At 38.6% G+C, this 72,089-nt stretch overlaps 5 protein-coding genes and 1 long non-coding RNA gene across 6 annotated transcripts in view; all 6 read left to right on the top strand.

Moving 5' to 3' along the window:
• The first annotated feature begins 5,657 nt into the window (after positions 1–5,657).
• On the top strand, positions 5,658–6,605 carry OR52H7 (olfactory receptor family 52 subfamily H member 7). The gene is given in 1 exon segment (NM_001388709.1): positions 5,658–6,605. A coding segment is annotated over 1 exon segment (948 nt).
• A 163-nt stretch (positions 6,606–6,768) lies between these two features.
• On the top strand, positions 6,769–10,240 carry LOC119877357. Its single transcript, XR_005375697.1, has 2 exons — positions 6,769–7,882; positions 9,213–10,240. It is a non-coding gene; the product is annotated as an uncharacterized LOC119877357 (long non-coding RNA).
• Positions 10,241–20,097: 9,857 nt separating this feature from the next.
• On the top strand, positions 20,098–21,048 carry OR52D3 (olfactory receptor family 52 subfamily D member 3). The gene is given in 1 exon segment (NM_001389005.1): positions 20,098–21,048. A coding segment is annotated over 1 exon segment (951 nt).
• A 14,199-nt stretch (positions 21,049–35,247) lies between these two features.
• On the top strand, positions 35,248–39,320 carry OR52U1 (olfactory receptor family 52 subfamily U member 1). The gene has a single exon (XM_038568174.1). The coding sequence runs from the start codon at positions 35,275–35,277 to the stop codon at positions 36,250–36,252; it is 978 nt and encodes a 325-aa protein (XP_038424102.1). The 5' UTR covers positions 35,248–35,274; the 3' UTR covers positions 36,253–39,320.
• Positions 39,321–53,634: 14,314 nt separating this feature from the next.
• LOC119877338 (olfactory receptor 52D1-like) lies at positions 53,635–54,612 on the top strand. The gene has a single exon (XM_038568113.1). The coding sequence runs from the start codon at positions 53,635–53,637 to the stop codon at positions 54,610–54,612; it is 978 nt and encodes a 325-aa protein (XP_038424041.1).
• A 17,074-nt stretch (positions 54,613–71,686) lies between these two features.
• Positions 71,687–72,089, top strand: part of LOC119864861 (olfactory receptor 52D1-like) — a 978-nt gene continuing 575 nt past the window's right edge. The window contains exon 1 of the mRNA XM_038568114.1: positions 71,687–72,089. This exon is cut by the window's right edge and continues 575 nt beyond it. Coding sequence (XP_038424042.1) covers positions 71,687–72,089 — 403 coding nt within the window.

Raw genomic sequence — 72,089 nt, forward strand, 5'->3', positions numbered from 1 at the left:
AAAGAGTACTAGTGCTAGGAGATTAAAGAGAATGTATAGTTAGTGATACCTGAGAAGTTCCAAGAAGGCAAACGTAAAGCCCACAGACCTTTTTCTGTATCTAGAACTTTGAAGGTAGGTGAGGAAGGTGTACTAATTTCCCACATCTAGCTTAGTCCTTCCTCCCAGACCATCTTTCATCACTGTGCAATGTTTGTGGATTCATTCCATAGGTTTGTTTGGTGGGAGCCTTCATCCAGTTTGGAAATATTTAAATAAGGGAAGCAAGTTTTCATGCTTTTCTAGATCTTTAGTTTTCCAAGTTTTATGTGGAGGAGCCTACTTTATATTGTTGTGGTAGGCTGAGAGGACATAAGACTGAGGGAATGGTGAATAAATGAGAGGATATTCACAACACTATTTGAATGATCAAGTTAATTAGTATGAAGTCCACTGGTCTCTCTGGCACTCATTTATTCAAGAACCTATTGAACACTCTGTGACACATTCTGTTCTAGGGATAGAACAGTGAAATAAGCAGACGTGATATATATCCTCTTAAACTTTATCACTTATTAAATGAGAAAGCTAAGTAAAATAAAATAAAATAAAATAAAATAAAATAAAATAAAATAAAATAAAAATAGTGTGATAAGTGCTCTGATTGGATAATGTGGAGTGCCAGGAGTATACCTGGGGCATTACCTAATTTGGATATTGTTCAGGAAAGCTTGTTTTGTGCTATAGATGAGAGAAAGTTTGCTAGAGAAAGAAAGAAAATGGACGAAGCTGAAGAAACTTTCAAGACCAAATGTAGGTGGAAAAGAAATCAGACAAGAATATTCCTCAAAGCTGAAATTTAAATTGGGGTGACACACTCAGTGGACTAAAGTTATCTCATGTTTGACATGGAAGAAGGCTTTATGGCCTCTTCTACTTTGATATTCTCTTCTGGGATCTAGTGTTAGGTAATATTTGTTTCTGACTGAACAAGAAAAATTATTGAAAGTCTTTAAAGTCTTTAAAGCATTGAGGAACTACATGGGTGTCAGTAATGCCATGGTGTTAGGTATAAAACCATGAGTTTTATGCAAATTCTTCAGTTATGAGATTATGCAGCAAGAGATATACAGGTGTGGATACTACTCATAGGATCAGATAATGTGTCTTCAAATTAATGTCTATTTGCTTACCTTAGTTGATAGTAAACAAATGGGCATATTTTAAATAATCTTAAAATTATTCTCTAAAATCAGGAGACAAAGTAGAAGCCAAGGAAACAAAATAAAACAGGGCAAACTTGACTTGAAGTTCATAGATATGGAAGAATTTGCTGGTGTTTCAGCAACTTCATCACTCCTCTTTCCATCACCCCTCTATTGACTGATAAGTCCTATCAATTCTGTCTCCTCATCTTTCTGAAGACAATCTCTTCTGTTACAGTAATGCAGGCTGCCATTTTTTACCTCACTTCAGTCATGATCATACTCAGTCCCTTGTTTACAGAATGGGTTCCTAGTTCATCTGGGTACATATTAGGACTTACAAGTAATGTTCAAATAAAGGAATATATTTAGGTTTCACAAAATAGTTTAACTAGCTTTTAAAATAAACTTAGAACATTTTCGGGCTTCCTATATGCTCAGAAATCAGTTGTATCCTACATGAATTACCTGCTCTTTAAATATGAGAAGATATATTTGATGAAATTATCTAGTTTGGGCACCATTCGGAGGGAGATAGGTCTCTGATAACCTTTTTATTTTATATAAATTGGTTTACTTAGGTTGTATGATTATTCATCAATCATGTTTGTTTCTGTATATTTTCCCAAGTATCTTAATTTTACTTTAATTGTCAGAGCATTATAAGGGACTTCAAAATACCATTATTGTTTAAAAATATATCTTCTTTGTCATTAGAAAATTTTTTGTCTTTTTTATCTTGATTTTAATCATTATGCTTATGTAATTCACTTGTGACTTTAGAGAATTCTACTGATTACATTTTTTTTTTTTTACTTTTTTCTCTTTTTAAAGTAATTGATTTCCAATTTTGGATATTTAATATACTTATATTAATTATTCTTATTTCATTGATAATGTGTTTAAAGATTTTTTTCAGAGATTTTATTTATTTATTTACGAGAGACACAGAGACAGAAGTAGAGACACAGGTAGAGGGAGAAGCAAGTTCCATGCAGGGACCCCCGTGTGGGACTTGATCCCAGAGCTCCGGGATCACGCCCTGAGCCAAAGGCAGATGCTCAACCACTGAGCCATCCAGGTGTCCCTTAAAACTAACATTTTGAATCCTAAAGCAACATCTACTAGTTTTCAAAGATTTGCCATTTAGTGAATCTTTGGTGCTGTTCTCTAGTCTGTATCTACCTTTTTGTCTTTCTGCCTTATTTGATATTTCCTGATTATTTACCTAAATATGTTTCTTAAAAACCTCATTCTCATACACATTTCAGGTGCATATACTTTTAATATAAGCTAGAGGTTTTATTGTGATACTGTTTACATATATTCATATATGATGCATATATCTTTTTGATTCATGAGGAATTTTTTAATTGTGAATCCAACTACATTTTCTTCTGCAATAAATAAGAAATAATTTCCAAGCCTTTTGTGGAATTATCCAGTATTTTCTCACCAATCTTGATTCCTCTAATTGCATATAGTATAAAAATTACAACCAATTTTGGAGCTATATATTCTGTCCTTGGGTGTATTTATTCTTGAGCCAGCAAGATACTATGTAGTTTAGTCATGTATTTGATTTATGTGTGTATGCATTTAATAAATGCATTCAAGTTAATCATGTCATTTTATTGTTAATTGATAAATCATATAATCCTTTTTCTTATCATTTAAAATTTTTCTTTACACATTTTTTTGCTATTTAAAAACATTCTGAAATTATGTTACCCTTTAAATATTACCAGCTAACCTTCTCTGTTTTATTCCAGTTTTAGTATGTGTCCTGCAGAAGTAGCACTATTTTGGCATCTTTTGATTCCTATACACATAGCTTTACCTCATTCTTTTTGAAAGCCATATACTATTACACTGTATGAACATACTGTAAATGTTAAAATAATTCCCATATAAAAATTAAACTGATGCTAGCTTTTCAATTTTTATTTTCATATTAAAATTTCTCTCAAATTTCATATTATAAATGTTGCTGCTGTGAATATCTTTTTGCCATTTTAATTTATATAATTGTATCTGTAGATCCTATATTTGGAACTTCTGGGGCAATGGATATGTGCATTTTATGTTTTGATACACATTGTCAAATTAGTATCTAAGAATGTTATATAGTAAATCCTTCTAAAATAGTTATGACAACTCTTACTTCCTCAGACCCTTCACAGGATGTATATTATCAATGATACCATTGATCATTTTAAGTCTTGATTGATAAATAATATACCTCATCATTCATGTTTATATTAAGTTTAATTATTTACGAGACCAAAAATATTCTACATATTGTTACACATTAGAGTTTCTTCTTATATGACCTGGTTATTCATATCCATTGTTACTTTTTCCACTTGATCACAGGGCTTTGCTTTAGGGATCTGTAAGAATACTTTAAATAAATGTTAATGGAATTATATATTTTTCATTTAGATTAGTCTTTAATTGTGGTGCTTTTGTCATGAAATTTATTGTCTCCTGCTTAATTATCATTTCTCTGTAATAGTTTGTTCTTCCAATTTCCATATTTTGTCCTTCTTTCTTCCTTTAGATGTTATCTGGGTGTATATGTGGTAAGGAATATGAGATGTGGGTGAGGTGATTTATAGATAATTTTGTGAATAGGGAACCAAAATCCTGGATCCTGAAACCTAGCTAAGGCTTCTCTATGTGTCTCTGCTATACCTGTATCTATTTTTAAAGAGGTGGACTCCATGTAGATTTAAGCACTGAAGATATTTACTGCTGCCAATGGTCAGCCTTGCCATTTCTTCTTATCTGGGATTATAGTCTTTCCATTTTCTTTTCTTTCTAGTTGGGACAGACTTTACATCATATCTGCCTTTAATTGCTCAGGGAAAATCGGTGCATTTGAGTTAGAATGCAGAGGTCTTGATGAGAGATGATAGCATGTAGGATAGAGCAGTCAATGCGAGGATAGCAATAAGTTGATGTAAGACAGAATGAACACTTACTTGTAACATGATACTTGTTTGGAAGATGAGCAAGATGATTGTGTGTGGAAGAATAGGATTGAGATAATTTCAAGGCTTCTAGACTGAGAAACCATGTTATACTATCATTTGCTGAGTTGGAAAACATTATAGGAGAAACAGATTTGGAGCAATGGAAAGAGAAATAAGATAGTTTGAAATATGCTGAATTGGATGCACCTGTGGTATTTCTAAGCTAGCAGGCATTGAGTAAGTAACTAGTTCCAAACCTGAGGAGAGATAAATATCTGTAAAATTATAAACTTCAGAATCTTCAACATAGGAGACACAAAGTCATGGCATTTGGGGATATCACCCAGATGGAGTTTGTTGACCTAGATAGAGTAGCAGATATAGAGCACTACAGAATAACAACATTCAAGAACAGGTAGAAAGAAAAATGAGAGACTACTGAAGTTGGAGAAGATATTTGTGTGTCATGTCACAAATAGAAGACTTTTGGGAAGAGGGCCCGACTATTTCAATGAAATCTCACAAGAATGAATTGTTACATAGATTAGATAGGGGCAAGAATACTGGGGTATAACTACCCAGAGACTGGGCTGCCCCTGCTGGGATATCTTCTGTGAGAGTTGAGAGGAGGATTATATTCTTTCCTTGAGACCAATCTGACATAGTAAGCTAATGGAGAATGTCTTTTCTTGGAAGATTTTCCAACCTGGGAATATCTGAAGGCAGAGTAAACCACCTAAACCATAGCCTTTAGGGAAGAATATATTTTGTTTCCTCTTTAAGCTGGTGAACTTTGCTACAATACTGATGAGAACCAAGGTAAATGTCCCACTGTGGAGAAAGAGCAGAAAAGAAAAGAGACTGCATGGTCTACTTCAGAGTTAGACCCCTTGAGACTCTACAGTTGTTAGTCCAGTTCACTAGGGCTGGAACTTTATATTGAACTTGTGCCAAATCCCCAACTAGCCATTGTCTCTCCACCTAATAGTATTTTGAGCACCTATTTTCCTAGAAAACTTCCTGGGGAACAGCGCGGGTGCTCAGCATTTTAGCGCCACCTTCAGCCCAGGGTGTGATCCTGGAGACCCAGGTCGAGTTCCGCGGCGGGCTCCCTGCATGGTGCCTGCTTCCCTCTCTCTCTGTGTCTCTCATGAATAAATAAATAAAATCTTAAAAAAAAAAAAAGAAAATAAAAACAACTTCCTGGGTTCCTGGTAACTAGGCAGGTCTAAAAGTATATGACTGGGGTTATGTGATTTGTATCTCTGGGAAAAATTATTTTGATACCTCTCTTAATATGACTTAAAATTCCAAGTAAAAGTTTAGCAGGTGTTTATTAGCAAAAAAAAAGTGACAAATGATAGTCTGTCACTTCACAGAGCTGCAAATAAGTGGATAATACTGAAGTAGGTTCAGAGGTGGACGTCTATAGATCACTAGCAATCAGCCATGAAATTTTTATTTCCAGGCTATGAGGCACATCTAATCCAAGACCATGGTGGCCACATTCAACTTGAGCAGCTTCAATCCGGGCCCATTCATCTTACTGGGAATCCCAGGGCTGGAGGAGTTTCATGTCTGGATTGGGATTCTCTTCTTTATTATCTATCTTGTGGCCCTGGCGGGCAACAGCATCCTTCTCTACCTTATTTCCATGGAGCGTACCCTTCATGAGCCCATGTTCTTTTTCCTCTCCATGCTGGCTGCTACAGATGTCATCCTGTCTAATACATGTGTACCCAAAACATTCAGCATCTTCTGGCTAGGTCCTCAGGAAATCACTTTTCCTGCATGCCTTACTCAGATGTTCTTTCTCCACTACAGCTTTGCTATGGATTCTGCTATTCTGCTGGCTATGGCATTTGATCGCTATGTTGCTATTTGCTTCCCCCTAAGGTATACGAATATTCTCACCCGTCAGATTATTACTAAGATTGTAGTGGCTATTGTCAGCAGGAGCTTTTGTATCATCTTCCCATGTGTCTTCCTATTAAAGAGACTGCCTTTTTGCCGAACACTCTTCATTCCACACACATACTGTGAGCACATAGGCATAGCCCAACTAGCCTGTGCGGATATCTCCATCAACATCTGGTATGGATTAGCTGTACCTATAATGACTGTCACATCAGACTTGATCCTTATTGGCATCTCCTACGGTCTCATCCTTCGTGCCGTCTTTAACCTTCCATCTCGAGATGCCCGCAAGAAAGCCCTCAACACGTGTGGTTCCCATGTTTGTGTCATTCTTATATTCTATACACCAGCCATGTTCTCTGTCCTCACCCACCGTTTTGGTCACAATATTCCTCGCTCTTTCCACATACTGACTGCCAACCTCTATGTAGCCATCCCTCCTGCACTCAATCCAATCATCTATGGGGTGAAGACCAAGCAGATTCGGGAGAAAATCATCTTACCCTTCTTCTCTAAAGGGAATTAGTGACATGAGATGGAGAACTTGGGAAAGAAAACAGGTAACTATATTGACTTTGGAATGTATTTCATTTTTTTTACAGCTAAAATATCTACAATGGTGATTTCAATACATATGAAGTCCTAAAAGTCCTCTATGTGTTGGAGGAATCAATAAGACAAGGTAAGGAGACAGATGTCAAGAAAGGCAACAGAAAAGGTTGAAGAAGATGTGTCTGCCTGCAAAGATAGATCAGAGGGAAATTTCTATTTCATTTTGAGTTAGATTTCCAAGACTTATGGGATAGAATAGTGATCATATATAATGTAGATGAAAAAAGTAGAATATTACTCTTAATTAATAGGTTAAAAGAGATGACCAAAAGGTCTAACAATTTGGGATAGTTTTATTGAATACTTTCCAGATGAGAGTTAAAGCTAATGGCAAATGATTACCTTCTTTTGGAATCATCCAGGATGATTAATCATCCAAAAACATGGTTTTCAAACACCAATGAGTCTCATAACCACCTGGGTAATTTGATATGCTTGCAAAGTCTCAGGTTTTATCCTACTTCCATGAGCCTCTGTGTTCTTTAACAGTTCTCTAGGTGATTCTGACACCTAAGAAATCGTGGATCCTTCCAAATCAGAAAAGTCCTGGTCCTTTTAAATACCCATAGACTTGGTTCTTCTAGTAATTTCCTGGGCTTGGAGTAACATAGCTCTCTTTTATGCTCCCAATAACTGTTTCTTGCTTAGTATTATTGATCCATCTTAAAATTCCACAACTTTAAATCTCATATCATCAAAATACATTATCAATTATCTCTACTTACTATAGTCTTTGAAGGATTTCACTTCTGGCACAATTTTCATCATGATTATTGGGGATTTTAATGAACACAGAGAGGATCCATTAATAACTTGGTGTGATAGACTGTATTCTCTAAAGATAAAGACAGAATACTATATTCCATCTTCTATGCTTTTCTGCAATGTGAACTTGCCATTCCACATTTTGGGTGGAGTCTAATTCTATTTCTCTTGAATCTGGATTAAACAAAGGGGTTCCTTGATAAATAGAATTCAGTGAAAGTGTCATTCTGAGGCTTCTGAGGTTAGGTCACAAAAACCTTTGCAGCTTCCATTTGGGTCTCTTGAAATGCTTTATCTTGGCATGCTCCCTTTTGGAACCCAAATACCAAGCTACAAGTATTTTGACCAGATGGAGAAGCCATGTCTAAATATTCTGCTAAAGGACTTCAGTTGAGATCTCAGTCAACAGTTCACAACAACATGTTGGTAAGTTATCTTAAACAGCCTCTGTAGGCTCAACTGACATCTCTCTTTAATGTATGAGAGACTCAAAGAGAGAACTACTCAACCAATCAAAACCAGGTCACAGAACCAAAAAAGTAATAATTTGCTGTTTTAAGCTAATAAACTTAGGGATGGCTAGTTATGCAGCAATAGAGACATGATGCAGAAAGTGGTAACAGGGAGTGGGGTGTTGGTGTAGTAGCAAAAACCTAAAGCATGTAGCATTAGCTTTGGCATAGTCAGCAAGCAGAAGCTGAAAGGGCCTTGATGAACTGTTAATGGAGGCCTGAAAGACAGTGAGAAAATTATTATTGGAAGCTGGAGAAACAGGTACAAGTGCTATGTAATTATAGGAGGTTTGAAAATATAATAACCTAGAAAGTAGAAGATATACCTAATTAACCGATGCATTTGGCCATGGGGATTGTGAAGCAGAGTATTGAAAATATCAACATTATTTTTATACCACAGATGATTAGGTACAGATAGATGTAAGCTAAAGTGAAATTATTCAGTGTTCAAGCATAACTTAGAGTAAATTTAAAGGAATCATAGTTGGCTAAATGCAAATAAAAAGGAAATCTCCTTCCAGCCTTTCCAAATGACAAAGACTCTCTTTGGAAAAAAAAAAGAAATGTCTTCAGGGTGTAATATTATCTCTAAGACAAGACTGTAAACTCCTTTGCTTAGAGTAGAGAAATATTTAAGGGTATGCCTAATAAATCTTCTCAATTAGACAAAGAAGCTTCCTGGAATCTTAAGGACATTTTCCCAGAGAACCATAACTCTCAGACAAAATCAAACAGGGAGAAAACTGGAAGATATTTGTGGGTAAGATTTCTGTCTAATGGAGTAAAACCTAAAAGATTCGTAGAAGACCACAATTTTTAAGAGAAATGTACGCATGTAAGCACCATCAGCTTGGACCAAAAGGAACGGAATTGGTGCAAAATGAAAAGGGACTTTGGGTCTCCAACTTCATAGGCAGAAAGCAGATGAAGAAAAGTACTCAGATGTAAACATAGGTCACTACTCAATGAGAAGCAAAGATGACAGAATTCAGAGCCAAATACTCAGAGGTTAGACAAAAGCCATGGAGAATCATTCCCAGGGAGCAGGATTGGGTCCTTTTTAAGAAACTGGTGATATTAATCTCTGGCTGGATTTTAGAAACTCTAATGGGCTAGTGACTGTAATACGAATCTCTCAATATTTTACATATAAGGATCAATTGCAGCTATCCATCTCAGCATCACCATGGTGTGTTGGCTGTGTAAATGGAAGATTTCTTTCTCATTTCTTTACTTCACAGGTCTTCAGATTGAAAGGAAGTGCATTCAAGAATCTGTATACAAGAAACTGAATTGAAGGAGCCCTATTCACACTTTGTCCTGATTTAGAGGCTGAGGTCTTAGACTTTGAACTAGTCTTGTAGTGGGAATGAAATATTGGGATCTTAGGGAAGAGGTGAACATATTTTTTGTTTTGTTTTGTTAATATTTTTGTATGTAAAAAAAGATCGGCATTATTATGACCTAGAGTGCAGTGTTGCAAGTGTTATTTTCCAAAGATAGCCAAAACAATATCATGCATCCTATACACTTTGCAATATGGTCTTGCCACTTGTCTAAGAGGTGTGGTGTAATTTTACTCCCTTCTTATCTGGGCTGGCCTTAGTGACTTCCTTGAAAAAAAATGTAATCAATATTACATTTCAGGATATTCAAGGCTGGATTATAAGAACCCTTACATCTTCCTCCTTGGTGTCTCTGGATAGATATTTGCATTTTTGGATGCTCTTCTCTACAACACAGCCACCATACAGTGAGAATCCCAGACCGCATGGAGAGTTCATGTAGTTCACAGTCTAGCTGAGCTACTAGTTAATAGCCAGAATTAATTGCATCAATTGCTTAGAGATAACTGCAGATCTATCCAAAATCTGATTGCATGGGCAGCCCCGGTGGCCCAGCAGTTTAGCGCCACCTTCAGCCCAGGGTGTGATCCTGGAGACCTGGTATCAGTCCCTCGTCGGGCTCCCTGCATGGAGCCTGCTTCTCCCCTCTGCATGTGTCTCTGCCTCTCTCTCTCTCTGTGTCTCTCATGAATGAATAAATAAAATCTTAAAAAAAAATCTGATTGCAGCATCAATCAATGCATCTGATTGCAGCATCAATGATTGCATCTGATTGAGAGAAAGAGAGAGAAGGAGAAACCCCAAGCAACAACCTGCCCAAATGATCTCAGGAAACCTACAGAATCATGAGATAATAAATTGTTTGAAATCAGTACTTATGGGGGTATTTTGCTATGCAATAATAAATAACTGGAACAACTAGATTCTCAGTACTCTGAATTTTTCTCTAAAGATCTTGACCATCCTACTTCACCTATTTAATTCCTTAGAAACAACTTAGAATTTGTGTTCCCACAAATATATGCAGATTATTAAAAATCTAAATATTAGGCATTCAGTTCCTGATCCATCACCTCCTATTTTTCCAATTCACTTTTTCTTGAATCTCAGTCCAATAATCTCTCCACTTCTTCAATTCATTTATAATAAATTCATTTTATTACCTTTTCATATTTCCTCAATCTCTTCTTTTCTCCCTTCCTCCTTACCAGCATTAATTTTATAACTCATTCTTAGAATTTCTGTTGAGTACAAACTATTTCTCTCCTTTAACCTTCTTTCACTTTGTAACACACTCACTTCACTGTGCTTTTCCAGTAACTTTTTTTCTAAATTGACTGTCCACTCTAGGTCTGCAGCTATGGGATAAAATTGTAAGTACACTGACTCGCCTTATTTTAAACTTACCATTGCTAAAATAAGAATGTTTTTAGTTCTAAAGAGACCACAATAATTTGACAGTGACAGGGAAACATAATTTTACTTAGATAACAGATATAAATTGGAACTTTCCTGGGCAAGCTGGAATATACAGCTTCCTAAGTTTTATAACTCATGGTAATTATATCATATTTCTCTATTTCTTCTCATATTCTTTTTTAAAATTTTGTTTTGAGGTTGTTGAGTTTTTTTAAGTCCTCAGACTCTAAGGTCCCTTGGGGCACATAGCTGTTCCCTAGGCTGTGTGAGTGTCTTGGGCAGTTTTTTGGCTCTATGTGCTGTTTGGCCCCGCCAACTTTCAATAGATGAAGTTATGCCATCTCAATGCCCCAGAGTCTTCCAAGCCCTTCCTGGTCCCAGACAGAGTGCCAAGCACACAACAGTCCTATTTTATTCTGCTAAGGAGCCTTTGAATGAAGTGTTATTACTATCTCCATTATATAGACCAGACAACCAAGGCCCAGAGAGGGTATCACATTGCTCAAATTCACACAGCTAGAAAATGGGGGAGCCGGGATATTAACCCACACAAGCTAGTCTCAAAGTCCATGTTCTTAACCACTAAAACTTAATGCTTGGGGAAGGCCCAGAAAGGGGTATGGATTCAGTTTAAAATGCTATGCACTCTCTTAGTTACTAAATTTAGTTTCCTGGAAAAAATATTTCCTGGCCCTTGGGATATGTGTGTTGGTGGGGGTGCTGTGTAAGCAGATCTCACTAGCTTTCCTTGGCCATTGGGAGTGTCCACCTCCCAGTACCAAAGGTCTACAGGACTGGGTCACTTCCAGTCACTCCTGAAGGCACTGAGGCCGTGACCATTGGCACCCAAAGATTCCTCACAGATGCAGAACCACGACTGTCACACTACCAGTGAGAAAGCACCTTTGCTGCCTCAGTGTCCATGCCCCTGCCTCATGTCCATGCCCCTGCCCACGGTCTCCTGCAAGCTCCTCTGCTCATTGACAGCCCAAGTGCCCTGTGGGACAGGGGCCGGTGAGTGGTAGGAACCTGCCACCACTTCCAGAAACAGATTAGCGCCTGGGATCCCTGGTGCCTTCACCTGAAGACCAGTGAAGTCATGAGATTTCAGCTATCCAATTGGCTGGCTACTCTCCAAGCTTCTGTATCCAATTTAAGAAACAGGCAGGGCAGGCTGGAATGGAATGGAGATTCTTAACCAAGAGTTAATGGATCAGCCTGGATTTGTAAATTAAATGGACCAGGCTAGACTTCTAAACTTCTAAATTAAAAAAAAAAAACTGTATATATATATATATATATATATATATATATATATATATATATACACATATACATATGCACACACACACAAAATGTGGCCATATTAACATGAAGATTGATTTAGAATATGAGTGCTTGGGGAACAGACCTTCTGGGTTCTCCAGACAATTAAACTATTGAAGTGCCTGGCACAGGGGACTTCTGAATCTTAGCATTGTTATCTGTAAATGGAGATGAAGAAAATACCTTAGTGACGTGCCCAGTACCTGCATTTTCAGAGAACATCTCAGAAAATTCTAGCTATGTCACATTTGACCACCTTCATCCATTTTTCTTCCACCACCAACCACTGCCAATGATCTAATCTATACTCTGTCCGTGAGCTTGTTTTTTTTTTCTTCTATTCCATGTATAAAACAGAGAAAGATCATATGTTATTTGTCTTTCTTGGAGTTATTTCATTTTTCATTATTTCATTTAGCATAATGATCTCTGGTTCCATCCAAGTTGTTGCAAATGATTTGATTTTATTTTTATTGCTAGATAATATTCCATTATATATTTTCCATTAGATATATGTACTATAGATATATGTAGATATGTATATATTTCTTCATCCATTGATCTGTCAATGGACATGTAAGTTGTTTTATTTCTTATGTCCACAAAGTCTTATAGCAATTGACAAATATCAAGTGTAGTTTTTCTCTGTGCAGTGATTCAGGGACCCAGGTTGCTTGTAACTTGCAGTTCAGTGATGACAGTATGGCTTCCTTGTCACTGCAGCAGATGAAGAGAAAACATAGAGCATACACACTAGTTCTTAAATATTTTAGCCTAAGATGACATTTGCCACTTCTATTCTAATGTCGTTGGCCATAAATAGCCACATGGCCCCCTCTAAAAATATCAGGAACACTTTTATATAGACAAAGGAGAGAGAAACCAGATAGATTTGAGAATCAGAAATCTCTATTACAGAATCCAAAACAATCTTAACTTCCTGTGCATCTCTGATCTCATCTACTCCCTGACTTACTTGCTTTTGGCATGCTTGTCTTCTTGAATCTTCTCAACTATACCAAGTATATCCTCTCTCAGAACCTTGATGATCTACCCACTGTCATGGCCTAGGTTTCATGCCATAGCAATTAAATCAGCGTGGTTGTGGGTAGGATTAAGACACCAGCATTTTTTAAAAAGTTCTCAGGAGGTTCCAGTGTACAATAAAGTTTTGGAATAGACTTATGGTGTAATTAATGACTCTATTTTACAGATGAATAAACTAAGGGCCTGAAAAATTAAACAGCCAATTCAAAATGTCTCAGCTGGTAAATGTCAGACCTGGGATTCAAATCTACATCTCTCTCATTTTAATTTAATTTATTTTCAATAAAATAGATTCTTCTGTGTGGCAGGACTAGATTAAGAGAAATCACTTTTTAAGTTTATACTCGAATTACTTTCTAAAAATCTTGAACCAATTTACACACCAACTTGCATGAAAAAAATCACAGATATATTATAAATATTATTATGCTCTGAACATGTACTTATGGTTCAATACCCATGAGTTAGATACCTAGGTCTGGAGTGAGGGAGGGTGAAGAAGGATAACTAAGATGTTTGCAGTTCTGTGAGATCTACCTGGTGAGTACAGTTGAAATGAATATGAGTCCACCTTGTCCACTCTTCCTTAGAAAGCTATCTTCCCATGGTTCAGATATACCCTAGTTTTGATAGTTTAAAATGACAATCTAGCCTGGGGAGGAAATGCTTTCATAATTTATAAGAGTCTCTCCTGACATAATCAATCCAACATATACTTTTGCATCTTCCTTCCAGGCTACCTAGATACTTGGCCTGAGTGAGACTTTGATGAGAAATAAATAGAAGTATTTCAAAAGCCCACCATATCATTCCCTCTGTGCATAATAGAAGAATGTATCTTACACTGGACTGTAACTAACAATACTTTTGAATCAATAGCTTATCATCTGATCTAATTAGATAAAGGAAAAAAGACAAAGAATTACCCTAATGAGGATACAAACTGTTAAAGGGAATTAAACACTCAAGCTCCAGGTCAATGTGGAGAAATTCGGAGTAAGCAAAGTGATTATTTTCTTGAGATCATGTAATATGTGGCATTGAATTAAGAACCAAAGGGAGCCATACAAATTCCAACTCAAGGTATACCTCTTCCCAGTCTATCCTCATTCCATGTCATCTCCTTTCTCCCTGAATATCCCTTCACAACCATTTCACACAATTTGGCTACATGTTTTTTGTTGTTGTTTTTTTAAGATTTTATTTATTTATTCATGAGAGACACAGAGAGGGAGAGAGGCAGAGACACAGGCAGAGGGAGAAGCAGGCTTCATGCAAGGAGCCCAATGTGGGACTCGATCCTGGGTCTCCAGGATCATGCCTTGAGGTGAAGGCGGCGCTAAACCGCTGAGCCACCCAGGCTACCCATGTTTGTTTGTTTTTATCTAAGTGCTGGGAAGATATTAACTTACTGTAGGACAGTGATGTCCTTTCTCTTGCCTTAAAATAATGTCCTTCCTTTAAGAGAAGACTCTGATATGATTGGTGTGTCTCCTTAGGGATCTTATTTGCAAATTCACCTCTCTTTAAGCAGCTGGGACCTTTGGTGCTCTGAGCCACACCACAGCCTCTCTAGGTCAAAAAAAAGGTGGAGATAAGAGACACCAAATCATATATCCAGGAGTATGTTACTTGTGCCGAATCAAGATTTTTCCAGTACAGCTGACCATCAAGGGGGTGAGTGTCAAATGGATGAAATTGATAGAAAAAAAGGTTGAGGACAGTTCTGTAAGATTAGGAGGAATGACCAGGAAGATACAGGGAAATGACAAACATACAAAGATATCTATATCCTTGGCCACTCCAGAAGTTATATCAGATTGTCCCCTGACTCCATTATAAGAAGTACAGTTCCTTGAATTCCTCAGGTGTTTGCATAGCCTCAGTGCATATTAAAATGTATTATTGGTAAGTCCTTCTTTTCTTTGCATTTCAGTCCTTCCTGTTGCAATTAGATATTTTAGTCTCTTGCTATTTTCCTTATGGACTCAAGACAAGCCAGGAAGGTAGATCTCTGGGAACAGCCTTTCTTAAAGTAATGATGAATTCAGAATTTCTTAATAATAGCTGCATCTTGTTATCACTCATATCAACTTGGCAGGAGTGATCTATCTATCTATCATCTATCTATCTATCTATCTATCTATCTATCTATCTATCTATCTATTTATCTATCATCTATTATCTATCTATCTATCATCTATCTATCATCTATCTATCTATCTATCTATCTATCTATCTATCTATCATCTATCTATCTATCATCTATCTATCTATCCATCCATCTATCCATCTAATTAGAGAGTAAACTTGTTCTTGAATATCTAAAATCATCACAGAGAGCCTAGGGAATCATCAAACTCATCTGATTTTTAACCTCACCAGGGTCCACGTATAGCTGGCACTTTTTCAATCCAATTCTCTAATCCTGTCCAGTAATTTAACATGCAGGAAACTTAGAAGCCCATCAAACCAGGAATCTCTGTTACAGTATCTCCAGGTTCTATTGTCTTTTCAGGGGCAAAATCAGATGACTGTCTTATTGAACAGCCTAATAGAAGTTCTTCCTTTAACTCAAATAAGATACATGTTTTTCTTCTTTACTGTCTCTTAGTAGCAGCACAGAATATACTCATTCCTGTTGTACTGAAGGATCCCAAATACCACAATTGTTTCTTGGTTCAAAAGGGAAATTACTGAGGGGAACTCAATGACATTGTCACATTGATGCGATTGGGATCACTGAAGAGCCATTCCATCTCAGATCTTGTGAGAGTTTACCAAACCCAGCTAACTGAGAAGTGGTCTTGGATATCTCTGAAGATAGTTCTTAATTTAAAAGTGGATGAAATCACAATGCCTTCACCCTTGGATTACAGACTCAAGAAAATCCAGTGTATCTTTCAACATAGGAACTAAATGAAGTTTCCTCTTCTGAGAGGCAAGTACACCATTAGCCCAATGCACTCTTAGATGTGCAAAAGTATGAGAAATGTCTGCATTATAACAAATGCATATTAAATTACAAACTGTATCATGTACTTTATGTGATTTTTTCTAATTCCCTGACAACCTTATGAAGTATCACCTGAATTTTATATTAGGAAACTGAGAACAGAGGGGAATAAGACAAGTAACAAGTAACTGCAATCAGGATGCATTTTGAACCCAGGCATTCTGAATTTAGTCTCTGATCTCGTATTTTGCAGACTACATAAAAAAGGTGACAATCCTAGGAAGTAAGTTGTACAAGAGATGTTTGAAGCATTTGAGGAAGACTCAGATTTGGAGACTTAAGTTTTATTTCCTTTGTGAAGCTTTCTTTGAAAAAGATCTGGCTTATGTATCTTCTTCATAGCATACATCAACATAGCATTTCCACACATATATTGGATATTATTTGATTAATTATGTCTTCTCATTAGCAAGCTTAAAGTATCATGGAGCATGCGTATTCTTACTACTTAATATTATAAAAAATCTAGAAGAGTATCTGGTATTTATTAGACTATCAATAATGTGTTTTTTGACAAAGTAGTAAAATGAAGGAGCAACTTTAGAAATTATATTAAATTCATAAAATTGAAAACTTAGGACACTGAAGAAGAATAGTACTTCTCTGATGTGGATTGTTCACAGATATTGACTTAAGGAAAGGAGAAATTCTCAGACTCAGAGGGTCTGAAATTGAAGATGACTGTCTCAAAAAAGCATAGATTTTCTGCAATTAGAGTTGTACAGGCAACTTCCCCATGATCACTTTTCAAGATAACACATTTGGGAGCCAAGCATCATAAAATTATTGAACTGTTCATGTTTTGTAATTTATTTCCCAAATAGATGACAAGATTATATTCCATTTATTTAACTATTGTTTAAAACCACAGGTATTTCCTGGATAGAAATTAAAAAATATTTATACTTTCCAAGATGAACATTGAAATGTTTATAGTCACTTGTTGTTATAACTTGATTATTGAATTTTTGAGAATATAAAAAATTATAATAGAATTATAATAAATTTTATTTTATGGCTTAAAAAGTTAAGCAAAATAATAATTGTACTAGTAATTAAAAGTTGTAATGACATTATAATCTATGTGATTTATAGCTATAATAATTGTTAGCATGAATAAACTGGGCAAAAGACATGAACAGAAACCTCACAGAGGAAGACATAGACATGGCCAACATGCACATGAGAAAATGCTCTGCATCACTTGCCATCAGGGAAATACAAATCAAAACTACAATGAGATACCACCTCACACCAGTGAGAATGGGGAAAATTAACAAGGCAGGAAACAACAAATGTTGGAGAGGATGCGGAGAAAAGGGAACCCTCTTACACTGTTGGTGGGAATGTGAACTGGTGCAGCCACTCTGGAAAACTGTGTGGAGGTTCCTCAAACAGTTAAAAATATACCTGCCCTACGACCCAGCAATTGCACTGTTGGGGATTTTCCCCAAAGAGACAAATGCAATGAAACGCCGGGACACCTGCACCCCGATGTTTCTAGCAGCAATGGCCACGATAGCCAAACTGTGGAAGAAGCCTCGGTGTCCAACGAAAGATGAATGGATAAAGAAGATGTGGTTTATGTATACAATGGAATATTACTCAGCTATTAGAAATGACAAATACCCACCATTTGCTTCAACGTGGATGGAACTGGAGGGTATTATGCTGAGTGAAGTAAGTCAGTCGGAGAAGGACAAACATTATATGTTCTCATTCATTTGGGGAATATAAATAATAGTGAAAGGGAAAATAAGGGAAGGGAGAAGAAATGTGTGGGAAATATCAGAAAGGGAGACAGAACGTAAAGACTGCTAACTCTGGGAAACGAACTAGGGGTGGTAGAAGGGGAGGAGGGCGGGGGGTGGGAGTGAATGGGTGACGGGCACTGGGTGTTATTCTGTATGTTAGTAAATTGAACACCAATAAAAAAAAAAAAATTAAAAAAAAAAAAAAAAAATAGCATGAATAAACTTGCAGTAGCACCTGAGAAATGCATATTGCAATTAATAAAACAAACAAAATTAGTTGGTCTTTAATAATACAATTGGGTATGAATAGGGGATTGAATAAAGGATATTATTTTTAATTATTATAGAATATTTTATCTTGTCTTAGGTATTTCCACATTCTAAAATTCTTTTGAGGAGAGGACAATTGGATCAACTTAATGTTAATGTCCCTTCTAAAACAGAAGGTCTTTGAGTCCCAAAGACTGGACTTCAATAAGATAAAAATGATGACTTTGACTTCACCCACAAAGATCTCTCAAGGCAAGATGGCTCCAGGAAAAGATGCCTTTCTCACTCTTTTCTTCTTGGCTGTTGGCATAATCTCAATCTATGGCTTAGTCACTCCTAGAAACCTTCCCTTATTTTAACCTACCTGGGAGCCCTGGTTTCTGACTTTCTACTTCCCTTCCCATGGCATGCTTCACTTGGAGACTTCGGGGAGCACAAGCCTCTGTGGTTTCTGGCCTGATTGGTCATATCAGGGCTCATACTTTAAGGCAAACAAAATAGATTCACGCAGGTATGTTTTATAATCCAACTAAATTATGAAGCCAGTCAAGAAAATGATAGAAATTTATTACATAGGTAGATTAGATTAGACTACAAATTATTGAAGAGCTAAATAGGAGCACCTCCTGGAGTATATTGAGTGAAAACAACATGATGGGCATCATAGATATGACAAGAGAAGACCTTGTCTGACCCAAAGGAAAACCATTTTTCAACTCTGGTCACTTACAAAAGTCTGTTAAAAAATTCATTTGCTGTGTTCAATCTTTTATCCATTTACCTGTTAAATGTTATTTATTGGTCTTATGTATATAAGGCATTAATGCCAGTTGTAGAAAAAAATGAGACTCAAATTTCATAGTGTAATGGGGCAAAAGACATACGCATAATCATAGTTTATATTTCCTAAGGACGGTATGCTGAAGATGTATGACTGTCTCTCCACAGCAGCAGAGATCATAGATGAGCTTCATAGAAAGGAAAATATTCATGTGGGTTTTGAATAATATTAAGTAGCAGCTCATCAGGTGAACAATGGGAATAACTATTCTGTGCCCCCAAAAGCAATACATGAAAAAGCATGCAGATACGATAAAGCATGATGTTCGACATTTCAAAACACATATGGCTGGAGCATGAAGTAAGTAGTGGAGTAGGATGGTAAACAATATGAGATAGGTGGGTAAAATCCAGGAGAGCTTTGCTTGCCATAGCAAGATCCTAACAGGAAATGGAACTCACATCTACATTAGGAAAATTCAGGACAGTGTAATACAGAAACTGTTTTCAAAGATGTGATTAAGCATAGAGAAGTCACAAGTGCTTGTGAACTTCCTGCATTAGTGACAGCAAGCAGTCTTATAGTCCCTTGGACTAAAGGGACAAAAGGACATGGTTACCAAAGCCAGAGAAGGATATTTACAGAGATAAAACCAGCTTGCAGCAACCCTATCGGGAGAGAGCCAAAAAGAACAAATCCCTGACCTGCCTTTAATCCTCTCTCGGTGTTAACCACCGTCAAATCCAATCAGAAGTGAGAAAGCGAGGGAGTCTCTGGATATGGTCCAGTATTTCAGGACCTACAACATGATGGGAAGTGAAGAAGGGTAGACCAGAGGAGGGTAATACAAGGGATTCTGAAAACACACTAAGGAAGGTTGTCTTTGTATTATTATTGATGATTTTCACATGATAGAGCCCCTCCACAGCAATGTAGAGGCCTCACTGGAAGATGGAAGCCCTAAAAGTAGGCATATTACTTAGAAAGCTGTTTTAATACCCCTACGCAAGAAATGAGGAAGGCATGAATTGGAATAGAATTGGTGGGAATGAAAGAGAGGCAAGAAATTGAATGGATATGTGGGAGGAATAAATTACATCAAGGATGATTCATTTCATTTTCTAAACCACTTTTAGGAAGATAAGGCCTTGTGTTCTCTTCATCATTATGCTTTCTGCATCGGTCACCAATGACACTGCCTTCCATCCCTCCACATTTATTCTACTTGGAATCCCTGGGATGCAAGACCAGCACATGTGGGCTGCCATACCCTTCTGCTCCATGTATATCCTTGCTCTGGTTGGCAATGGCACCATCCTCTACATCATCATGACAGATAGAACTCTGCATGAGCCAATGTACCTCTTCCTGTGCCTACTTTCTATCACCGACCTGATTCTCTGTTCTACCACACTGCCCAAAATGCTAACAATCTTCTGGCTCAGGTCCCACATAATTTCCTACCATGGCTGTCTCACACAAATGTTTTTTGTTCACACTATCTTTGCCACAGAGTCAGCAGTTCTACTGGCCATGGCTTTTGACCGCTATGTGGCTATCTGCCGTCCGCTTCATTATACATCCATCCTCAATGCTACAGTGATTGGGAAGATTGGTCTGGCATGTGTGGTCCGTGGTCTTCTCTTTGTCTTCCCCTTTGTTATCCTCATCGAACGCTTACCCTTCTGTGGACATCACATCATCCCCCACACCTACTGTGAGCACATGGGCATTGCCAAGCTGGCTTGTGCCAGCATCAAGCCCAACACCATTTATGGTCTCACTGTGGCACTTTCAGTCACTGGCATGGATGTGGTCCTCATTGCCACCTCCTATGGCCTGATCCTTCGGGCAGTGCTGCGCCTACCCTCCAAGGATGCCCAATTCCGAGCATTTAGCACTTGTGGAGCTCACATTTGTGTGATTCTTGTTTTCTATGTACCTGCCTTTTTTTCCTTTTTCACCCACCGCTTTGGCCACCAAGTACCTCCTCATGTCCACATTGTACTTGCAAATCTCTACCTTCTTGTGCCCCCTGTTCTCAACCCCCTGGTCTATGGCATTAATACCAAACAGATCCGTCTGAGAATATTTGGCTTTTTTATGGGAAGGAGGTAGCTGGACTCTCTATGTACCTCAAGGATCAATGGTAAAAGTTAAAATTAATCTGTCACCTTCTCTAGTACATCTTATCCTTGGACTAGAGGTATCGTGTATTATCTAAAAGTTTTTGAAGTATTTAGAACAACACATTTATACCTGCTAAATCTACAGAATACTATCTTCCTGGAAGGCTATTATGTGGCTTGTTAATGGGTCTGTAGGTTTTGAATCATTGTGGAAAGTGTCAGGAGGCATTATAGTAGTACTTTTGACAGTAAGAGCCAGTAAGTTACTCCATGTACAGAACATCCAGCACTGGAAAGAGGAAAAGTGACCCCAAAATATGTACTCGCTTATAGCTTCAAGATATTGAGAATAACACACACACACACACACACACACACACACACACACACACACACATATTGATCGATTGATTGCTAGCACTTTCTTAGACCAAGAGTGCTTGCAGTAAGAGTATCAACCCTAGACCAGAGATGGGCTGAGGCAGCCCAGGATACTCTGGATCTGGCATGAGATTTAAACAGATGGAGAGGACTGCTAAGTAACTCTTTCTAAGAAGTCTAAAAGGAGATGTATCAATGGGAAAGCTGTAACATGAGTTTCTCAAAGAATAGCTTCAAAAAATGACCCTTTGTAGGTAATATATTCACTCATGTCTGATGATCTTTGCATTTTCCCCCTGATACTCTCTGAGTGATGAACTTCATCTGTAAATGATTTTGTGGGCTACTGTGGAGGTAGTCTGACCTTTAGTTTGCCTCACTTAGCCAACAATGCTTTGTGCGTATACAAATTCCCCAGACACAGAGTTTCCTGCTAATGCTAGCCAGGGAAACTCAGGTTAGTCAGAGTTGAAAAGTATCTTTCACCAAACAGCTGGCCTTCATGCTTTGGCACAGGCTTACCTTCCATAGAATCTGAGGTGTTTGTTTTTAGATACTTTAAAAGGAATGAAAGCAATCAGTCTACCCTCATACACAACACATCAATCTTTTCCTGAGCCACTTTTTCATTGTATATTGTCTTTGATAAGAAACTCTCCATCTTCTAAGGCATTTGTGCCACTTTTCAACTTTAGTATCCATATCTATCTTTTTCTAAAGTCTGAGATTCAACTTACACAGACTCTATTTAGTTTGTAATGTGATGTTTGAAGCATAACAGTCATATAAGCAGTGATAAAAATTTTATTGTGCTCTTTTATTGTGCCTTTGAAGTACTTACATTGTACAACCATCAGCACTATATATTTCCAAATATTTCATCACCACTAATAGAAACTCCATAACTATTAAGCAATAACTCCCCATGCCTACCTCTATCTCTAATCTCCTAAAACACAAAAAACAGGCCTTTTGCAAGAACGTTGGAGAGACTGTTCATTTATTTACCCTTGTAGTTGAACATTCATTCAAAAGTATATATTGAATATCAACCATGTACTAGGTACAATAGGTATTGTATTTTTTAGGTTAATAAGACAGTGTGTGATTTCAGGAAATTCATGCTCTAGGGAGAAAGGAAATAAAGTAATACAACAGAATATGGCATTTGCAGTGAAAAGATGTAAAAGATACTATTGGGGGGATCCCTGAGTGGCTCAGCAGTTTAGTGCCTGCCTTCAGCCCAGGGAGTGATCCTGGAGTCCCTGGATTGAGTCTCCCATCGGGCTCTATGCATGGAGCCTGCTTCTTCCTCTTGCCTGTGTCTCTGCCTCTCTCTCTCTGTGTCTCTCATGAATAAATAAATAAGATCTTTAAAAAAAGAGATACTACTAAAGAGGAAAATAAGTACATATTAAGATAATTCTATGTTTTTCTAACAGTGAAATAATCATTAATTTATGATCCATCCTAATACTATGCCTTCTTTCCACTGGGCTGAGGCAAAAAGGTACAACATGTTTGTATCTTGGTTTTAATCTTCTCATGATACACATGTCAAATAACTAAACCATCTCTATAAAAAATTCGATCAAAAAGTAATCATAGGAAAAGACAATTAAGTAACTGTGATAACTATTTCCACTGTTAAAAATTATTAAAACTCACCAATTTAAGACTGGTAAATACAACAAACTATGATAATATAGATTAGTAATAAAGCAAATTAATAAAAGAGAAGAGATCTCAAATTAACCTCGGTTTGTTTTCTTGGCTAGACACTGGACACTTTGTGTCATCACCTGAAAATTAGAACATTTTGGGTGAGCTGTTGCCCTCCAAGAATTGTCTGCTTCTTAAGGTTCCAATGTGTGGATTCCTTAATAATTTTCATTAAAAAAGGGACATTGTTAGCTGGAAACATGTATTCAAGGATCAGTTCCTTGGGGCTTCACTGTTGTGCTGGTTATTAACAAGTACCTGAGAAGTCTCCAGTGAGGATCAGGGTAATCTTTTTTGATGTTGCTAAAATATCTTATCTCCTTTTTTAAGATCATATAGTAGATGGTAAATAGGTGGCTGCTGAGGGAAGCCGATCCTTATCTGTTGATGATAATCCTAAATAGCTGCAGTCAGTATATCATCTTAACTAGCATTATCAAAATAGAAGAGAATGGAATTCGCAACTGATAATGTGTTAACACACAATTAACTTTTAAAGATTTTTAATATGGGATTGCCCTATTAGTATCATATAAGTATCCTATTAGTAAGAATGAATTATGAAGCCAGCACTTCTATAAACCAATTAATTTTTTAAAACAACCAAATTGGGATCCCTGGGTGGCGCAGCGGTTTGGTGCCTGCCTTTGGCCCGGGACGCGATCCTGGAGACCCGGGATCGAATCCCACATCGGGCTCCCGGTGCATGGAGCCTGCTTCTCCCTCTGCCTGAGTCTCTGCCTCTCTCTCTCTCTCTGTGACTATCATAAATAAATAAAAAAATTAAAACAACCAAATTAACCTTTAAAAAGAAACTTGTCATCTTAAATAAAGGAACAAAGGGTAAAAAAAAAAAGAACGAATTATGAACAGTAAAGATATTAATAAATCTTCAAGGTTCTTGTGCCTGTTCCATGATGTATGTTTCTAATACATTTTTTGTGTCTTTAAACATAAAAATGAATATGTTTTATCTAATCTAAAACTTCATCAAGATAAGAAGCTTTTGCACAGCAAAGGATACAGTCAACAAAACTAAAAGACAACCTACAGAATGGGAGAAGATATTTGCAAATGACTTATCAGATAAAGGGCTAGTTTCCAAGATCTATAAAGAACTTCTTAAACTCAACACCAAAGAAACAAACAATCCAATCATGAAATGGGCAAAAGACATGAAGAGAAATCTCACAGAGGAAGACATAGACATGGCCAACATGCACATGAGAAAATGCTCTGCATCACTTGCCATCAGGGAAATACAAATCAAAACCACAATGAGATACCACCTCACACCAGTGAGAATGGGGAAAATTAACAAGGCAGGAAACAACAAATGTTGGAGAGGATGTGGAGAAAGGGGAACCCTCCTGCACTGTTGGTGGGAATCTGAACTGTTGCTGCCACTCTGGAAAACTGTGTGGGGGTTCCTCAAAGAGTTAAAAATAGATCTGCCCTATGACCCAGCAATTGCACTGTTGGGGATTTACCCCAAAGATTCAGATGCAATGAAATGCCGGGACACCTGCACCCCGATGTTTCTAGCAGCAATGGCCACAATAGCCAAACTGTGGAAGGAGCCTCGGTATCCATCGAAAGATGAATGGATAAAGAAGATGTGGTCTATGTATACAATGGAATATTACTCAGCCATTAGAAACGACAAATACCCACCATTTGCTTCAACGTGGATGGAACTGGAAGGTATTATGCTGAGTGAAGTAAGTCAATCGGAGAAGGACAAACAGTGTATGTTCTCATTTATTTGGGGATTATAAATAATAGTGAAAGGGAATATAAGGGAAGGGAGAAGAAATGTGTGGGAAATATCAGAAAGGGAGACAGAACATGAAAGACTCCTAACTCTGGGAAACGAACTAGGGGTGGTGGAAGGGGAGGAGGGCGGGGGGTGGGGGTGACTGGGTGACGGGTACTGAGGGGGACACTTGATGGGATGAGCACTGGGTGTTATTCTGTATGTTGGTAAATTGAACACCAATAAAAAATTATTTTATTAAAAAAATAAAAAATAAAAGGTGTACAATCATCAAAATATCTTAATATGGATAATGAGAGACCTATCACTATAGAATTATTAAAATTTGGAGAATGCAAAACTATAAGAGACTTTTAATTGTAGGAAACAAACTGAGGGTTGTTGGAGGGGAAGTGGGGGGGGATGAAGTAACTGATGATGGGTATTAAGGAAGGCACTTGATATGGTGAGTACTGTGTGTTATATGTACCTGATGAATCACTAAATTCTACCCCTGAAATGAATAATATAATATATGTGAACTAAATTAAATTTAAATGAAAAAAGAGAATGCAAAACAAACCTAATTATTTCTATTATGCTTTTTTAAAAAAGAATGTAAGCAAATCTTTATGATAAGTAATGGTCATTTAAAAAACTCAAAGATAGTTTAAGTATCAAGACTTCTTATCATTTTTATTATTTTGAAATCAGGACCTTACTTTGGGAAATATAAAGTTAAGGAAAATGATTAGAGAAGACAAGATAAGAATATAAGACATAAATAACATGACATAATAAAAAAAGGTAATATACTGAGAACACAAAGCTATAAGCAACTTTTTAATTAAAATTTCTACTATAGGGAATCCCTGGGTGGCTCAGCGGTTTAGCACCTGCCTTTGGCCTAGGGCATGATCCTGGAGTTCCAGGATTGAGTTCCACATCAGGCTCCCTGCATGGAACCTGCTTCTTCCTCTGCCTGTGTCTCTGCCTCTCTCTCTCTCTCTCTGTGTGTGTGTCTCTCATGAATGAATAAATAAAATCTTAAAAAAAATGTTTACTATATTTTTTAAATGAACTTTTGATAAAGCAATTTAAATTATGGCCAAAGCCAAAAGAAAAAATGTTTAAAGATCTGAATTTTTTGAGCTACTGTATTATTTTCTTCATTATTTATGGATTTAAATTTTAACATATATTTGTATCAATATAGTTATAATTACAAAAAAGTACAAATATACATATGATAAAATTATAAATTTAGAGCTATCAAGTTTTAAAACATAGTTTTAAACACCGATTATTTCAAGAAAAATAAAAGTGTGCATATTATATTGAATTTGCAATCTTAAAAAATTGTAGTCACTTTCTTAACAGAAAAAATAAATTATGTAATTATTATATATATGAGATTTGTCTGAATAGACAATCTTAGAGTGGGCCCAAACCAAAAAAAAATTGGGGGGTCAATTTATCCCAAAACTTTTTTAAAAAAGAGGAAAAAACAGAAGGAATAAAAAGGGAAAGAGACAAAGAGAGAAAAAGAAAGAGAAAAAGAAAGAAGGAAGGAAGAAAGGGAGAAGGAAGGAAGGAGAAAGAATCAGCAATAGATTTAACATGGGAAATATTACATGTTGGAGCAAAGGGAGAGTAAGAGTTATATTAGAAATCCTACCACTTTACATAATTTTCAGGACCATGTCAGTAAGTCTTTTCCAGTCACAATTTTGGATCTTCTGGCTCTACCCAGACAGAGCGCAGGAGCTTAACACATCTAACTTCCTGGCATGACTCAGGAAGATAATAGGGAGGAGACTTTTGAGTCTGTTACATGTTTGTAACTCTACTCATGTCAGTTAAGAAAAGCAGATCATTGGCTACATTATTTGCTTTTTGTTTTAGGTGCCTCACAAATGAAAAATTTTGTGCACATCAAAATGTCCTCCAAAAACTAATCTTTGGGCAGCTTATATTAGAGCATAGAATTTTGTATTAGTCAGGTTTTCCAGGGAAACAGGACCAATAGGAGGAAGATAGCTGATAGATGATTACAGAGATACATAGATAAATAAGTAGATTGATGGGAACATGATAGATAGATGATAGATAGATGATAGATAGATAGATAGATAGATAGATAGATAGATAAATAATAGATAATAGAGAGATAAAAGAGATTTATTGTGAGATCATTTATGTACTAGGTACAATGGGCATTGAATTACACAGGTGAATAAGGTACAGTATGTGACTTCAGTAAACTTGTGTTGTAGGGAAAAAAGAAAGTAAGTTTAAAAAAAGTTGGCTTGAGGTGCCTGGGTGGCTCATTAAGTTAATCATCTGCCTTCAGCTCACGTCATGATCCTGGGGTTCTGAGATCAAGCTCCATGTTGGTCTCCCTGCTGGGTGGGAAGTCTGCCTCTCTCTCTCTCCACTCATGTTCTCTCTCAAATAAATAGACGAAATCATAAAAATAGTTTGGCTCATACAATTTTAGAGGCTGTGAAGTCCCATAGTCTGCTGTCTGTAACATGGAGACCTGAGAAAGCCAGTGGTTGTAACATTCTGAGACTGAAGCCTTGAAAACCAAGGAGCCAATGGTGTGAGGCTCAGTATGAGACCTGAGGTCTGAGAACCAGGAATGCTGACGTTCAAGGGAAAAAGATGGATGTCCCAGTTCAAGCAAAGAGAGCAAATTCACCTTTTATCTGCCTTTTAGTTCTATTAGGGCCCTCAGTGGATAGAATGATGCCTACCCACATTAATGACTACTATCGTTACTTTGTCCACTGGTTCAAATGCTAATTTCACTCCCACCTCTGAAATACTCTCACAGACACACCCACAAATAATGTTCTACTCACTCTTTAGACATCCCTTAGTCCAGTCAAGTTAGTACATAAAATTAACCATCACAAATTCCTATTGGGTTTGTAATTGTGCTTGCACTACATTATTTTTAAAAAGAATAAGGGATGACCACAGCTTTGTAGTACAACCTGAAATCTGGCATTGTAATGCCCCCAGCTATGGTTTTCTCTTTTAAAATCCCCCTGGCTATTCGGGGTCTTTTTGATTCCACACAGTGTGGTACTGGCACAAAAACAGACACATAGATCAATGGAACAGAATAGAGAATCCAGAAGTGGACCCTCAACTTTATGGTCAACTAATATTTGACAAAGGAGGAAAGACTATCCACTGGAAAAAAGACAGTCTCTTCAATAAATGGTGCTAGGAAAATTGGACATCCACATGCAGAAGAATGAAACTGGACCACTCTCTTTCACCATACACAAAGATAAACTCAAAATGGATGAAAGATCTTAATGTGAGAAAGATTCCATCAAAATCCCAGAGGAGAACACAGGCAACACCCTTTTTGAACTTGGCCACAGTAACTTCTTGCAAGATTCATCCATGAAGGCAAGAGAAACAAAACCAAAAATGAACTATTGGGACTTCATCAAGATAATAAGCTTTTGCACAGCAAAAGATACCATCAACAAAACTCAAAGACAACCTACAGAATGGGAGAAGATATTTGCAAATAAGATCTATAAAAAACTTATTAAACTCAAGAGCAAAGAGACAAACAATCCAATCATGAAATGGGCAAAAGACATGAAGAGAAATCTCACAGAGGAAGACATAGACATGGCCAACATGCACATGAGGAAATGCTCTGCATCACTTGCCATCAGGGAAATACAAATAAAAACCACAATGAGATACCACCTCACACCAGTGAGAATGGGGAAAATTAACAAGGCAGGAAACCACAAATGTTGGAGAGGATATGGAGAAAGGGGAACACTCCTGCACTGTTGGTGGGAATCTGAACTGTTGCGGCCACTCTGGAAAACTGTGTGGAGGTTCCTCAAAGAGTTAAAAATATACCTGCCCTACGACCCAGCAGTTGCACTGCTGGGGATTTACCCCAAAGATACAGATGCAATGAAACTCTAGGACACCTGCACCCCAAAGTTCATAGCAGCAGACGAATGGATAAAGAAGATGTGGTTTATGTATACAATGGAATATTACTCAGCCATTAGAAACGACAAATACCCACCATTTGCTTCGACGTGGACGGAACTGGAGGCTATTATGCTGAGTGAAATAAGTCAATCAGAGAAGGACAAACATTATATGGTCTCATTCATTTGGGGAATATAAAAAATAGTGAAAGGGAATAAAGGGGAAATGAGAAAAAATGAGTGGGAAATATCAGAAAGGGAGACAGAACATGAAGTCTCCTAACTCTGGGAAACGAACAAGGGGTGGTGGAAAGAGGTGGGCCAGGGGTGGCGGTGACTGGGTGACAGGCCCTGAGGTGGTACTTGATGGGATGAGCACTGTGCGTTATTCTATATGTTGGCAAATTGAACACCAATAAAAAAATAAATTTATTAAAAAAATAATAAAAATAAATAAATAAATAAATAAATAAATAAATAAATAAATAAATAAATAAATCAGGGATATGAACCCCTTATTGGATATACCATTTGCCAATATCTTCTATTCAGTAGGCTGCCTTTTTGTTATGTTGATGGTTTCCTTTGCCGTGCCATATATTTTGGATTGATAAAGTCCTACTTGTTTATTTTTGCATTTGTTTCCCTTGCATGAGGAAGTATATCTAGAAAAATGTTTCTACTGCTGATGTCAGAGAAATTACTGCCTATGCTTTATTCTAGGGGTTTTATGGTTTCAGGTCTCACATTTAGGTTTTTAATTCATCTTGAGTTTATTTTTTTGGATAGTGCAAGAAGATGGTCCAGTTTCATTCTTATGCATGTAGCACAATTTGTTGAAAAGACTGTCTTTTTTTAATTATAAAATAATTTTTTATTGGTGTTCAATTTGCCAACATACAGAATAACACCCAGTGCTCATCCCGTAAGTGCCCCCCTCAGTGCCCCTCACCCATTCACCCCCACCCCCGCCCTCCTTCCTTTCCACCACCCCTAGTTCGTTTCCCAGAGTTAGGAGTCTTTATGTTCTGTCTCCCTTTCTTATATTTCCCACACATTTCTTCTCCCTTCCCTTATATTCCCTTTCACTATTATTTATATATAATAGAAAAGACTGTCTTTATCCCATCGTATATTCTTTTTTCTTATTGGAGTCCAATTTGCCAACATATAGCATAACACCCAGTGCTCATCCCATCAAGTGCCCCCTCAGTGCCCATCACCCAGTCACCCCTATCCCCCGCCCACCTCCCTTTCCACCACCCCTTGTTCTTTTCCCAGAGTTAGGAGTCTCTCATGTTCTGTCACCTTCTCTGATATTTCCCATGGATTTTCTCTCCTTTCCCCTTTATTCCTTTTCACTATTTTTCATATTCCCCAAATGAATGAGACCATATAATGTTTGTCCTTCTTTGATTGACTTATTTCACTCAGCATAATACCCTCCAGTTCCATCCACATTGAAGCAAATGGTGGGTATTTGTCATTTTTCATGGCCATTGTATATTCTTGCCTCCATTGTTATAGATTAATTGACCATATAAGTGAAGGTTTATCTCTATACCCTCTATTATGTTCTTTTGATCTATGTGTCTATTTTTTTTGCTAGTACCATAGTGTTTTGATTACTATAGCTTTGTATTACATCTTGAAATCTGGGATTGTGATACAACCAGCTTTGTTCTTTTCCAAGGTTGCTTTCAAGGTCTTTGTGTTTCCATACAAATTTTAGGATTATTTATTCTAGTTCTGTGAAAAATGGTATTGATATTTTGATGGGCATTGCATTAAATCTGAAGAATCCTTTGGGTACTATGGACATTTTAACAATAGTAATTCTTCTAATCCATGAGCATGAAAGATTTTTCCATTTGTTTGTGTCATCTTCAATTTCTTTCCTTAATTTTTTATAGTTTTCAGAATGTAGATCTTTTATCTCCTTGGTTATGTAAAGAACTTATACATCTCAACACCAGAAAACCCCAAATAATTCAATTAAAATGAGCAGAGGACCTGAATAGACATTTTACTAAAGAAGACATACACTTGGCCAACAGTTACATGAAAGATGCTCACCATCAGTCATCATCAGAGAAATACAAATCAAATCTACAATGAGATATCACCTTACACCTGTCAGAATGGCTAAAACTAAAAACACAAGAAATATCAAGTGCTGGCCAAATGTAGATAAAAAGGAAACCTCTTGCCCTATTGGTAGGAGTACAAATTGGTGGCAGCACTGTAGAAAACATGATCATTCCTCAAAAAATTAAATACAGAAGTACCATACAATCCATTAATTCCACTACTGGATAGTTACCCCCCCCAAAAAAAATAATTCAAAAAGAAAGATAATAATTCTGCTACTGGATACTTACCTCCCCCCAAAATAAAAACACTAATTTGAAAATGTTCATTACATCATTAACCAAGATATGGAAGCAACCCAAGTATCCATTCCTACATGAATGGATAAAGACTATACACACACACACACACACACACACACACACACACATTTATTTATTTATAAAAATAAAATAAATACGTAAAGATTGATTTGGGGTTCAGGTCATGATCTCAGGTAGTAAGAGCCTCGCCTTGGGCTCACCCTTCAGCAGGAAGTCTGCTGGAGATGCTCTCTTCCGTCCCCTCTGCCCTTCCCCCTGCTCACGGATGTGCACGCATTCTTTCTCTCTCTTTCAAATAAATAAATAAATAAATCTTAAAAAGAAATGTCTTACAAAATTGATAGATATAAAAAATAAACAGAAAAAAGCTAGAAATAATGAAAAATAAAGACATGCACTTAGCAGATAAACAGAGGGAGCCAATAAATTTATGAAACAATCTCAGCCATCTAATTAATAAGGAAAATGAAATAAAAACCATTTAAAAAAACACCCATCAGATTGGCAAAATTAAAACAAAAATCAAATAATGCTAACAATTACTGACGATATAGAGAAATAGAAGCATTTATTCATTCCTAGTGGGATACTAACTGAATCAACCACTTCCAAGATCAATGTATAAATAGTTAGCAAAGTTAGAGATATGCATATCCTATAACCCAGAAATTTCACCTCTAAATATAGGCCTGAGAGGCACAAAACACAAGTGAATAAGGTAGACTTATATAAGAATATTAACACTATAATTATAATCATTGTAAACCACCTAAATGTTAATCAAAGAATAATGAATGAAATAGATTTTCTTCATTCAAATAAATCTATGAATTAAATGTGATATTGTTGTTGAAAATCGACTTCTGTGCTTCAGAGCCAAAATATAACTCAAAGACAGAGTCTGGGATAAAGAGGAGTAATAGTTTCATTGCTTTGCCTGACAAAGGTGGCGGCAGCAGACTATGGCCTTCAAGAAACAGCAAGCACACCTGGAAGAAGGGGCTAGGGGACTTTTATAGGGAAATGCTGGATCTAGCTGGTTTTGACGGGTATTTTCTACCAGCCTGTTTTGTGATGATACAATTCATCGCTGAAGGGAGAGAGAAACAGATGCCAGAAGAATAAGCTACACAGGCAGATCTTTAATTTTTTGTGACATTTCCTTCTTAATCTACATTGTGAATATATGAATATATGCTAGATTATTCTTTATAATCCTTGTATATCCAAAATACATTAAAATAAAGAAACCTGGATTTCATATTAGTAGACAGGAAAACATACTGGGTGATGTGAGATACTATGGCTTATTTGTATATAATTGTATTATTTCTTACTTATCTTTTTCTCCACTGTCTTCAGATATTGTCTGCATAGATACTTGGGTATTTTATTGATGCTAGTCTGCTCTGCTCCAATAAGCTATCTCTGCATCATAGCCTCATTGTTTGTAATATTTTATAATACATTTTAATTTCTAGGATGCTCTGTGATATTATTTTCAGATATTTGTTCTCTGGTTGAATTTCTGAATCATTTTGTCAAGATTCTAAGAAAAATGAATCATTGGAATTTGTTCGATTTGTCTGATTTAGGAATATATTGAAGAAGAAGGCATAGCCTTCAAAATGGTTGTGTTTTGATTTTCATTAACAAAAGAAAACAAAACCATGCAAGAAAAACTAGGATACATAATAAGTTCATATGTAAAGAACTTACTTATTGGTTTAGCCATTCCCTTATTCATTTATTTGACTTTGTTATCTGCCCGCTAGGTGACAAACATGATGCTGGTGATTGGGATACAGTACTTGGGGAGAAAGCAGACCAGGGCTATTCTCCCTGAGTAGTGTGATTATCCAAAGAGCAAACTTAAAACTTGGGATTCAGAGGTCACAGATTCTGGGCAATGCCACCACACTTGATAGACTTTGAGGATATCCTATGAGAAAAGATGCATTGGAAGTTGTATACAGGGAGTTCACAGAATCCTGGATATAAAACTGAGGCAGTAGGACCAAGAAAAAGGAAGTCTTGCTGATTACTCCCGGTCATCATTGTCCATCAGGATGTCCCTGCAGCAACGAGGAAAGAATGATTGAGCCCAGGATTTCGGCATGTTACTATAGCACAGCTTTCTGCAGGGGAAGCTGTGCAGATGTGTCTATAAGCAGGTGCCTTGATGGTGGACTATTTTTGCTGGTGATTCCTTCTGTTGATGTATTGATTGTGCTACACACTTTATTCTGCTGCTCCTTCCCTTACCACTACCTCCCTCCTGCTGACACCTGACTCAGAGAAAAGTCTCCCTATAGGGTCTGCTGTTTGGCAGACTTGCATTACATCATGATTTAGAAGGTGGCCCTCTGCGTCCAACTCTTGAGGTATCTTTGCATGATTTTGATAATGTTGGATTTTGACAATGTGCATTCTGCAATGCACATCGAAATTTTTGAAAAATTTTGTTATCTGACATAATAAGAAAGAAATAAGGCTACATCTGGACCCAGAAGTCGATGGTATGTTGGGACATGAGAGGTGATATTACAGGAAAGATTCTGGGGCAGGGAATGTCTAGGGTTAAGCCATTGGCCTGGAAAACAAGTTAGAATAAAAAACCTGGGTGATGCTAAGGATAGATGGAAACAGAGCTACTAAAGCATTTTATCAGTGTGCCCAACAACAGGAGCTATGCCACTGAGGCCTTCAGGATGTGATGACCCAAGTCAAGGAGTAAGGCCCTGCTGGACTCCTACATCTACAGAAACATGGAAAACAGGTCCTTGAAAAAAAAAAAAAAAAAGGAAAACAGGTCCTTGGGATACAAGCTCCCAGGTTCTAATCTAGTTTCAGATTCAGTTTTAAGCTCACCTTCCCCCTTAGTCTCCTACCAGATTAGCAAAGACTAGCATATGCCCCAAACCCCTAGGGTCAACCATCTTCATTTCCTGGCAACTCAGGGAAACCACCAGGGTCAAGTTTACACATAATAGCAGTGGTGACTGGTGTGTGTGTTTGGGGAAAAAGGAAATGCCAAAGAGCTAATTCTGGGTACCCAGGGGGCCTTTCCTTAGATGACATAAGGGGCCATACCAGGACTTCTTGTGTGTCTGAGAGTAAGCAGTGGGGACATGCAGGGCACTGAGTTATCACTGTGAGATAACACTGAGTGTTATCCAGGAGACATATAGTTGTAAATAGAGCCACAGACAGCTGTATATATTCACACATACATGTTTGAGGAAAGGGTCGGAGTCCAGCTTCCCACACTGTGACTGCTTCACAGTCAAGTGAGTATTTCTGGGTGAGGTGGGCTTCATCATCCCATTCTGGCAATGGTGCCCAAAAGCTTGCCACCTGCTGCCTCTGGGTCCTCATTGAATATCTGTCATCACAGTTCCCTTCAAGTCCCTAATGGGCTGTAAATGTGTATGCTTCAATTTTGGTGAGCAATACTGTTGTAAGCATTTAAGCTGTCTTGTTTCTGAGAAGGTCTTTTGTTGACCTATTTTCATCCTCTGTTCACTCAGAGTGGTACTGAATAATCTGTCATGGTTTTGGTATTTCTACCCATTTTTGTCTCACATCCATGAAGTTCCATTCTTAAAGGGGATACACATACAAAAATACATATACCATAATTCCATATGCTTAATGACATGCTTCATATGTGAAAATTATTAAGTGCATCATTAATAAAAATATTCAAAAAGAAAATACACTGGGAGATTTAATGTGGTAAGACCATATTATTGTTACTGTAATATTAGAGCATGTTATATAATAAGACATATAACACTGAATCATATTATATAACATATATTACATTGATATCAGAATATATTTGTATACCTTATCATTCTACTTTTTTGTTTAACTTTCTAACCCTGAATTCTTTCAAGTTTGAGGCTCATGAAGTGTTTTACGATTCTTCTAGGCTGCTACACCTGGGTGTCACCATGACTGTGTGCAATGTCTCCCTGGGGCATCCTCCTTTCTTCATTCTCCAAGGCATTCCCGGGATGGAGGACAAACACAGATGGATCTCTATCCCCTTCTGTTCCATGTACTTCATCACCATCCTTGGGAACTGCACCATCATCTTCATCATCTGCACAGAGCGCTCCCTGCACAAGCCCATGTTCCTGCTCCTCTGCATGTTGGCCCTCACAGACCTGGGCATGTCCACTACCACCATTCCCAAAGTGCTATGCATCTTCTGGTTTAGACACAGTGAGATCAGCTATGTGGGCTGTCTGGTCCAAATGTTCTTCATTCACTCCATATCGGCCATGCAGTCTGCCATTCTGATGACCATGGCCTTTGACCGCTACGTAGCCATCTGTGAGCCCCTGCGCTATGCCACCATCCTTTCCAATAGTCGCATTGGGCTCATTGGCTTAGTGAGTTTAGTAAGAGCCATCCTTTTCATTCTGCCCATGCCTGTCCTCCTCCAGAAGATGCCTTTTCATGCGAATCATGTCATCCCCACCACCTACTGTGAACACATGGCTGTGGTGAAGATGGTGTGTGTGGACACCACAGTCAACCGGATATATGGTCTGGTGGTGGCCTTGTTGGTTGCCGGGCTAGACATCTCAGCTATCGCCTCCTCTTATGTGCTTATCATCAAGGCTGTCTTGCGACTGTCTTCTAAGGAAGCCCACCACAAAGCAGTCAACACTTGCACCACTCATATCTGTGTCATGCTTATCTCTTACACGCCCTCATTGTTCTCTTTCCTCACTCACCGCTTTGGCAGGGGAATTCCACTGCATGTGCACACCATTCTTGGAAGTCTCTACTTCCTTGTACCTCCAATGCTCAATCCTATTATTTATGCAGTGAAAACCAAGGAGTTTCGGGAAAAACTGATCAAATATGGGTACTGGAAGAAGGAGCTCAAAACCATTACCCATGGTCCGAAGCCTGTCTGATCATCCAGCACTGGTGGGAAAGAGATAAAAATGTTATCCAGAGGCAGTTTCCAGGAGAATTGGCTCATGGCAGAAAAGTGGTGTACATTCAGAATGAGTACTGGAATCCTCAGACGCGGAAGCTAAATCACAGAAGACCACTTTGCTGTCAGTAACTCCAAAGGAAGGCTGTCATCCTTTGTGAAATGAAAGTGATATAGTCTCTGCATTGCTGGCATGGTGGTTGGGCAAATTACATGTGATCATGTGTGTAGAAGGACCTGAATACAAAACTTGCTGAACACATGTGAAATAAGATGGAATGTTTCCCCTTGCAGGTAACATATAACAAACAATGACTTGTCTGCCAACTTGCCATGCAAAGGCAAGGTGTGATGGGAGCGAGTGTGCATTTCTATTGGGGTGTGTAAGGGGAAGTAAGAGGTATAGTTTGGGGACAGTAGGAAGGGTCAAGGAAAGTACAAGACGGTATTTATAGTTACTCCATTATTTCATTTGCTAGCCGATGTTTACTTAGAAAACTTTGTTGTGTCCATGAAGAACCAAGGAATATGCACAGGTGACATAATCTGTAACAGTCAGAGACATTTCAGAGGAAAGGGAAAAAGAAAAGTTCCTGAGCTTAAAAGTTGCTAGGTATTTGACCTAATTTTGTCCTGGTAAAACCTCCCAGAGTCCTCTCTCCTGCTCCTCTCAATTGATTCACTGTTTGGTAAGATTCTCTTAACAAAGAGAATTTCTGAGAATGTCCCGTTAAAGGTTTTTGTTCCAAAAGTCGGTTTTATCCTGGAACTCTATGATTACAGACCTCTGCAAAGCAATTTCTGTGGGTGCCCACGAAGATGTCCTGAACAGGTATTCAGGGCGGCTGTGGAGCTCAGATCCTGTGCCCAGATGTTGGAATTCGTTACATTCACAGGACATTTGTTTCCAGCTCTAGAGAATTGATGCGGATGTAATGGAAAGTATTAGAAGTTGCGTGATGTTTGAAAGCAGAAAGATCCTAGTGTTTCTATCATGTTGTAGAACTAACATATGAGGCAGACTTCAGTGAAAAAGATGCCTCTCCTTAATGCCACATGGCCACCATTTAGAGGAGACTCCTACAGTTCGTCCACTGGAAGGAAATACATGAAATTTCTTCAGAATGTTGTGCCCGCTGTAAGAAATAGCAAGAAATGTTTGCAGAACCCTGAACAGTTGAATACCAAGGAGGGAGAGAGCTAGGACATTTCAAAACTTGACCTACGGGGATAATGTTCAGGAGAAACAATGAGGACTCACTAGACAGTGCCTTTTCTATGGATGGAAGAAACAGGAGCAGTGTGGGGGGAGGAATAGGTTTTTGCATGTCAGCAAGGAGTCCTCAGGTCATACATTGAATCCTCCTTCGATATAGACATCATTCAAACCAACACAAAACCCTGAGCAGAGTGTTCTATGGTTAATAATTTAATTGTCAAATAAGTAGCAGAGAGTGAACACGCCGGGGCACCCATTGATCTGAAGTGCTGTGGCAGCAGAAGGCTGGTTTTGCTCAGAACTGAGAGTGACTTTCTTTTCATCTGGTTTGAAGAGATTTTCAGGTACAGAAGAGAGTCCACCTGCTGTAAATATTTTTACATTTATTTTTTCATGAGCTACTCTATAGATATGAGAAGCCATTTTTGTTTCACTGAAATTAAGGACTAAAACTTTATTAACGCCTGAACACAATACACTAGGAAGAATGTATGTGGAATGCTGGCAGTAGCAGCTGATTCTGGAAAATTATGGGGAGCTAGAAAATCAGAGATGGCAAGGGAAGGGAGCCCAATTCTGTCTTCATTTCTCACTGGGCTTTTTTCCTTTTTTACAAGTGTTATTAATCTGTGATTGATTGTTCTTCCTGTAGGGTGGGCTTCATTTCTCTCCTGAGGCCTTGCTGGAAAAGTTACTGAGGACACACATGTGAACTGACTAGTTTTTGTCACCTTTATAGAAAAGGTGAAAAACTAGAAGGATATTCATACATTTGATACAAAACACATATAAAACACATTCTGCTTTCTGCCAGGTATTCTAATCTGAACAAAGGCCAGTTCATTTCATGTTCCTTTTCTCCATTATATTTGGAGAACTTGAGCCTTGATGTGTCTTAACAACCAAGTAAAAAATTATAAATATTTCTATGAATGAATATATAATGTTTTATTAAAATAAATCACTCCTAATAACCTGTGAGTACGGCAACAACTGTCACTGGAGTCTGAGTTCCTGGCACAGAAGAACTAGCAATTTCACCACTGGGGAGTGTAAGCTGGGTGCCCCAGAAAGCACGGCCTAAGACACAGCTTGGATATGGGCAGTTTCTTGAGACAACCGATCGCACAGGATGGGTGTGCACAACAGGTCAAGTGAAAGCTGGAAAAAAGTAAAGCCAATACAGGGATTTTTTTTTTTTTTTTTTTTTTTTTATCAAGCTGCACAGGACTAGAGGAGACTGGTGTCCAACATTGCTAGGACCAACTGAAGCGCTTTAGGAAATGCATTTCAGAATTGTTGTCTTCAAGAGATGAGAGGATTTTACCTGTGGCTCCTGTGTACTCATGTCCTCAACCCTAGTCATTCGAGGCTGTATGCATGACAGCAGAGCTGGGGGCTGGTGTCCATGGCATGGAGTTAGGGAGGCCGCATGGCTAGGAGCTCCAGGTACTAGGTGTCACCTGATGTCTACTATCTGATCACACCTGCCTGGAAGTGGTCCCAGCACCGGTGGCTGAATAGTATGTGTGACCAAGGGCATTAGGCAGTGGCATGGAGTTTACCTGCTGAAACAGTCCACATGACTGAGACCTCACCTGGTCTGTGAACTTGCTTTGAGATTAACAGGAGCTCCCTCCTTGAACCCATCCAACAGAATTGTTATTTTAACTTTAAGCTGTTACCAGAAATTATCTATCTTTATTATGATTAATTCAATTTCAACAGTTATAATCAACTGAGGTAACCTTTGCTGGTATTCTCTAAAAATATTCCTTAAAAATATTTTAAAGAGCTCCAGAAAGAGTTTCTATACATGTACATGGTTCTCCAAAAGTTATATATTTTTGAATTAATCGTATCACACATAACTAAATAAAAATGTTGCTTCTGTTTGCTGTGCCAAATTCTGTTCTTCCTGTTAAAATAATGCATGCACTCAGAAAGGGAATAGAATGTCTTAGGTTACTCAACAGGATGTAAAATTGTCTCCACTTCCATGTAATGTCACTTCCAGAATCATCCCTTTGGTCATGTGTTACATATACTCATAATTGCCTTATATTTCTAAAATAGTAATGAATATATACATAAGAATGAGGATATTGTTCTGATTTTCACAGGTATGACTCTCCCATCTATATTCCCAGACATGTATCAGCTTTGATATTTTACTTGCAGAAGTTTTTTTGTTTGTTTGTTTGTTTGTTTACTTTTTCCTTTCTGGTTTGTAGCCAATGGAATGGGCTTTCCTGTCCCTGGCATGGACCACGGGAGCACATACTTTTAATTTTTTCTTAATTCACTAGGTCTTGGTTGTTTCTATTTTATTTCTTGCTAAATCATATTTTCCTATCCATGTGAAATGGCATTCAACAAAAACGTAGCCAAACAGACCCAGGAGAAGTGAGACTAGAGGCAAATGGAGCTGGCAGTGGCCCTCCTTTGATCCCAGTGTCCTATAACTCTGAGAAAGACTGTTTCCTCTCTTGCTGCAGGGCTCCTTTTTCTGAAGCGCTTCCTGCATTTTCCTTTGGCTGTGAACTTGATCCATGCTGAGCTCATGCTCCATTTTGACAGAAGTGAAAGCACCACTACCAGCCTCTCCTGAGTGTCTTCCAAGGATTTGCGGGAGCATAGGCAGTTGTGGGAATTGTGGTGATATTGTTAATTTGTTTCTGAGCGTCCAGTGTAGCTTTGTGAGCTTGTGAAGTGTGCATTTTTAAAGAATTCATTTTTTTAAAGATTTATTTATTTTTTTAAGGATTTTATTTATTTATTAATGACAGAGAGAGAGAGAGGCAGAGACATAGACAGAGGGAAAAGCTGGCTCCATGCATGGAGTCCAACGTGGGACTCGATCCCGGGTCTCCAGGCTCACGCCCTAGGCTGAAGGTGGTGCTAAACCGCTGAGCCATCTGGGCTGCCCTAAAGACTTCATTCCTGCTGGTGTGAAACTAGATTCCCCATTAAGAGGCTGAATACACTTTTTCCAAACCTCCCCTCTATGAGTTTAAAATGGATATTGAGGTGAGTGTTTTGGCCTCCTCTTAAAGGACCACTGCTTTGAAGTTGGGTTCCTAAAATTTCTGTCCTGTGGTTCTCTTAATACACCAATACACTCGAGAAGATGCTAACATCTTTACAACTTCTTATATGTATTGAGTTCCCATTCACAAGCTAAACCTACTAATCTACCGGGTCTCTGGTAGAATTTTGCCTGATTGTTTTCAAATATCATGTTCTTTGTTCTTGGAGTCTTACATGCCAGTACCTATGAAACAGGTGAATACTAGATTCTGTGGCAATAATGCTTCTCTTGGTATAGGTAAATGGAGAGGAGAGAGAAAGAAATTTAGACATTTACATAGATGTGTACACACACATTATCTATCTATCTATCTATCTATCTATCTATCTATCTATCTATCCTTCTGTCTGTCTATCAATATCATCTATCTATCTAAAATGAGAATTGATAGTTTGAATATGCATTACCAACCGAAGGCCTCCTGCTCCACTGAACACTACTTTAGCTTTTGACAGGCATTACTTTCTGTTTTTACTAAATTGTTTAAACTTGTGAAGTCCAATGCAAAAGAAACAAACAAACAAACACACAAACAAAAGCTCCTGTTTCCATATTGGGGATTATTAGGAAGTTCTCATCATTTTTATACAATAGTTGAATGGAAGATGTTGGAGATTTAACACCTTATCACATGTGTGCAAGAGCGAGGGTAGAACATGAGTATTTAATATTAATTCAAATAGTTGATAAAAGAATAAAAGTATAGTCAAACAAGTCATATAAAACCCTACTGACGGCAACAGAAGGAAACTCTATCACACTTCACTAGATTCTGCTGTGAACTTTGGGCTGTTGATAGCAGTCACATGTAGCAGAGGTATATCAGAGGTGGTCTGGCCTCAGGGAAGTTCCACTTGGATTACTGAGCCACGTGCCTAGAATTAGATGAGAGAAAATTGAAGCAATAATTGACAAGTGAAAAAAAAGATGATTTCAACTTATATTAGTCTCCTTTCATCCTCTTTCATTTGAATGTCTGCCATTGGTTTAAATCCAATATTCAGGGCAAAACCAATTAATTTTGTATGTAGGTATTCCCAGAGGTTATCTAACAATTTGTTAATGAGTGCAAACTGTATGAAACTCTAAGCATATTTCCCTTCCAGTCTCTGAGCATAGAAGTATATTTGTGTGTGTGTGTGTGTGTGTGTGTGCCCTCTTAAATCGTTCACCAATGTTTTATAGTTTTCAGAGTCCAGGTCTTTCAAGTGCGTGGTTAAGTTTATTCCTAGATATTTTATTATAGTAGGTGCAACTGCAAATGGGATTGTGTTCTTCAATTCCCCTTCTTACTCTTCATAATTAGTATAGAGAAATGTAACAGATTTCTGCACATTGATTTTGCATCCTGTAACCTAATGAATTCACTTACCACTCTCTTAACTATAGGGAAAAAAACTGCTGGTTACCCAAGAAGGGTCAGGGGTGGGGGATGGGAGAAATAGGTGAAGGGGATTCAGAGTATCCTTATTTTTATGAACAGTGAGTAATAATGGAATTGTTGAATCACCTGAAATGCATATAATGCTGTATGTCGACTATACAGAGTTAAAAATAAAGTAGAAGGAATGAAAGTAGACAGTTAAATCCAACCATGAGTCTTTAGGAAGATAGGAATCATGATAGTGCCTACATCACAGATTTGTCCATATGTAAAGCACCTAGAATCATGTCTGGCTCACATTAGCAATTTATAGCTATTCAGTATATCTTTTATGGGAAATGCTTTGGAAATTAAATGAATAGGGGGGAGGAGCAAGATGGCGGAGGAGTAGGGTCTCCAAATCACCTGTCTCCACCAAACTACCTAGAAAACCTTCAAATTATCCTGAAAATCTATGAATTCGGCCTGAGATTTAAAGAGAGACCAGCTGGAATGCTACAGTGAGAAGAGTTCGCGCATCTATCAAGGTAGGAAGACGGGGAAAAAGAAATAAAGGAACAAAGGCCTCCAAGGGGGAGGGGCCCCGCGAGGAGCCGGGCTGAGGCCGGGGCGAGGGTCCCCAGGACAGGAGAGCCCCGTCCCGGAGGAGCAGGAGCTGCACCGACCTTCCCGGGCGGAAAGGGGCTCGCGGGGAGTTGGAGCAGGACCCAGGAGGGCGGGGATGCCCTCGGGCTCCCGGGGACAGTAACAGCAACTGCGCGCCCAGGAGAGTGCGCCGAGCTCCCTAAGGGCTGCAGCGCGCACGGCGGGACCCGGCGGGACCCGGAGCAGCTGGAGGGGCTCGGGCGGCGGCTCCGCGGAGGGGGCTGCGCGGCCCCGGGAGCAGCTCGGAGGGGCTCGGGCAGAGGAAGAGGCTCCGTGCGGAGGGGGCTGCGCGGTTCCAGGAGCAGCTCGGGGTGCTCGGGCGGCGGCTCCGCGGAGGGGGCTGCGCGCCCCGGGAGCCCGAATCCAACAGCGCAGGCCCCGGAGCACAGGGCGCCAGGACACAGCCCAGGATCCCGCCTCCCCCGGGACAGGCAGAGACCGGGAGGGCCCAGGACAGCGAGGACGCTCCTGCCCCAGCTGAGCAGATCAGCGGCCCCGCCCCGGAGCCTCCAGGCCCTGCAGACGGAGAGCTCCGGAGTTACTGCGGGGGCTGAATCCAGGGCTCCAGAGCTGGCCCCGCCACTGTGGTTGTTCCTCCTGGGGCCTCACGGGGTAAACAACCCCCACTGAGCCCTGCACCAGGCAGGGGCACAGCAGCTCCCCCAAGTGCTAACACCTGAAAATCAGCACAACAGGCCCCTCCCCCAGAACACCAGCTAGACGGACAACTTCCAGGAGAAGCCAAGGGACTTAAAGTACACAGAATCAGAAGATACTCCCCGGTGGTTCTTTTTTTTGTTTGTTTGTTTTTGTTTTTGTTTTTGTTTTTGTTTTGTTTTGCTTTTTGATTTGTTTCCTTCCCCCACCCCCTTTTTTTCTCCTTTCTTTTTCTTTCTCTTTTTCTTCTTTTTTTTTTTTTCTTTTTCTTCCCTTTTTTTTCTCTTTCTCTTTTCTTTCCTTCTTTCTCTCCTCTCTTTTTCTCTTTTTCCCAATACAACTTGCTTTTGGCCACTCTGCACTGAGCAAAATGACTAGAAGGAAAACCTCACCTCAAAAGAAAGAATCAGAAACAGTCCTCTCTCCCACAGAGTTACAAAATCTGGATTACAATTCAATGTCAGAAAGCCAATTCAGAAGCACTATTATACAGCTACTGGTGGCTCTAGAAAAAAGTATAAAGGACTCAAGAGACTTCATGACTGCAGAATTTAGAGCTAATCAGGCAGAAATTAAAAATCAATTGAATGAGATGCAATCCAAACTAGAAGTCCTAACGACGAGGGTTAACGAGGTGGAAGAACGAGTGAGTGACCTAGAAGACAAGTTGATAGCAAAGAGGGAAACTGAGGAAAAAAGAGACAAACAATTAAAAGACCATGAAGATAGATTAAGGGAAATAAACGACAGCCTGAGGAAGAAAAACCTACGTTTAATTGGGGTTCCCGAGGGCGCCGAAAGGGACAGAGGGCCAGAATATGTATTTGAACAAATTCTAGCTGAAAACTTTCCTAATCTGGGAAGGGAAACAGGCATTAAGATCCAGGAAATAGAGAGATCCCCCCCTAAAATCAATAAAAACCGTTCAACACCTCGACATTTAATTGTGAAGCTTGCAAATTCCAAAGATAAAGAGAAGATCCTTAAAGCAGCAAGAGACAAGAAATCCCTGACTTTTATGGGGAGGAGTATTAGGGTAACAGCAGACCTCTCCACAGAGACCTGGCAGGCCAGAAAGGGCTGGCAGGATATATTCAGGGTCCTAAATGAGAAGAACATGCAACCAAGAATACTTTATCCAGCAAGGCTCTCATTCAAAATGGAAGGAGAGATAAAGAGCTTCCAAGACAGGCAGCAACTAAAAGAATATGTGACCTCCAAACCAGCTCTGCAAGAAATTTTAAGGGGGCCTCTTAAAATTCCCCTTTAAGAAGAAGTTCAGTGGAACAGTCCACAAAAACAAAGACTGAATAGATATCATGATGACACTAAACTCATATCTCTCAATAGTAACTCTGAATGTGAACGGGCTTAATGACCCCATCAAAAGGCGCAGGGTTTCAGACTGGATAAAAAAGCAGGACCCATCTATTTGCTGTCTACAAGAGACTCATTTTAGACAGAAGGACACCTACAGCCTGAAAATAAAAGGTTGGAGAACCATTTACCATTCGAATGGTCCTCAAAAGAAAGCAGGGGTAGCCATCCTTATATCAGATAAACTAAAATTTATCCCGAAGACTGTAGTGAGAGATGAAGAGGGACACTATATCATACTTAAAGGATCTATTCAACAAGAGGACTTAACAATCCTCAATATATATGCTCCGAATGTGGGAGCTGCCAAATATATAAATCAATTATTAACCAAAGTGAAGAAATACTTAGATAATAATACACTTATACTTGGTGACTTCAATCTAGCTCTTTCTATACTCGATAGGTCTTCTAAGCAAAACATCTCCAAAGAAACGAGAGCTTTAAATGATACACTGGACCAGATGGATTTCACAGATATCTACAGAACTTTACATCCAAACTCAACTGAATACACATTCTTCTCAAGCGCACATGGAACTTTCTCCAGAATAGACCACATATTGGGTCACAAATCGGGTCTGAACCGATACCAAAAGATTCGGATTGTCCCCTGCATATTCTCGGACCATAATGCCTTGAAATTAGAACTAAATCACAACAAGAAGTTTGGAAGGACCTCAAACACATGGAGGTTAAGGACCATCCTGCTAAAAGATAAAAGGGTCAACCAGGAAATTAAGGAAGAATTAAAAAGATTCATGGAAACTAATGAGAATGAAGATACAACTGTTCAAAATCTTTGGGATGCAGCAAAAGCAGTCCTAAGGGGGAAATACATCGCAATACAAGCATCCATTCAAAAACTGGAAAGAACTCAAATACAAAAGCTAACCTTACACATAAAGGAGCTAGAGAAAAAACAGCAAATAGATCCTACACCCAAGAGAAGAATGGAGTTAATAAAGATTCGAGCAGAACTCAACGAAATCGAGACCAGAAGAACTGTGGAACAGATCAACAGAACCAGGAGTTGGTTCTTTGAAAGAATTAATAAGATAGATAAACCATCAGCCAGCCTTATTAAAAAGAAGAGAGAGAAGACTCAAATTAATAAAATCATGAATGAGAAAGGAGAGATCACTACCAACACCAAGGAAATACAAACGATTTTAAAAACATATTATGAACAGCTATACGCCAATAAATTAGGCAATCTAGAAGAAATGGACGCATTCCTGGAAAGCCACAAACTACCAAAACTGGAACAGGAAGAAATAGAAAACCTGAACAGGCCAATAACCAGGGAGGAAATTGAAGCAGTCATCAAAAACCTCCCAAGACACAAGAGTCCAGGGCCAGATGGCTTCCCAGGGGAATTTTATCAAACGTTTAAAGAAGAAACCATACCTATTCTCCTAAAGCTGTTTGGAAAGATAGAAAGAGATGGACTACTTCCAAATTCGTTCTATGAGGCCAGCATCACCTTAATTCCAAAGCCAGACAAAGACCCCGCCAAAAAGGAGAATTACAGACCAATATCCCTGATGAACATGGATGCAAAAATTCTCAACAAGATACTGGCCAATAGGATCCAACAGTACATTAAGAAAATTATTCACCATGACCAAGTAGGATTTATCCCTGGGACACAAGGCTGGTTCAACACTCGTAAAACAATCAATGTGATTCATCATATCACCAAGAGAAAAACCAAGAACCATATGATCCTGTCAATAGATGCAGAGAAAGCATTTGATAAAATACAGCATCCATTCCTGATCAAATCTCTTCAGAGTGTAGGGATAGAGGGAACATTCCTCAACATCTTAAAAGCCATCTACGAAAAGCCCACAGCAAATATCATTCTCAATGGGGAAGCACTGGGAGCCTTTCCCCTAAGATCAGGAACAAGACAGGGATGTCCACTCTCACCACTGCTGTTCAACATAGTACTGGAAGTCCTAGCCTCAGCAATCAGACAACAAAAAGACATTAAAGGCATTCAAATTGGCAAAGAAGAAGAAAGAAGAAGTCAAACTCTCCCTCTTCGCCGATGACATGATACTCTACATAGAAAACCCAAAAGTCTCCACCCCAAGATTGCTAGAACTCATACAGCAATTCGGTAGCGTGGCAGGATACAAAATCAATGCCCAGAAGTCAGTGGCATTTCTATACACTAACAATGAGACTGAAGAAAGAGAAATTAAGGAGTCAATCCCATTTACAATTGCACCCAAAAGCATAAGATACCTAGGAATAAACCTAACCAAAGATGTAAAGGATCTATACCCTCAAAACTATAGAACACTTCTGAAAGAAATTGAGGAAGACACAAAGAGATGGAAAAATATCCCATGCTCATGGATTGGCAGAATTAATATTGTGAAAATGTCAATGTTACCCAGGGCAATATACACGTTTTTTGCAATCCCTATCAAAATACCATGGACTTTCTTCAGAGAGTTAGAACAAATTATTTTAAGATTTGTGTGGAATCAGAAAAGACCCCGAATAGCCAGGGGAATTTTAAAAAAGAAAACCATATCTGGGGGCATCACAATGCCAGATTTCAGGTTGTACTACAAAGCTGTGGTCATCAAGACAGTGTGGTACTGGCACAAAAACAGACACATAGATCAGTGGAACAGAATAGAGAATCCAGAAGTGGACCCTGAACTTTATGGGCAACTAATATTCGATAAAGGAGGAAAGACTATCCATTGGAAGAAAGTCTCTTCAATAAATGGTGCTGGGAAAATTGGACATCCACATGCAGAAGAATGAAACTAGACCACTCTCTTTCACCATACACAAAGATAAACTCAAAATGGATGAAAGATCTAAATGTGAGACAAGATTCCATCAAAATCCTAGAGAAGAACACAGGCAACACCCTTTTTGAACTCGGCCATAGTAACTTCTTGCAAGATACATCCACGAAGGCAAAAGAAACAAAAGCAAAAATGAACTATTGGGACTTCATCAAGATAAGAAGCTTTTGCACAGCAAAGGATACAGTCAACAAAACTCAAAGACAACCTACAGAATGGGAGAAGATATTTGCAAATGACCTATCAGATAAAGGGCTAGTTTCCAAGATCTATAAAGAACTTATTAAACTCAACACCAAAGAAACAAACAATCCAATCATGAAATGGGCAAAAGACATGAACAGAAATCTCACAGAGGAAGACATAGACATGGCCAACATGCATATGAGAAAATGCTCTGCATCACTTGCCATCAGGGAAATACAAATCAAAACTACAATGGGATACCACCTCACACCAGTGAGAATGGGGAAAATTAACAAGGCAGGAAACAACAAATGTTGGAGAGGATGCGGAGAAAAGGGAACCCTCTTACACTGTTGGTGGGAATGTGAACTGGTGCAGCCACTCTGGAAAACTGTGTGGAGGTTCCTCAAACAGTTAAAAATATACCTGCCCTACGACCCAGCAATTGCACTGTTGGGGATTTACCCCAAAGATACAAATGCAATGAAACGCCGGGACACCTGCACCCCGATGTTTCTAGCAGCAATGGCCACTATAGCCAAACTGTGGAAGGAGCCTCGGTGTCCAACGAAAGATGAATGGATAAAGAAGATGTGGTTTATGTATACAATGGAATATTACTCAGCTATTAGAAATGACAAATACCCACCATTTGCTTCAACGTGGATGGAACTGGAGGGTATTATGCTGAGTGAAGTAAGTCAGTCGGAGAAGGACAAACATTATATGTTCTCATTCATTTGGGGAATATAAATAATAGTGAAAGGGAAAATAAGGGAAGGGAGAAGAAATGTGTGGGAAATATCAGAAAGGGAGACAGAACGTAAAGACTGCTAACTCTGGGAAACGAACTAGGGGTGGTAGAAGGGGAGGAGGGCGGGGGGTGGGAGTGAATGGGTGACGGGCACTGGGTGCTATTCTGTATGTTAGTAAATTGAACACCAATAAAAAAAAAATAAAAAATAAATAAAAAAAAAAAAAGGAAATTAAATGAATATAATGCCTGATAGAAAATTATTATGAAATTCAAGCCCACTCTAACAGACCCATACTTTGAGATCTGGAAAGTCTAGAATCCTAAAACTAGGATTTGGTCATGACATCTGGATGGATGCTACCGTTGAAGATCATTGTAAATCTGGTCGTAGGATAGTCTAATTTTTGGTTAATTACTAAGTGAAGTTAAGAAAAAAATGCAGCCTGAAGATAACAAGGGGACCTTCACCCATCTTCTATGGAACATAGAATCACAGTTTACACAGATGGGAATACATTATGATAATGTTTTTACTTATTTTAATCCATAATAAAATTCTTAGGATCCATTCCATATTGGCACAAAATCATTTATGTGGCTTCAAATTCAAAGAAAATACTTTTTTTTTTTTAGTAATTCAATCTCATAATAGCATTACCAATACATTTTTAAACCATATTGACTATTTGTATGAAGCAGCAAACGTGTGTAGGATATGAGAGATGCAAATTGTAATTAAGAAAACACACAAAATTAGTTGGTCTTTAATAAAACGGTGATAGATAAAGAGGGAATAGAAGAAAGAATTTAATTATCGTAGAATTTTTTTATCTTCTTTTAGGTGTGTCCACATTCTAAAATTCTTCTGAGATGAAGACAGTTAGATGAACTTAATATTTATGTCCCTTCTAAAAGTGAGGTCCTTTGAGTCCCAGAGACAGGACTTCAATAAGGAAAGAATGAGGACTGTCTCCTAACCTACAAGGATCTGTCAAGGAAAGAAGGCTCCAAGGAAAGATGCCTCTCTCACTCTTTCCTGCTTGGCTATTGGCGTAATCTCAATCTATGGCCCAGTCCCTCTCAGAAACCTTCCCTGATTTAACTCACTGCGAGGCCTGGTCTGTAAACTTCTACTTCCCTTCTCATGGCATGTTCCACTTGGAGACGTCGGGGAGCACACGCCTCTGTGGCTCTTAGTCTGATTGGCCATAGCAGGTCTCATACTTTACAGCCAACAAAACAGACTAAGGCAGATGTGTTTATAACTTTTATAAAACAACTAAATCATGTAGCTAGTCAAGAATGCAGGGAGACAGCATGACATAAGAATATTAATAACATTATGCCTATCAATAATTTTCAATGAGCTAGATACTCAGCAAAGAAGCATCAGTGAATAAAGCATAACATCTTCATTCAAATACTTTCATTAATTAAATATGGTATCCACTCTTTTAAGTATATAGGTGCATATAATCGTACCGCTACTGAGTAAGGAAAAATATCTCTTTTATAGCACTAAGGAACACTTCACCAGACCTGCATGCATCATTCTGAGTGTATCTCACAAATATAAAGTTGTGAAAAATCAAGATTTATCAACTGGCATTCCATAGCACCATTTGTAAAGAGCTTAAAAATATGTCATGGTATTTGTTAAATTAGGATTCACGTTTATGTCGTAGCTATATTAAAAAGTATAAAATGTTAAGGGAATTACATGAAACAATTCATCCTTGAGGATAAGAAAAAGAAATACCATGAAAATAAGTTAGACAGGAGGATCTTATACTTTATGTAACGTTTTCTGAAACTATATTGTGAATATTAATGCATGCTATATTATTCTTTATAACCTTTTTGTTTCCAACATGATTAAAATAAGAGGAAAAATATTGACATTCATAGACATGAAAACATCATGAGTGATATGAAAAATAAAGATTTTTACTCTATACTTCTATAATATGATTATAGTATTTATAATCCATTTTATCTGCAGTGTTTTGACATATTGTCTTTATCACACAATATATGGCACATATACTTAGGCATTTGTATAGATGTTATTCTGCTTAAATAATCAGGCTATTCTCATACCACAGTTTTTTGTTCAAAAAAGAGCCATTTTACATTTAAATTTTAGTAGGCTAGTGCCCCTATACAATCATCATTATTATCTTCAAAACTTGTTTTCCATTTGAATTTCATGATTTTATATATATATATATTTCATGATTTTATATAAATATATATAATATGTATATTATATATATAAAATAATAATAATATAATATAATATATATAATATATAATATAATATATATATAATATATATAATATAATATAATAATATAATTATATATTATTATGAATTTCATGATTTTATATATATATTTCATGATTTTATATAAATATATATAATATATATTTTATATATATAAAATAATAATATAATAATATATATATAATATATTATATAATTATATATTATAATTATATAATATATTATATAATATGATAATTATATATAATTATTATATAATTATCATATTATATAATAATATAATATAATAATATATAATAATATATAATATAATATATAAAAATATATTATATATATATATATATAATATAACTTTTTAAGAGAGAAAGTGCACAAGTAGGAAGAAGAGGCAGAGGGAGAGAGAGAATCTTGAGCAGGCTCTACACCTGGTGCAGAGCCCTATGTGGAGCTTCTTCTCATGACCTTCAGATATGACCAGAAGGAAAAACAAAAGTCAGGTGCTCTACAGAATGACCTACCCCAGCATCCATCTTCCAGTTGAATTTCAGAATCATTCTGTCAAGATTCTAAAAAGAATGCATCTTTTAATTTTTTTCCATGCATCCTGGTTTATGAATTCTTTGATGGGGGAATAGATAGCTTTCAAATATAGTTGTGTTCTGGCTTTTATTAACACAAGAAAACAAATCCAAGTAAGATGCCCACAAACTAGGACACCTAATTAGTTCATATAAGAGAACTATTTATTTGCTTATTCATTTACTTATTCATTGATTTGACTTTATTTCTGCCCACTATGTGACAAACATGACGCTGGTGATCGGGATACAGTACTTGGAGAGGAACTAGACCAGGGCTATTTTCTCTGAGTAGTGTGATTATCCAAAGAGCAAGCTTAAAATTGGTGACTGAGGGGTCCAGGATTCTGGCCAGTACTATGGCGCTTCATAGAGCTTTGGCGATATTCTACAAGAAAGTCTGTTTAGAACTTGTACACAGGGAATTCACAGGATCATGAATATAAGCCTGAGACAGTAGGGCCAATCAAAATGAGTCTTACTGGTTACTCCTGTCATCATTGTCCATCAGGATCTCCCTGGGGAAAAGAGGAAAGATGACTGAGCCCAGGATTTTGGCATGTTACTATAACACAGCTTTCTGCAGGGGAAGCCTTGTGGATGTGTCCATGAGCAGGTGCCTTGATCCTGGCCTATTCTTGTTAGTGATTCCTTCTGTTGATGTATTGATTGTGCTACACCCTTCATTCTGTCACTCGTTCCCTTACCATGGCCTCCCTCCTGTTGACACCTGACTCAGAACAAAGTCTCTTTACAGGGTCTGTTGTTAGGCAGAAGTTGCACTACATCATGATTTAGAATGTGGTCCTCTGAGTCCCACTCTTGCAGTGGCTTTGACTGTTGTTGTCAATGTTTTGTTCTATATTGTACATTCTCCAATTGATGTGGCACAGATTTTTTTGGACAGATTTTTTCCCCTGACTTCATAAGCAAGAAATATGCCTACATCTTGTCCCAGAAATAGAGGAGATATTGGGACATGATTGTTGTACATGCATAAATATGCTGGGGGAAATATCTAGGGACTAGCCATTGGCTTGGGAAACAGAAAACACCTGTAAGACAGTAACGATCGACAGAATCAGAGATGCCAACAGCATTTTATGAGGTTATCCAACCACAAGGGTGTACCTCTGATGTTCTCAGGACTATGACTATTCAGGCCATAGAGTAAGGCCCTAATGAGTTACCACATCTACACAAAGGTGGAAAAGAGAGCCTTGGGGATACAACCTCCCAGGCCACAATATTGTGCCACAATCATCTTTACCTTCACCCTCTCTCCCTAGTCTCCTCCTGGACTACCAAAGACTAGAATATGCCCAGAACCCCTAGGGTCAACCAGCCTCATTTCCTGGCAGTTCAGGGAAACCTCCAGGGTCAAGTATACATTAATAGTACTGGTGTCTTGTTTTGTGTGTTTGGGTTGGAAGAAATGGCAAAGAGCTATATCTGGGCACCCAAGGGGCCTTTCCTTAGATGATTTAAGGGGCCTTATCAGGTCTTCTTGTGTACCTGAGAGGGAGGAGTGAGGATATTAGGGCACTGAGTATGTTCTCCAGGAGCCATATGGTTGTAGACAGAGCCACAGACAGCTGTATACACTCACACATACTCGTTTGAGGAAAGGGTCGGAGTCCAGCTTCCCTCACTGTGACTGTTTCACAGTCAGGTGAGTGTCTCTGGGTGAGGTGGGCTTCACGGTCCCATTCTGGCAACCTGGCCAAAGGTACCCAGAAGCTTGTCACCTGCTGCTTCTGGGTCCTCATTGAAAATTTGTCATAATAATTCCCTTCAGGTCCCTAATGGGCTATAAATGTGTATCCTTCAACTTTTGGTGAGCAATTCTGTTGTAAGCATTTAAGCTATTTTGTTTCTGAAAAGCTCATTGTTGGCTGATTTCAACCTCTGTTTACTCAGAGTGATATTGAATATTTTGTCATGGTTTTAGTATTTCTGCTGATTTTTGTCTCACATCCATGAAGTTCCATTCTTAAAGGGGATACATATTCAAAAATACACATAAATATTTTTATTTACTTAATGACATGCTTCATAGATGAAAACTGGTAAGTGCATTGTAAATAAAAATATTCCAAATGTATATATTCTAAGAGATTTAATATGGTAAGAACATGTTATTGCTACTGTAAAGTTAGAGCATGATGTATAATATATAACATTAAACTATGATATATAATATATATCACCTTAATATCAAAATTATTTGTGTACCTTATCATTCCACTTTTTTGTTTAACTTTCCAACCCTGAATTCTTTCAAGTTTGAGGCTCATGAGTGTTTTATGGTTCTTCTCAACTATTACACCAGGGTGATACCATGACTGTGTGCAATGTCTCCCTGGGGCATCCTCCTTTCTTCATTCTCCAAGGCATTCCCGGGATGGAGGACAAACACAGATGGATCTCTATCCCCTTCTGTTCCATGTACTTCATCACCATCCTTGGGAACTGCACCATCATCTTCATCATCTGCACAGAGCGCTCCCTGCACAAGCCCATGTTCCTGCTCCTCTGCATGTTGGCCCTCACAGACCTGGGCATGTCCACTACCACCATTCCCAAAGTGCTATGCATCTTCTGGTTTAGACACAGTGAGATCAGCTATGTGGGCTGTCTGGTCCAAATGTTCTTCATTCACTCCATATCTGTCATGCAGTCTGCCATTCTGATGACCATGGCCTTTGACCGCTACGTAGCCATCTGTGAGCCCCTGCGCTATGCCACCATCCTTTCCAATAGTCGCATTGGGCTCATTGGCTTAGTGAGTTTAGTAAGAGCCATCCTTTTCATTCTGCCCATGCCTGTCCTCCTCCAGAAGATGCCTTTTCATGCGAATCATGTCATCCCCACCACCTACTGTGAACACATGGCTGTGGTGAAGATGGTGTGTGTGGACACCACAGTCAACCGGATATATGGTCTGGTGGTGGCCTTGTTGGTTGCCGGGCTAGACATCTCAGCTATTGCCTCCTCTTATGTGCTTATCATCCAGGCTGTCCTGCGGCTGTCTTCTAAGGAAGCCCACCACAAAGCAGTCAACACCTGCACTGCACACATTGTTGTCATGCTTCTCTACTATACTCCCTCACTGTTCTCTTTCCTCACTCACCGCTTTGGCAGGGGAATTCCACTGCATGTGCACACCATTCTTGGAAACCTCTACTTCCTTATACCTCCAATGCTCAATCCTATTATTTATGCAGTGAAAACCAAGGAGTTTCGGGAAAAACTGACCAAATATGGGTACTGGATGAAAAAGCACATAATCAGTAACCATGGTCAGAATCCTTTCTAATTATATAGCACTGGTGGGCATGAGGAAATAATGTCAAGTAGAGGCAGTTCCTGGAGTGTTGGTTAGTGGCAGAAATGTGTCATACCGTCAGATTGACTACCTGAATCCTCAGACTTGGAGGCTAAATCATAGGGGACCTCTTAGCTGTCAGTAACTCCAAAGGAAGGCTGTCATTCCTGTGAAATAAAAATAATGATAAATTTTCTGCATTGTCGGCATGGTGGTGGGTGAGTTTATAAGTGATCATCTTTGTGAAAGGATTTTAGACAAGGACACCTGATGAACATGTGGGAAGGAAGATGGAATGTTTCCTGTCACAGGTAACATATAGCAAACAATGACTTGCCTGCCAACTTACCATGTAGAGTCAAAGTGTGATGGGAGTGAGTGGGCATTTATATTTGAGTGTGTAAGAGGAAGTGGGAGGTTTAGTTTGGGGACAGCAGGAAGAAACAAGGAAAGGACAAGATGATATTTATAGTTACTCCATTATTTCCTCTGCTGGCTGACATTTACTTAGTATAGAAGACTTTGTTGTATCCATGAAGAACCAAAGAATATGCACAGGAGACAAAATCTGTATCATTCAGAGACAGTTCAGAGGAAAAGGGAAAAGGAAAAGATCCTGAGCTTAAACGTTTCTAAGCATTTGACTTAATTTTGTACTAGAAAAAAACCTTCCAGAGTCCTCTCTCCTTCTCCTCTCAACTGATTCACTGTTTGGTAAGATTCTCTTAACAAAGAGAATTTCTGATAATGTCCTGTTAATGGTTTTTGTTCCAAAAGTCTGCTTTATCTGGAACTCTATGATTACAGAGCTCTGCAAAGCAATTTCTGTGGGTGCCCCTGAAGATGTCCTGAACCTGTGCACCTATGGAATCAGACCCTGTGCCCAGTTGATGGAATTTGTTCCATTCACAGGACATTGTTTCCACCTCTAAAGAATTGATGTGAATGCAATGGCAAGAATTAGAAGTTGTGTGATATTTGAAGCAGAAAGATCCTAGTGTTTCCATCTTATTGTAGAACTAACATATGAAAAAAAAAAAGAACTAACATATGTGGCAGACTTTAGTGAAGAAGATGCCTCTCCTTAATTCCAGATGGCCACCATTTAGAGGAGACTTCTATAGTTCATCCACTGTAGGGAAATACATGAAATTTCTTTAATGTTGTGCCTGCTGGAAGAAATACCAAGAAACGTTTGCAGAACCCTGAACATTTCAATACCAAGGAGTCAGAGAGAGCTAGGACATTTCAGAACTTAGACTAAGGGGACAATGTTCTCGAGAAACTATGAGGATTGTATAGCCACTGCCTTTCCTATGAATCAAAGAAACAAGGGCAGAGTGGGTGAGGAATAGGTTCTTGCATGTCAGTAAGGAGTCCTATGGTCATACATTGAATCCTCCCACAATATAAACAGCATTCAAACCAAAACCAAACCCTGAGCAGAGTGCTTTATGCTTAATAATTTAATTGACAAATAAGTAGCAGAGAGTAAACACGTCGGGGCACTCATCGGGCTGAGGAGCTGTGGCAGCAGAAGGCTGTTTGCTCAGATCTGGAGTGTTGTCTTTTCATCTGGTTTGAAGGGATTTCAGGTACAGAAGAAAGTCCACCTGCTGTAAATATTTTTCTGTTTATTTTTTCATGAGCTACTCTATAAACATGAAAATCCATTTTTTGTTTCACTGAAATTACGGACTAAAGCTTTATTAATGCCTGAACACAATTCACTAGGAGTAATGTATGTAGAATGCTGGCAGTAGCAGGTGTTTCAGGAAAATTATGGGAAGCTAGAAAATCAGAGATGCCAATGGAAGGGAGCCCAATCCTGTCTGCATTTCTCACTGGGCTTTTTTTCCTTTTTTACAAGTGTTATTAATCTGTGATTGATGGTTCTTCCTGTAGGATGGGCTTCATTTCCCCCCCCCCCCCCACCTTAGCCTTACTGGAAAAGTCACCGAGGAACCACATGTGAACTGAGTAGTTTTCCATCAACTTTATAGAATGTTACCTAGGGTGAAAAACTAGAAGGATATTCGTACATTTGATATTTTAGTCACATATAAAACACATTCTGCTTTCTGCCAGGTATTCTAATCTGAACAAAGGCCAGTTCATTTCATGTTCCTTTTCTCCATTATATTTGGAGAACTTGAGCCTTGATGTGTCTTAAAAAACCAAGTAAAAAATTATTTCTATGAATGAATATATAATGTTTTATTAAAATAAATCACTCCTAATAACCTGTGAGTGAGGCAACAACAGTCACTGGAGTCTGAGTTCCTGGCACAGAAGAACTAGCAATTTCACCACTGGGGAGTGTAAGCTGGGTGCCCCAGAAAGCACGGCCTAAGACACAGCTTGGATATGGGCAGTTTCTTGAGACAACCGATCGCACAGGATGGGTGTGCACAACAGGTCAAGTGAAAGCCGGAAAAAGTAAAGCCAATACAGGGATTTTTTTTTTTTTTTTTTTATCAAGCTGCACAGGACTAGAGGAGACTGGTGTCCAACATTGCTAGGACCAGCTGAAGCACTTTAGGAAATGCATTTCAGAATTGTTGTCTTCAAGAGATGAGAGGATTTTACCTGTGGCTCCTGTGTACTCATGTCCTCAACCCTAGTCATTCGAGGCTGTGTGCATGACAGCAGAGCTGGAGGCTGGTGTCCATGGCATGGAGTTAGGGAGGCCGCATGGCTAGGAGCTCCAGGTACTAGGTGTCACCTGATGTCTACTATCTGATCACACCTGCCTGGAAGTGGTCCCAGCACCGGTGGCTGAATAGCATGTGTGACCAAGGGCATTAGGCAGTGGCATGGAGTTTACCTGCTGAAACAGTCCACATGACTGAGACCTCACCTGAAGTCTGTGGACTTGTTTTGAGATTATAGGAGTTCCCCCCTTGAACCCATCCAACAGAATTGTTATTTTACCTTTAAGCTGTAACCACATAATTATCTATCTTTATTATGATTAATTCAATTTCAACAGTTATAATCAACTGAGGTCATCTTAGCTGGTATTCTCTAAAAATATTCCTTAAAAATATTTTAAAGAGCTCCAGAAAGAGCTTCTATAAATGTACATGGTTCTCTGTAAATGATATTTTTCTGAATTTACCGTATCACACAGGACTAAATGAGAATGTTACTTCTGTTTGCTGTGCCAAATTATATTGTTCCTGTTAAAATAATACATGTACTCAGAAAGGGAATTGAGTGTCTTAGTACACAACAGGATGTAAAATTGTCTCCAGTTCTATATAATGTCACTTCTGGAATCATCCCTTTGGACATGCGATATGTATACCTATAATTGCCTTATATTTCTAAAATAGTAATGAATATATACATAAAAATGAGATACTGTTCTGATTTTCACAGATATGACTCTCCCGTCTATATACAGATGTGTATCTTGCTTTGATATTTTTCTTCAAGTTGTTTTTTTATTTTACCTTTTCCTCTCTGTCTTGTAGCCAATAGATGAGTTTTCCTGTCCCTGGCATGGACAACGGGAGCACATACTTTTAATTTTTTCTTAATTCACTAGGTCCTGGTTGTTTCTATTTTATTTCTTGCTAAATCATATTTTCCTATCCATGTGAAATGGCATTCAACAAAAACGTAGCCAAACAGACCCAGGAGAAGTGAGACTAGAGGCAAATGGAGCTGGCAGTGGCCCTCCTTTGATCCCAGTGTCCTACAATTCTGAGAAAGACTGTTTCCTCTCTTGCTGCAGGGCTCCTTTTTCTGAAGCGCTTCCTGCATTTTCCTTTGGCTGTGAACTTGATCCATGCTGAGCTCATGCTCCATTTTGACAGAAGTGAAAGCACCACTACCTGCCTCTCCTGAGTGCTTCGAAGGGTTTGCGGGAGCATAGGCACTTGTGGGAATTGTGGTGATATTCTTTATTCGTATCTGAGTGTCCAAGGTAGCTTTGTGAGCTTGTGTAGTTTTGCGTTTTTAGAGTTCATTTCTGCTGGTGTGACACAAGATTCCCCATTAAGAGGCTGAAAACACTTTTCCAAACCTCCCCTCTATGAGTTTAAAATGGATATTGAGGTGAGTGTTTTGGCCTCCTCTTAAAGGACCACTGCTTTGAAGTTCAGTTCCTAAAATTTCTGTCCTGTGGTTCTCTTAATACACCAATACACCCGAGAAGATGCTAACATCTTTACAACTTCTTAGATGTATTGAGTTCCCATTAGCAAGCTAAAGCTACTAATCTACCAGGTGTCTCTTGTAGAATTTTGCCTGATTGTTTTCAAATATCATGTTCTTTGTTCTTGGAGTCTTACATGCCAGTACCTATGAAACAGGTGAATACTAGATTCTGTGGCAATAATGTTTCTCTCGGTATAGGTAAATGGAGATGAGAGAGAAAGAAACTTAGACATTTACATAGATGTGTATACACCACATATATACGTATATATCCATATAGGTATCCATAATGAGAAATCGATAGTTTGAATATGCAACCACCGACGGAGGGGCTCTTGTTTCCACTGAACACTACTTAGTTTTGACAGGCATTACTTTTGTTTTTATTAAATTGTTTTAAACTTGTGAAGGTCCAATGCAAAAAAAAACAAACAAACACACACAACAAAAACTCCTGTTTCCATATTGGGGATTATTAGGAAGTTCTTCATTATTTTTAGACTATAGTTGAATGGAAGATGTTGGAGATTTACACCTTATCACATGTGTGCAAGAGTGAGGGTAGAACATGAGTATTAATATTAATTCAAATAGTTGATAAAAGAAAACAGGTATAGTCAAACAAGTCATGTAAAACCCTGCCGACGGCAACAGAAGGAAAACTTCTATCATCACTTCACTAGATTCTGCTGTGAACTTTGGGCCGTTGATAGCAGTCACATGTAGCAGAGGTTAATCAGAGGTGGTCTGGCCTCAGGGAAGTTCCACTTTGGATTACTGAGCCCACGTGCCTAGAATTAGATGAGAGGAAATTGAAGCATAATTGACAGGTGAAAAAAAAGATGATTTCAACTTATATTAGTCTCCTTTCATCCTCTTTCATTTGAATGTCTGCCATTGGTTTAAATCCAATATTCAGGGCAAAACCAATTAATTTTGTATGTAGGTATTCTCAGAGGTTATCTAACAATTTGTTAATGAGTGCAAACTGTATGAAACTCTAAGCATATTTCCCTTCCAGTCCCTGAGCATAGAAGTATATTTGTGTGTGTGTGTGTGTGTGTGCCCTCTTCAATCGTTCACCAATGTTTTATAGTTTTCAGAGTCCAGGTCTTTCAAGTGCGTGGTTAAGTTTATTCCTAGATATTTTATTATAGTAGGTGCAACTGCAAATGGGATTGTGTTCTTCAATTCCCTTCTTACTCTTCATAATTAGTATAGAGAAATGTAACAGATTTCTGCACATTGATTTTGCATCTTGTAACCTAATGAATTCACTTACCACTCTCTTAACTATAGGGAAAAAAACTGCTGGTTACCCAAGAAGGGTCAGGGGTGGGGGATGGGAGAAATAGGTGAAGGGGATTCAGAGTATCCTTATTTTTATGAGCAGTGAGTAATACATGGAATTGTTGAATCACCTGAAATGCATATAATGCTGTATGTCGACTATACAGAGTTAAAAATAAAGTAGAAGGAATGAAAGTAGACAGTTAAATCCAACCATGAGTCTTTAGGAAGATAGGAATCATGATAGTGCCTACATCACAGATTTGTCCATATGTAAAGCACCTAGAATCATGTCTGGCTCACATTAGCAATTTATAGCTATTCAGTATATCTTTTATGGGAAATGCTTTGGAAATTAAATGAATAGGGGGGAGGAGCAAGATGGCGGGAAGAGTAGGGTCTCCAAATCACCTGTCTCCACCAAACTACCTAGAAAACCTTCAAATTATCCTGAAAATCTATGAATTCGGCCTGAGATTTAAAGAGAGACCAGCTGGAATGCTACAGTGAGAAGAGTTCGCGCTTCTATCAAGGTAGGAAGACGGGGAAAAAGAAATAAAGGAACAAAGGCCTCCAAGGGGGAGGGGCCCCGCGAGGAGCCGGGCTGAGGCCGGGGCGAGTGTCCCCAGGACAGGAGAGCCCCGTCCCGGAGGAGCAGGAGCTGCACCGACCTTCCCGGGCGGAAAGGGGCTCGCGGGGAGTTGGAGCAGGACCCAGGAGGGCGGGGATGCCCTCGGGCTCCCGGGGACAGTAACAGCAACTGCGCGCCCAGGAGAGTGCGCCGAGCTCCCTAAGGGCTGCAGCGCGCACGGCGGGACCGGCGGGACCGGAGCAGCTGAGGGGCTCGGGCGGCGGCTCCGCGGAGGGGGCTGCGCGGCCCCGGGAGCAGCTCGGAGGGGCTCGGGCAGAGGAAGAGGCTCCGTGCGGAGGGGGCTGCGCGGTTCCAGGAGCAGCTGGGGGGCTCGGGCGGCGGCTCCGCGGAGGGGGCTGCGCGGCCCGGGAGCGCGAATCCACCAGCGCAGGCTCCGGAGCACAGGGCGCCGGGACACAGCCCAGGATCCGCCTCCCCCGGGACAGGCAGAGGCCGGGAGGGCCCAGGACAGCGAGGACGCTCCTGCCCCAGCTGAGCAGATCAGCGGCCCCGCCCCGGAGCCTCCAGGCCCTGCAGACGGAGTTCCTGCGGAGCTGAATCCAGGTTTCCAGAGGCCCCGCCACTGGGGCTGTTCCTCCTGCGGCCTCACGGGGTAAACAACCCCCACTGAGCCCTGCACCAGGCAGGGGCACAGCAGCTCCCCCAACTGCTAACACCTGAAAATCAGCACAACAGGCCCCCCCCAGAACACCAGCTAGACGGACAACTTCCAGGAGAAGCCAAGGGACTTAAAGTACACAGAATCAGAAGATACTCCCCGGTGGTTCTTTTTGTTTGTTGTTTTGTTTTTGTTTTGTTGTTTTGTTTTGCTTTTTGATTTGTTCCTTCCCCCACCCCTTTTTTTCCCTTTCTTTCTTTCTCTTTTTCCTTTTTTTTTTTTTTTTTTTTTTTCTTTTTTCTCTTTCTTCCCTTCTCTCTTTTTCTCTTTTTCCCAATACAACTTGCTTTTGGCCACTCTGCACTGAGCAAAATGACTAGAAGGAAAACCTCACCTCAAAAGAAAGAATCAGAAACAGTCCTCTCTCCCACAGAGTTACAAAATCTGGATTAACAATTCAATGTCAGAAAGCCCAATTCAAGAAGCACTATTATACAGCTACTGGTGGCTCTAGAAAAAGTATAAAGGACTCAAGAGACTTCATGACTGCAGAATTTAGAGCTAATCAGGCAGAAATTAAAAATCAATTGAATGAGATGCAATCCAAACTAGAAGTCCTAACGACGAGGGTTAACGAAGGTGGAAGAACGAGTGAGTGACCGAGAAGACAAGTTGATAGCAAAGAGGGAAACTGAGGAAAAAGAGACAAACAATTAAAAGACCATGAAGATAGATTAAGGGAAATAAACGACAGCCTGAGGAAGAAAAACCTACGTTTAATGGGGTTCCCGAGGGCGCCGAAAGGGACAGAGGGCCAGAATATGTATTTGAACAAATTCTAGCTGAAAACTTTCCTAATCTGGGAAGGGAAACAGGCATTAAGATCCAGGAAATAGAGAGATCCCCCCCTAAAATCAATAAAAACCGTTCAACACCTCGACATTTAATTGTGAAGCTTGCAAATTCCAAAGATAAAGAGAAGATCCTTAAAGCAGCAAGAGACAAGAAATCCCTGACTTTTATGGGGAGGAGTATTAGGGTAACAGCAGACCTCTCCACAGAGACCTGGCAGGCCAGAAAGGGCTGGCAGGATATATTCAGGGTCCTAAATGAGAAGAACATGCAACCAAGAATACTTTATCCAGCAAGGCTCTCATTCAAAATGGAAGGAGAGATAAAGAGCTTCCAAGACAGGCAGCAACTAAAAGAATATGTGACCTCCAAACCAGCTCTGCAAGAAATTTTAAGGGGGCCTCTTAAAATTCCCCTTTAAGAAGAAGTTCAGTGGAACAGTCCACAAAAACAAAGACTGAATAGATATCATGATGACACTAAACTCATATCTCTCAATAGTAACTCTGAATGTGAACGGGCTTAATGACCCCATCAAAAGGCGCAGGGTTTCAGACTGGATAAAAAAGCAGGACCCATCTATTTGCTGTCTACAAGAGACTCATTTTAGACAGAAGGACACCTACAGCCTGAAAATAAAAGGTTGGAGAACCATTTACCATTCGAATGGTCCTCAAAAGAAAGCAGGGGTAGCCATCCTTATATCAGATAAACTAAAATTTATCCCGAAGACTGTAGTGAGAGATGAAGAGGGACACTATATCATACTTAAAGGATCTATTCAACAAGAGGACTTAACAATCCTCAATATATATGCTCCGAATGTGGGAGCTGCCAAATATATAAATCAATTATTAACCAAAGTGAAGAAATACTTAGATAATAATACACTTATACTTGGTGACTTCAATCTAGCTCTTTCTATACTCGATAGGTCTTCTAAGCAAAACATCTCCAAAGAAACGAGAGCTTTAAATGATACACTGGACCAGATGGATTTCACAGATATCTACAGAACTTTACATCCAAACTCAACTGAATACACATTCTTCTCAAGCGCACATGGAACTTCTCCAGAATAGACCACATATTGGGTCACAAATCGGGTCTGAACCGATACCAAAAGATTCGGATTGTCCCCTGCATATTCTCGGACCATAATGCCTTGAAATTAGAACTAAATCACAACAAGAAGTTTGGAAGGACCTCAAACACATGGAGGTTAAGGACCATCCTGCTAAAAGATAAAAGGGTCAACCAGGAAATTAAGGAAGAATTAAAAGATTCATGGAAACTAATGAGAATGAAGATACAACTGTTCAAAATCTTTGGGATGCAGCAAAAGCAGTCCTAAGGGGGAAATACATCGCAATACAAGCATCCATTCAAAAACTGGAAAGAACTCAAATACAAAAGCTAACCTTACACATAAAGGAGCTAGAGAAAAAACAGCAAATAGATCCTACACCCAAGAGAAGAATGGAGTTAATAAAGATTCGAGCAGAACTCAACGAAATCGAGACCAGAAGAACTGTGGAACAGATCAACAGAACCAGGAGTTGGTTCTTTGAAAGAATTAATAAGATAGATAAACCATCAGCCCAGCCTATTAAAAAGAAGAGAGAGAAGACTCAAATTAATAAAATCATGAATGAGAAAGGAGAGATCACTACCAACACCAAGGAAATACAAACGATTTTAAAACATATTATGAACAGCTATACGCCAATAAATTAGGCAATCTAGAAGAAATGGACGCATTCCTGGAAAGCCACAAACTACCAAAACTGGAACAGGAAGAAATAGAAAACCTGAACAGGCCAATAACCAGGGAGGAAATTGAAGCAGTCATCAAAAACCTCCCAAGACACAAGAGTCCAGGGCCAGATGGCTTCCCAGGGAATTTTATCAAACGTTTAAAGAAGAAACCATACCTATTCTCCTAAAGCTGTTTGGAAAGATAGAAAGAGATGGACTACTTCCAAATTCGTTCTATGAGGCCAGCATCACCTTAATTCCAAGCCAGACAAAGACCCCGCCAAAAAGGAGAATTACAGACCAATATCCCTGATGAACATGGATGCAAAAATTCTCAACAAGATACTGGCCAATAGGATCCAACAGTACATTAAGAAAATTATTCACCATGACCAAGTAGGATTTATCCTGGGACACAAGGCTGGTTCAACACTCGTAAAACAATCAATGTGATTCATCATATCACCAAGAGAAAAACCAAGAACCATATGATCTGTCAATAGATGCAGAGAAAGCATTGATAAAATACAGCATCCATTCCTGATCAAATCTCTTCAGAGTGTAGGGATAGAGGGAACATTCCTCAACATCTTTAAAAGCCATCTACGAAAAGCCCCCCAGCAAATATCATTCTCAATGGGGAAGCACTGGGAGCCTTTCCCCTAAGATCAGGAACAAGACAGGGATGTCCACTCTCACCACTGCTGTTCAACATAGTACTGGAAGTCCTAGCCTCAGCAATCAGACAACAAAAGACATTAAAGGCATTCAAATTGGCAAAGAAGAAGAAGAAGAAGTCAAACTCTCCCTCTTCGCCGATGACATGATACTCTACATAGAAAACCCAAAAGTCTCCACCCCAAGATTGCTAGAACTCATACAGCAATTCGGTAGCGTGGCAGGATACAAAATCAATGCCCAGAAGTCAGTGGCATTTCTATACACTAACAATGAGACTGAAGAAAGAGAAATTAAGGAGTCAATCCCATTTACAATTGCACCCAAAAGCATAAGATACCTAGGAATAAACCTAACCAAAGATGTAAAGGATCTATACCCTCAAAACTATAGAACACTTCTGAAAGAAATTGAGGAAGACACAAAGAGATGGAAAAATATCCCATGCTCATGGATTGGCAGAATTAATATTGTGAAAATGTCAATGTTACCCAGGGCAATATACACGTTTTTGCAATCCCTATCAAAATACCATGGACTTTCTTCAGAGAGTTAGAACAAATTATTTTAAGATTTGTGTGGAATCAGAAAAGACCCCGAATAGCCAGGGGAATTTTAAAAAAGAAAACCATATCTGGGGGCATCACAATGCCAGATTTCAGGTTGTACTACAAAGCTGTGGTCATCAAGACAGTGTGGTACTGGCACAAAAACAGACACATAGATCAGTGGAACAGAATAGAGAATCCAGAAGTGGACCCTGAACTTTATGGGCAACTAATATTCGATAAAGGAGGAAAGACTATCCATTGGAAGAAAGTCTCTTCAATAAATGGTGCTGGGAAAATTGGACATCCACATGCAGAAGAATGAAACTAGACCACTCTCTTTCACCATACACAAAGATAAACTCAAAATGGATGAAAGATCTAAATGTGAGACAAGATTCCATCAAAATCCTAGAGAAGAACACAGGCAACACCCTTTTTGAACTCGGCCATAGTAACTTCTTGCAAGATACATCCACGAAGGCAAAAGAAACAAAAGCAAAAATGAACTATTGGGACTTCATCAAGATAAGAAGCTTTTGCACAGCAAAGGATACAGTCAACAAAACTCAAAGACAACCTACAGAATGGGAGAAGATATTTGCAAATGACCTATCAGATAAAGGGCTAGTTTCCAAGATCTATAAAGAACTTATTAAACTCAACACCAAAGAAACAAACAATCCAATCATGAAATGGGCAAAAGACATGAACAGAAATCTCACAGAGGAAGACATAGACATGGCCAACATGCATATGAGAAAATGCTCTGCATCACTTGCCATCAGGGAAATACAAATCAAAACTACAATGGGATACCACCTCACACCAGTGAGAATGGGGAAAATTAACAAGGCAGGAAACAACAATGTTGGAGAGGATGCGGAGAAAAGGGAACCCTCTTACACTGTTGGTGGGAATGTGAACTGGTGCAGCCACTCTGGAAAACTGTGTGGAGGTTCCTCAAACAGTTAAAAATATACCTGCCCTACGACCCAGCAATTGCACTGTTGGGGATTTACCCCAAAGATACAAATGCAATGAAACGCCGGGACACCTGCACCCCGATGTTTCTAGCAGCAATGGCCACTATAGCCAAACTGTGGAAGGAGCCTCGGTGTCCAACGAAAGATGAATGGATAAAGAAGATGTGGTTTATGTATACAATGGAATATTACTCAGCTATTAGAAATGACAAATACCCACCATTTGCTTCAACGTGGATGGAACTGGAGGGTATTATGCTGAGTGAAGTAAGTCAGTCGGAGAAGGACAAACATTATATGTTCTCATTCATTTGGGGAATATAAATAATAGTGAAAGGGAAAATAAGGGAAGGGAGAAGAAATGTGTGGGAAATATCAGAAAGGGAGACAGAACGTAAAGACTGCTAACTCTGGGAAACGAACTAGGGGTGGTAGAAGGGGAGGAGGGCGGGGGGTGGGAGTGAATGGGTGACGGGCACTGGGTGCTATTCTGTATGTTAGTAAATTGAACACCAATAAAAAAAAAATAAAAAATAAATAAAAAAAAAAAAAGGAAATTAAATGAATATAATGCCTGATAGAAAATTATTATGAAATTCAAGCCCACTCTAACAGACCCATACTTTGAGATCTGGAAAGTCTAGAATCCTAAAACTAGGATTTGGTCATGACATCTGGATGGATGCTACCGTTGAAGATCATTGTAAATCTGGTCGTAGGATAGTCTAATTTTTGGTTAATTACTAAGTGAAGTTAAGAAAAAAATGCAGCCTGAAGATAACAAGGGGACCTTCACCCATCTTCTATGGAACATAGAATCACAGTTTACACAGATGGGAATACATTATGATAATGTTTTTACTTATTTTAATCCATAATAAAATTCTTAGGATCCATTCCATATTGGCACAAAATCATTTATGTGGCTTCAAATTCAAAGAAAATACTTTTTTTTTTTTAGTAATTCAATCTCATAATAGCATTACCAATACATTTTTAAACCATATTGACTATTTGTATGAAGCAGCAAACGTGTGTAGGATATGAGAGATGCAAATTGTAATTAAGAAAACACACAAAATTAGTTGGTCTTTAATAAAACGGTGATAGATAAAGAGGGAATAGAAGAAAGAATTTAATTATCGTAGAATTTTTTTATCTTCTTTTAGGTGTGTCCACATTCTAAAATTCTTCTGAGATGAAGACAGTTAGATGAACTTAATATTTATGTCCCTTCTAAAAGTGAGGTCCTTTGAGTCCCAGAGACAGGACTTCAATAAGGAAAGAATGAGGACTGTCTCCTAACCTACAAGGATCTGTCAAGGAAAGAAGGCTCCAAGGAAAGATGCCTCTCTCACTCTTTCCTGCTTGGCTATTGGCGTAATCTCAATCTATGGCCCAGTCCCTCTCAGAAACCTTCCCTGATTTAACTCACTGCGAGGCCTGGTCTGTAAACTTCTACTTCCCTTCTCATGGCATGTTCCACTTGGAGACGTCGGGGAGCACACGCCTCTGTGGCTCTTAGTCTGATTGGCCATAGCAGGTCTCATACTTTACAGCCAACAAAACAGACTAAGGCAGATGTGTTTATAACTTTTATAAAACAACTAAATCATGTAGCTAGTCAAGAATGCAGGGAGACAGCATGACATAAGAATATTAATAACATTATGCCTATCAATAATTTTCAATGAGCTAGATACTCAGCAAAGAAGCATCAGTGAATAAAGCATAACATCTTCATTCAAATACTTTCATTAATTAAATATGGTATCCACTCTTTTAAGTATATAGGTGCATATAATCGTACCGCTACTGAGTAAGGAAAAATATCTCTTTTATAGCACTAAGGAACACTTCACCAGACCTGCATGCATCATTCTGAGTGTATCTCACAAATATAAAGTTGTGAAAAATCAAGATTTATCAACTGGCATTCCATAGCACCATTTGTAAAGAGCTTAAAAATATGTCATGGTATTTGTTAAATTAGGATTCACGTTTATGTCGTAGCTATATTAAAAAGTATAAAATGTTAAGGGAATTACATGAAACAATTCATCCTTGAGGATAAGAAAAAGAAATACCATGAAAATAAGTTAGACAGGAGGATCTTATACTTTATGTAACGTTTTCTGAAACTATATTGTGAATATTAATGCATGCTATATTATTCTTTATAACCTTTTTGTTTCCAACATGATTAAAATAAGAGGAAAAATATTGACATTCATAGACATGAAAACATCATGAGTGATATGAAAAATAAAGATTTTTACTCTATACTTCTATAATATGATTATAGTATTTATAATCCATTTTATCTGCAGTGTTTTGACATATTGTCTTTATCACACAATATATGGCACATATACTTAGGCATTTGTATAGATGTTATTCTGCTTAAATAATCAGGCTATTCTCATACCACAGTTTTTTGTTCAAAAAAGAGCCATTTTACATTTAAATTTTAGTAGGCTAGTGCCCCTATACAATCATCATTATTATCTTCAAACTTGTTTTCCATTTGAATTTCATGATTTTATATATATATATTTCATGATTTTATATAAATATATATAATATGTATATTATATATATAAAATAAGAATAATATAATATAATATATATAATATAATATAATATATATTATAATATATATAATATAATCTAATAATATAATTATATATTATTATGAATTTCATGATTTTATATATATATTTCATGATTTATATAAATATATATAATATATAGTTTATATATATAAAATAATAATATAATCTAATATATATATAAGTATAGTTATATAAGTATATATGTATAATTATATAATATATTATATAATATGATAATTATATATAATTATTATATAATTATCATATTATATAATAATATAATATAATAATATATAATAATATATAATATAATATATAAAATATATTATATATATATATATATAATATAACTTTTTAAGAGAGAAAGTGCACAAGTAGGAAGAAGAGGCAGAGGGGAGAGAGAGAATCTTGAGCAGGCTCTACACCTGGTGCAGAGCCCTATGTGGAGCTTCTTCTCATGACCTTCAGATATGACCAGAAGGAAAAACAAAAGTCAGGTGCTCTACAGAATGACCTACCCCAGCATCCATCTTCCAGTTGAATTTCAGAATCATTCTGTCAAGATTCTAAAAAGAATGCATCTTTTAATTTTTTTCCATGCATCCTGGTTTATGAATTCTTTGATGGGGGAATAGATAGCTTTCAAATATAGTTGTGTTCTGGCTTTTATTAACACAAGAAAACAAATCCAAGTAAGATGCCCACAAACTAGGACACCTAATTAGTTCATATAAGAGAACTATTTATTTGCTTATTCATTTACTTATTCATTGATTTGACTTTATTTCTGCCCACTATGTGACAAACATGACGCTGGTGATCGGGATACAGTACTTGGAGAGGAACTAGACCAGGGCTATTTTCTCTGAGTAGTGTGATTATCCAAAGAGCAAGCTTAAAATTGGTGACTGAGGGGTCCAGGATTCTGGCCAGTACTATGGCGCTTCATAGAGCTTTGGCGATATTCTACAAGAAAAGTCTGTTTAGAACTTGTACACAGGGAATTCACAGGATCATGAATATAAGCCTGAGACAGTAGGGCCAATCAAAAATGAGTCTTACTGGTTACTCCTGTCATCATTGTCCATCAGGATCTCCCTGGGGAAAAGAGGAAAGATGACTGAGCCCAGGATTTTGGCATGTTACTATAACACAGCTTTCTGCAGGGGAAGCCTTGTGGATGTGTCCATGAGCAGGTGCCTTGATCCTGGCCTATTCTTGTTAGTGATTCCTTCTGTTGATGTATTGATTGTGCTACACCCTTCATTCTGTCACTCGTTCCCTTACCATGGCCTCCCTCCTGTTGACACCTGACTCAGAACAAAGTCTCTTTACAGGGTCTGTTGTTAGGCAGAAGTTGCACTACATCATGATTTAGAATGTGGTCCTCTGAGTCCCACTCTTGCAGTGGCTTTGACTGTTGTTGTCAATGTTTTGTTCTATATTGTACATTCTCCAATTGATGTGGCACAGATTTTTTTGGACAGATTTTTTCCCCTGACTTCATAAGCAAGAAATATGCCTACATCTTGTCCCAGAAATAGAGGAGATATTGGGACATGATTGTTGTACATGCATAAATATGCTGGGGGAAATATCTAGGGACTAGCCATTGGCTTGGGAAACAGAAAACACCTGTAAGACAGTAACGATCGACAGAATCAGAGATGCCAACAGCATTTTATGAGGTTATCCAACCACAAGGGTGTACCTCTGATGTTCTCAGGACTATGACTATTCAGGCCATAGAGTAAGGCCCTAATGAGTTACCACATCTACACAAAGGTGGAAAAGAGAGCCTTGGGGATACAACCTCCCAGGCCACAATATTGTGCCACAATCATCTTTACCTTCACCCTCTCTCCCTAGTCTCCTCCTGGACTACCAAAGACTAGAATATGCCCAGAACCCCTAGGGTCAACCAGCCTCATTTCCTGGCAGTTCAGGGAAACCTCCAGGGTCAAGTATACATTAATAGTACTGGTGTCTTGTTTTGTGTGTTTGGGTTGGAAGAAATGGCAAAGAGCTATATCTGGGCACCCAAGGGGCCTTTCCTTAGATGATTTAAGGGGCCTTATCAGGTCTTCTTGTGTACCTGAGAGGGAGGAGTGAGGATATTAGGGCACTGAGTATGTTCTCCAGGAGCCATATGGTTGTAGACAGAGCCACAGACAGCTGTATACACTCACACATACTCGTTTGAGGAAAGGGTCGGAGTCCAGCTTCCCTCACTGTGACTGTTTCACAGTCAGGTGAGTGTCTCTGGGTGAGGTGGGCTTCACGGTCCCATTCTGGCAACCTGGCCAAAGGTACCCAGAAGCTTGTCACCTGCTGCTTCTGGGTCCTCATTGAAAATTTGTCATAATAATTCCCTTCAGGTCCCTAATGGGCTATAAATGTGTATCCTTCAACTTTTGGTGAGCAATTCTGTTGTAAGCATTTAAGCTATTTTGTTTCTGAAAAGCTCATTGTTGGCTGATTTCAACCTCTGTTTACTCAGAGTGATATTGAATATTTTGTCATGGTTTTAGTATTTCTGCTGATTTTTGTCTCACATCCATGAAGTTCCATTCTTAAAGGGGATACATATTCAAAAATACACATAAATATTTTTATTTACTTAATGACATGCTTCATAGATGAAAACTGGTAAGTGCATTGTAAATAAAAATATTCCAAATGTATATATTCTAAGAGATTTAATATGGTAAGAACATGTTATTGCTACTGTAAAGTTAGAGCATGATGTATAATATATAACATTAAACTATGATATATAATATATATCACCTTAATATCAAAATTATTTGTGTACCTTATCATTCCACTTTTTTGTTTAACTTTCCAACCCTGAATTCTTTCAAGTTTGAGGCTCATGAGTGTTTTATGGTTCTTCTCAACTATTACACCAGGGTGATACCATGACTGTGTGCAATGTCTCCCTGGGGCATCCTCCTTTCTTCATTCTCCAAGGCATTCCCGGGATGGAGGACAAACACAGATGGATCTCTATCCCCTTCTGTTCCATGTACTTCATCACCATCCTTGGGAACTGCACCATCATCTTCATCATCTGCACAGAGCGCTCCCTGCACAAGCCCATGTTCCTGCTCCTCTGCATGTTGGCCCTCACAGACCTGGGCATGTCCACTACCACCATTCCCAAAGTGCTATGCATCTTCTGGTTTAGACACAGTGAGATCAGCTATGTGGGCTGTCTGGTCCAAATGTTCTTCATTCACTCCATATCTGTCATGCAGTCTGCCATTCTGATGACCATGGCCTTTGACCGCTACGTAGCCATCTGTGAGCCCCTGCGCTATG

The sequence above is a fragment of the Canis lupus genome, chromosome 21 (genome assembly GCF_011100685.1).
Source record: "Canis lupus familiaris isolate Mischka breed German Shepherd chromosome 21, alternate assembly UU_Cfam_GSD_1.0, whole genome shotgun sequence".
Taxonomy (NCBI): domain Eukaryota; kingdom Metazoa; phylum Chordata; class Mammalia; order Carnivora; family Canidae; genus Canis; species Canis lupus.

Coding starts and splice junctions, on each gene's coding strand:
- OR52U1 (XM_038568174.1), top strand. CDS start 35,275: ATGACTGTGTGCAATGTCTCCCTGGGGCATCCTCCTTTCTTCATTCTC.
- LOC119877338 (XM_038568113.1), top strand. CDS start 53,635: ATGACTGTGTGCAATGTCTCCCTGGGGCATCCTCCTTTCTTCATTCTC.